Source organism: Arachis ipaensis, chromosome B7, assembly GCF_059453495.1.
Source record: "Arachis ipaensis isolate K30076 ecotype BB chromosome B7, ASM5945349v1, whole genome shotgun sequence".
Classification (NCBI taxonomy): domain Eukaryota; kingdom Viridiplantae; phylum Streptophyta; class Magnoliopsida; order Fabales; family Fabaceae; genus Arachis; species Arachis ipaensis.
Genome location: NC_142442.1, coordinates 140,220,119 through 140,292,207, shown reverse-complemented (window position 1 = coordinate 140,292,207; position 72,089 = coordinate 140,220,119). Strand labels below are relative to the sequence as shown.

General features: G+C 35.1%; 3 protein-coding genes and 2 non-coding genes across 13 annotated transcripts; 2 read left to right on the top strand and 3 right to left on the bottom strand.

The window, feature by feature from the left end:
- Positions 1–9,693: 9,693 nt before the first annotated feature.
- LOC148554339 (small nucleolar RNA R71) lies at positions 9,694–9,802 on the top strand. Its single transcript, XR_015893095.1, has one exon. It is a non-coding gene; the product is annotated as a small nucleolar RNA R71 (small nucleolar RNA).
- A 12,244-nt stretch (positions 9,803–22,046) lies between these two features.
- Positions 22,047–43,228, top strand: SAB (HYPERSENSITIVE TO PI STARVATION 4). 5 transcript variants are annotated; one of them, XR_015892082.1, is made up of 23 exons: positions 22,047–22,561; positions 24,272–24,383; positions 24,586–24,846; positions 25,138–25,397; positions 25,693–25,915; positions 26,639–26,809; positions 26,916–26,993; positions 27,870–28,127; positions 30,265–32,370; positions 33,056–34,895; positions 35,111–35,205; positions 35,432–35,788; positions 36,007–36,125; positions 36,964–37,213; positions 37,724–37,948; positions 38,283–38,417; positions 39,173–39,245; positions 39,566–39,663; positions 39,757–39,927; positions 40,221–40,550; positions 40,643–40,810; positions 41,923–42,295; positions 42,605–43,228. XR_015892082.1 is itself a non-coding variant. In XM_088492922.1 (23 exons), the coding sequence occupies exons 1-23, from the start codon at positions 22,491–22,493 to the stop codon at positions 42,712–42,714; spliced, it is 7,893 nt and encodes a 2,630-aa protein (XP_088349048.1). In that variant the 5' UTR covers positions 22,047–22,490; the 3' UTR covers positions 42,715–43,228. The 5 variants fall into 5 exon arrangements, 2 of the variants coding, with proteins under 2 accessions (XP_088349048.1, XP_088349047.1); XR_015892081.1 differs by having other exon boundaries at positions 39,562–39,663; XR_015892080.1 differs by having other exon boundaries at positions 38,283–38,422.
- A 314-nt stretch (positions 43,229–43,542) lies between these two features.
- On the bottom strand, positions 43,543–45,960 carry LOC107606225 (F-box/LRR-repeat protein At3g26922). 4 transcript variants are annotated; one of them, XM_016308243.3, is made up of 4 exons: positions 45,859–45,960; positions 44,678–45,645; positions 44,367–44,575; positions 43,543–44,003 (listed from the first exon to the last, which is right to left on the bottom strand). In XM_016308243.3, the coding sequence occupies exons 2-3, from the start codon at positions 45,641–45,643 to the stop codon at positions 44,369–44,371; spliced, it is 1,173 nt and encodes a 390-aa protein (XP_016163729.1). In that variant the 5' UTR covers positions 45,644–45,645; positions 45,859–45,960; the 3' UTR covers positions 43,543–44,003; positions 44,367–44,368. The 4 variants fall into 4 exon arrangements, with proteins under 4 accessions (XP_016163729.1, XP_088349049.1, XP_020962178.1 ...); XM_088492923.1 differs by having other exon boundaries at positions 44,714–45,645; positions 45,859–45,885; XM_021106519.2 differs by lacking the exon at positions 45,859–45,960 and having other exon boundaries at positions 44,714–45,806.
- A 13,090-nt stretch (positions 45,961–59,050) lies between these two features.
- TRNAK-UUU (transfer RNA lysine (anticodon UUU)) lies at positions 59,051–59,122 on the bottom strand. Its single transcript has one exon. It is a non-coding gene; the product is annotated as a tRNA-Lys (tRNA).
- A 9,478-nt stretch (positions 59,123–68,600) lies between these two features.
- On the bottom strand, positions 68,601–71,643 carry LOC107606224 (F-box protein At4g22280-like). Of its 2 annotated transcripts, XM_016308242.3 has the most exons (3): positions 70,579–71,642; positions 70,265–70,494; positions 68,601–69,165 (listed from the first exon to the last, which is right to left on the bottom strand). In XM_016308242.3, exons 1-3 carry the CDS (start codon positions 71,545–71,547, stop codon positions 69,162–69,164), a joined length of 1,203 nt encoding a protein of 400 aa, XP_016163728.1. In that variant the 5' UTR covers positions 71,548–71,642; the 3' UTR covers positions 68,601–69,161. The 2 variants fall into 2 exon arrangements, with proteins under 2 accessions (XP_016163728.1, XP_088349812.1); XM_088493686.1 differs by lacking the exon at positions 68,601–69,165 and having other exon boundaries at positions 70,261–70,494; positions 70,579–71,643.
- Positions 71,644–72,089: the final 446 nt, after the last annotated feature.

Genomic DNA, 72,089 nt, shown 5'->3' with positions numbered 1-72,089 from the left:
TTTGGCATCTCACTCTCCTTTGAATCAGAGGACTGTCACTGTTGTTCGGAATTAGAATACGAATTATATTATGAATTCTCTGACCTTTATTCTTCAGTTTAATCCTTGAACACAACGACTTCCTTGACTTCTCTTTTCTTTGGTGTTTTGCACCTTGAGCCTAGCCGTGATTTTAAATGTTTTATCTCAAGCTTCAGTTGACACAGAAATACCACAAGCACTTGATTGTGAAACTTTCTTTAAGTTCTGATTTTTTCTTTCAGTTACTCTCAGACAGTGGTGCTCAAAGCCTTTAGCATACTCTGCTAAATGCATTTGATCTCGACTCTAAATGTTCTGTCTCAAGGATTACTTGACACAAGAACACCACAAGCATATGACTAGAGAAACAACTCTTTGAGATTTTAATCATATCTGACATCCCTAATCATTGATGCTCAGAGCCTTGGACCTTGCTCTTATTTTTCTTTTGCTGTTTCTTTTGCTTCAGGGATTAAGCTTTCACTAATTTTAGAAAATTCATAATAGTTCTCTAAATTCCTGTTTCTTATACATCAACATCCCTTGATTCAAATTCAAATATGCACTGTTCATATCATGCATTCAAAATCACAGCTAATACCACCACATTTAAGTAAATAAGACTACTCTTTAATATAAACTCTATTTCTCATGCAATACATCTTTTCTTTTTCTTTTGAATTCAAGCTCAGTGAGCAATACATGAGACACTTTTCGGAATTAAAAATAAATAACAGAATAAAAATAGCAAATTAAACTAGAACCTAGAAATTGAAATAACAAAGGATCATGCAATAACTAAGACAAAACAGCAGAAAACAAGAACATAACATAGTAAGAACGGGAGGGAATATAGAATGAAAGGAACTCAACCACCTCAGTTATCCTAGTGGCCGTTTCATTCTTCAGGATGTGCTCCTTCGTGAAGATGATTCGTCTCCCTTTGGTGCCATTTAAATAAACAGAAAATCCACAAGTGACGCGACAACACCAAACTTAAAAGTTTGCTTGTTCTCAAGCAAAAAAGAACTGAAAACGGAGAGACATAAAAAAACATATGGAGGGATAAAAATAAATATTAATGCAAAAGATGCCGAAAATAATAAAAGGGCAAGAGAGCTAAAAATTATATATATATATATATATATATATATATATATATATATATATATATATATATATATAAGGGGGGAACGTAGATGTATATAAATATATAGGAAACGTTTCAAGTGCTCCAGGGTATTTTTCTAAAGTTTAGTATGCCAGGTATTATCATGTTTCAAGTTTTCGTTTGTCTTGGAGTGAGCATGAAATGACCCAAGTGACCCTTGAAATGTAAACGTAAATTACAGTAAAGAACAGCTTAAAAATTGTTGAATAGTCAGCTGGTTCATCCCTGTTCAAGAAGAGGAATTTTGTGATCGGAGACTGTCTGGCCGTCGTGCTACTGCTTAGATGCGCATTGGTGGTTGTTAGATTGCTAATGTCCGTTAGTATTGTTTGATTGTTTGATTTTGTCAAGGGATTCAATTGTGTCAAAGAGCTCCTTCTTGAGGCTCTCAATATCTCTTTTGCCTCTGCTGAAAAATCTTTGGAAGAAAACCGTTGTTCCTCTATTTTCCAGAATCAGATAGCGTGATGTAGGTACTAATACTTAAATTCTGGGGTGAAGATGAGAAAAGAGAATATGGTGGTGGCTTTGTTGTTGTTGTTGTGTGGGATTACGGGAATTAATTTTTATGTATTTGAAGAAAAGAGTAGGAGAGAGATCCTCAACCAAACATTATTAATTTTCAGACTTGGGTGCCCAAAAGATTCAGCACAACCATCATCCCCAAAATCAAAATAATAGATAGCCGCAGCCATTCTTGGAGCTTGCCGATCTGTTCAACAAGTAGCATTTGCCACACCTCCATTTGAGGAAGAGCTCCTTGTCAGATTTATTGGGATTAGGTATGGTGAGTTATGAGAAGGAGGAAGTTGGTGTATGTGAAGATGTGATATTCTCTGAATTTTTTATAGCTTTTATTATAATATATTTATTTATTTATTTAATATATAGTGTTGAATATAATGCGTGTGATGGTACGGGACATTATGGACATTTTAAACACCTCCTCACTCCACAACGGACGAACAGGTTACCAGTCCATCATGCACTAGTTGGGTTACAAATAAAGACGATAGTAGCAAAGAAGACAAAGTTAATGTAACTCATGATGATTTTCTTATTGTTGAGGAGTTTGAATATGTTAACCTTGTTGAAAATAGCACTAGTTGGGTGATTGATAGTGGTACTTCTATTTATGTTACATCTAGGAGGAATTTGTTTACCTCTTATACTCCTGCTGATTTTGGTGATGTGAAAATGACTCATCAAGGCGTTGCAAAATGTGCTGGTGTTGGACGGGTTTGCTTAGAAACCTCCAATAGTACTAAGTTGACTTTGAAGCATGTGAAGCATGTTCTAGATATTCAGTTGAACTTACTTTCTGTTGGTAAGTTGTGTGATGAAGACTTGGATAGCTCATTCTCCCGTGATAATTGGAAGCTCACCAAGGGTTCCATGGTTGTTGCTAGAGGTACTCGACACTTTACTCTTTATTTAACTCAAGCAAAGATTGTGAAAGATGTTGTTAATGCTGTTGAGTTTGTTGATGAAACTGATTTATGGCATAAGAGATTATGTCATATGAGTGAGAAGGGCATGAATATGTTATCCAAGAGGAATCTTTTATCTGGTTGCAATGTTGCTTTGCAAAAGTGCAACCATTGTTTTGCTGGAAAACAAAACAGGGTTTATTTTAAGAGCCATCCACCTTCAAGAAAGCCAGAGATACTTGACTTGGTGCATTCTGATGTATGTGGGCCGATGAAGACAATAACACTTAGAGGGTCTATCTATTTTGTAACCTTTATTGATGATCATTCTAGGAAATTATGGGTTTACACTTTGAAGACCAAATATCAAGTTTTGAATGTGTTCAAGCAATTTCAAGCTTCTGTTGAAAGAGAAACTGGAAAGAAGTTGAAATGCATTCGTACTGATAATGGTGGTGAGTACTCAGGTCTATTTGATGCTTATTGTAAAGAGCATGGTATAAGACATCAGAAGACTCCTCCGAAGACTCCTCAGTTGAATGGCTTGGCTGAAAGGATGAACAGAACACTGGTTGAAAGAGTTAGGTGCTTATTCTCACAGTCTGGATTGGTAAAATCCTTTTGGGGTGAAGCTTTGAGCACTGTTGTTCATGTCTTGAACCAGACACCATGTGTTCCCATGCAATTTGAAGTGCCAGAGAAAGTATGGTCAGGTAAAGATGTTTCTTATGATCATTTAAGAGTCTTTGGATGTAAAGCTTTTGTTCATATTCCCAAAGATGAGAGATCTAAGCTTGATGTAAAGACTAGGCAATGTATTTTTATTGGCTATGGCATAGATGAGTTTGGTTACAGGTTTTATGATCCTGTTAGCAAGAAGGTGATTCAGAGTAGAGATGTTGTCTTTGTTGAAGACCAAACATTGAAGGATATATTGATAATGCAAAGAAGCCAATGGTTCAGCCTAGTGATGATTTTTCTGACTTTGATATTACTCCCTCTATGCCTATGGTAGAAGATGGTAGAGTTGAAGCTCAAAATAATGAGCATGATACATGTGCATGTGAAGATGGAATAGTTGATCCGATACTTGATGAAGTTGGTGATGATGATCAAGATGAACAACCAGCTTTGAAAATTCCTACAAATGCACTCAGAAGGTCTACAAGAGAGAGGAAGCCTTCGTCAAGGTATTCTCCACATGAGTTTGTTTTGTTGACTGATGGGGGAGAACCTGAATGCTTTGGAGAGGCTGTTGAAGATGAAAGTAAAGCTCAATGGCTTGAAGCTATGCAAGAAGAATTGAAGTCATTGTTTGAGAATGATACCTACGAGTTGGTGAAGCTACCGAAAGGTATGCGAGTTTTGAATAACAAATGGGTATTCAGAATCAAGAATGAAGAACACAATTCTAAGCCTCGGTATAAGGCTACATTGGTTGTTAGAGGTTTTAGCCAGAGAAAAGGTGTTGATTATGAGGAGATCTTTTCTCCTGTTGTGAGGATGTCATCCATTCGTGCTGTACTTGGATTAGCAGCGTCTCTTGATTTGGAGATTGAGCAAATGGATGTGAAGATAGCTTTTCTTCATGGTGATTTAGATAAGGAGATCTACATGGAGCAACCGGAGGGCTTTACTGTTAAAGGAATGGAAGATTTTGTGTGCAAGCTTAAGAAGAGTCTTTATGGGTTAAAGCAAGCTCCAAGATAGTGGTACAAGAAGTTTGAATCTGTTATGGGGAAGCATGGTTACCATAAGACAACTTCAGATTATTGTGTATTTGTGCAAAAATTTTCTTATGATGATTTTATCATTCTTTTGTTTTATGTGGAGGATATTTTGATTGTGAGCAAGAATGCTTTGAGGATTAATGAGTTGAAGAAACAGTTGAGCAAGTTCTTTGCTATGAAGGACTTGGGTCCTGCCAAACAGATTTTGGGCATGACTATTACTCGTTATAGAGATTCCAAGAAGCTTTATTTGTCACATGAGAAGTACATAAAGAAGGTGCTTCAAAGATTTGGCATGAATGATGCCAAATGTGTTGCTAGTTCTTTTGCTCCTCATTTTAAGTTGAGTACCAAACAGTGTCCAACCACTGATGAGGAGAAACAAGCAATGGATGAAATTTCTTATGCCTCAACTGTTGAAAGCTTGATGTATGCTATGGTGTGTACTAGACCAGACATTGCTCATGCGGTTGGTACTGTGAGTCGTTTTCTCTCTAATCCAAGTAAAGAACATTGAGTTTTGGTGGTGAGAAACCTTTGCTAGTTGGCTTTACTGATGCAGACATGGCAGGAGATATTGATTCTCGAAAGTCTACTTCAGGTTATTTGGTCAAGTTTGCAGGGGGAGCTATTTCATGGCAGTCAAGGCTACAAAAGTGTGTTGCACTTTCTACCACAGAGGCAGAGTTTATTGCAGCAACTGAAGCATGTAAAGAGTTATTGTGGATGAAGAAGTTTCTTGCAGCACTTGGTTTCAAGTAAGACCGTTATGTGTTATTGTGTGATAGCCAAAGTGCTATTCATCTTGCCAGGAATTCTACTTTTCATCCAAGATCTAAACACATTGATGTTAGGTATCACTGGATACGGGATGTGTTAGATTCCAAGTTGTTGAAGTTTGAGAAAGTTCACACTGATGACAATGGTGCTGATATGATGACAAAAACATTGTCAATAGAAAAGTTTGAAACATGTTGTTTGATCGCCGGAATGGCGAGGGCCTCCACCTAGTCGAGAAGGGGGAGATTTGTTGGGTTTTTTTCTCTCCTTTGTGAGGCCCAAGCCCAACATTTTGAGGGTGTCTCTTTGCACCCATTGTGCCATAACCCTAATTCAGATTTTGGGGTCATTTGAGAAAAAGAGTGTAGCCACCAAAGAGAAAGAGAAGGGAAAACAGAATTCCTATTTTACCCAAAGCAGTAAATTTCAAATAGCAGTTTCTCATTTGTTCACAGTTGGATCGATTTGAAATTTAAACTGCATGTTTCTATCATCTTGTTTTTCATTCTGGTCGGTGGAAATGTTGATTGGAGATTCGCAGTGAGAGAAATTGGCTTCGCAAGAGAGAAATTAGGTTTTCCATTTTTACACAGAGCAGCAATCTTGGAATGGTAGTTTCTCATTATTTTACCGTTGGATCGACGTAAAATTTGGACTGTAGATTCTTCACAACTTGTTCTTTATTATGAACAACGGAGATTTTAATTGGAGGTCTGCAGAGGGATAAATTGGCTTCGACATCAGCTTTGTTTTTTTAGGTATATTTCATCTTCTTGCTTCTCATTTATGAGCTTTGGTGCTTTGATATTTTGGCTGGTTATATGCATATTTTTGTGCTTTGTTTCAGACTCTCTTGTACCTCATTTGATTATAGTGGAGCTATTTCATTGGTCTGGACGACCCATGATTTTTACCTCTCACATTGAGGGGGTTTTCCACATTAAATTCTCGGTGTGTTCTTGTTATTGCTTTACTTGCTATATTTGTTTATTATAGTTGCTGCCATATTGTGTTGTGAGTGCTTCCATATTATTCTTGTGTTAGATATTTGTGTTTTTTCCGATGCTAGGCTCTTTCACTACTTTGGTTCACTATCACATTATCCCTCTTTCTTTTTATCTCACCCCTTGTCTATTTTATATTAAGTCTCAATGGTTCACAGATATAACATACTGAACTTCCAGCACAGTAAAATGACTCATCAGAAACGCTTCCAAATATATATATATATATATATATATATATATATATATATATATATGGGAAATGGGTTATATACGTAGATAAATATATAGTAATAAATATATAGACTGGGAGGGGGTATAATATATATAGAGGGGGGATAATGTATATATACGTATATAAAAGGGGAGTAGTAACATAATTATATTGCGGATATAGACTAAAAAAGTAAAAAACTAGTATCTGCTACAACCTTCTTTTAAGCTTAAATCGAATAACCTGGGGGATCTCCCCCCTAATCTTAGATAGGTCGTCTGAGGGTTCGCCGCGGTTCATTGCATAGCTTTTCTCAATTCTGACACATAATTGTAATCAGGGTGAGCAGAGCGTTGTTCAGTATCCAGGTCATAGATCTGTAGGTAAGTCGGCCGCCCAACGAAAAGAAGGTATGGTTGTGCCTGAAGAAGGGCAGTCAAGCGGGTTGATCCTACTTCATCACCTCAGTCATCCAGATGAAATGAAGTAGACTATTCCGACTAAGGGAAAATCCCTAAGAAATGCTATATATATATAAGGGGGATAATGTATATATACGTATATAAAAGGGGAGTAGTAACAGAAATATATATATATATATATATATATATATATATATATATATATATATATATATGGGAGGGTTCAGGAGTGTATCTTGGTAATTAGTGGGGTGGATTTGTTTTCATTATAGGCCAAAAATTAGAAGCCAGCGCCAAACATGGATGCTAGCAAGTTCGGCGTAGCTGAAACCTTGTGTGTCGCTCCTCCTGGCGCCGACGCCCAAGTTCGGCGTCATCCCTACTATTTTTTTTTCACGCATCCCACGCTGAATTTGGGATTTTTCAAGTTCAACATGGGTTATGGGCTCAATTGCGCGCTATGTTACGTCGTTCTCCACACTGAATTTGGGATTTTCCAAGTTTGGCGTGGGCCTTCCAGAGCCTCACACCCAATTTGTACGCACACTTCTACGTCGCTTTCCACGCTGAACTTGGGAATCCCAAGTTCAGCGTGGACCTTCCAGAATCAAATTTTCTTTTTATACACATGCACGACACCGAACTTGGAAATCCCAAGTTCAGCGTCAACCTGACCGAATCAACCTTCTCCAGAGTGGGCAAAAATTTTTCTAAGTGTCTGATTCCTGTTCTAAAAAATTCTGCATGATCAAACACACATAAAACAAAGAAAAAACAGTAAAAACTAAATAAAAATCTAATAGATAATAAAACTAATGCAACGAAAAAATAACTAAGGATACGAAATTATCGGGTTGCCTCTCGACAAGCGCTTCTTTACCGTCTCTAGCTTGACGGTCAGCTCCTCTAAGGAGGAGGATCATAGGGGCTCAGCTCTTCCCCCCCACTGTGAACTTCTTTCCTGTGCTCCCATTGATCAACTCTATTTGCTCAAGAGACAGGATCCTGTTCACTGTATGAGGCAGGATTGGACATGTAGTGAATACCACCTTCATTCTTGGAGAGAAGTCTTCAGTGGAAATTTTTTTGTTTCTTCATCCCCTGGGTACTTTCTTCTTTTTGGAAACCTCCGCCTTGGTGGATGATGCATTTCCGACACCAAACTTAGGTTTGATGTCACGAGAAATTTTATTGATTGTTACCAAAGGATGTTTGAGCTACAAATTCTACTGTGCATCATCAGGGGGTTCTTGAAGGTTTGGATTAATAAGCTCAGTCTGCATGCACCTCTCTTCTTCACCTGCTGAATGTATATCTTTGAAGACATGAAAGACCAGTTACTCATTATGCACTCTAAGCAGTAATTCACCTTCTTCCACATCAATCAGAGCTCTTCCAGTGGCTAGGAATGGTCTTCCTAGAATTATAGTGGCATTCTCATCCTCCCCTGTGTCAAGAATCACAAAATCTGCTGGGAGGAAGAACTTACCCACTTTGACTAAGATATTCTCCACTAATCCATATGCAGGCTTTATAGATTTGTCTGCCATCTGTAATACTATTCTTGTGGGTTGTGCCTCTTGGATTTTCAACTTCTTCATCACAGACAAGGGCATTAAATTGATTCTTGCTCCCAGATCACATAACGCTTTCTCAAAGGTTGTGCTCCCAATGGTGCATGGAATTTGAAAGCTCCCTAGATCTGGCATCTTCCCTGGCAAGTTATTCTGAATGATGGCACTACATTCCTTAGTTAGGACCACTATCTCATATCCCTTTAAAGGCTTCTTCATTGACAACAACTCCTTCATCACAGAGAGGCATTTGCTCCAAAACCTCAGTAAAAGGAATATTGATTTGCAACTTTCTGAAGACTTCCAAGAACTTCGAAAACTGCTTGTCCTTGGTCTCCTTTTGAAGTCTCTAAGGATATGGCATTTTAGGCTTTTACTCAAGAGTCTTTGGCAATGTAGGATAAATGTCAAGAGAGTCAGGGAATGGGTTGTTCACACACTTTGGAGGGACGTGCTCTACTTCTTCCTTCTTCTCCTCTGGAGCTTCTTTTTCAACTGGCTCCTCATTAACTTGTGCTTCCGTACTTGCCACTTGTCCACTTATCAAGGTGATAGCCTTGCATTCCTCTCTTAGATTTGGAATTGTGTTACCAGGAAGGCTATTAGTGGTCTTCTGATCAATTTCATTAACTTTTGTGGCTAATTGACCTATCTGAATCTCCAAGTTCTTGATTGATGCTCTGGTTTCCTGTCTAAAACTTGCCAATATTGCTTCCAAATTATTTCTGATGGGGCTGAGAAGTTGCTTGTTGAGATGACTGAAACTGGTGGTTGTTAAAATTATTCTGTTGAAAACCACCCTGAAAATTATTATTAAAATTTTGTGGCTTTTGAGGTTGCTCTCTCCACCCAAAATTTGGGTGATTTCTCCACCTCTGATTGTAGGTCTTAGAATAGGGATCATTATTGGGATTTCTAGGAGCACTCCCCATGTAATTGACCTGTTTAGAAGAGGATTGAGCATAATCATAATTATCATTTTGTACAAAATTACCTTCATGTCATAAGGGACCTCTTGAGGTGCATTCTGAGTATTGATAGCTGAAACTTGCATCCCACTCAACTGTTGAGTAATTAAACTTATTTGCTGAGACAAAAGCTTATTCTGAGCAAGAAGAGCATTAACAACTTCCACTTCTAAGACACCTTTCCTCTGAGGAGCTTCAGAGTTAACAGGATTCCTGTTAGATGAATATAAATATTGATTGCTAGCAACCAATTCAATAAGCTCAATAGTCTCCTCCGGTGTCTTCTTCATGTGCAATAAACCACCTGCAGAATTATCTAAGTACATCTTGGACATTTCACCTAAGCCTTCATAAAAGATATCTAGTTGGGTCCATTTGGAAAATATGTCCGGAGGGCATTGCCTAGTGAGTAGCTTGTATCTCTCCCAAGCTTCATAAAGAGTCTCACCATTCTTCTGCCTAAAGGTCTGAACCTCCACCCTAAGCTTAGTCAGCTTCTTTGGTGGGAAAAATTTAGTAAGAAACCCAGTAACAACCTTGTCCCGAGTATCCAAACTCTCCTTGGGTTGAGAATCTAGTCACAGCTTTGCTCTGTCCTTCAAGGCGAATGGGAAGAGCATGAGTTTGTACACCTTAGGATTCACCCCATTAGTTTTCACAGTATCACAAATCTGCAGAAAATTAGAGATAAACTGATTGGGAATTTGGGATCTTTCGGAGGGAGTCCATGATATTGACAGTTTTGTTGCACCAAAGTGACTAGTTGTGGCTTCAGTTCAAAGTTGTTTGTAGCTATAGGAGGCACCACAATGCTTTTTCCATAAAGATCTGTAGTAGGAGCAGTGTATGAGCCAAGCACTCTTCTAGGTTGTTCATTCTCAATTAGATTTGCCATATTGGCATTAACAACATTATTATGATCCATAGTGGACTCTGCAGCCTTGTAAAGTCTTGCTTGTTATAAACGCCGCCTAAAAGTTCTTTCAGGCTTAGGATCAAAGTCTAACAGAGGTTCTTTGTCCCTGTTCCTGCTCATAAATAGACAGAAGACAAGAAAAGACAGGATTCTTTACGTCAGATTGCAAAGAATTCTCAGTGACGTAACTTGTGTAAGGGAATAAAATAAAAATACTAAATAATTAACCCTAGGAGTTTTTGAAAATTATAACTAAATTTAAGCTAAGAATTCGAAATATTTAAAGAAAAATTAAATAGGAAAATTAAAATAAAATTAACTAGGTAACACCAAACTTAATTTCAGAAATTAAGATAAAATAATAGTACTAAAAATTCGAAAATTGAGGAACAAAATTAAATAATATTAAAACTAAAATGCCTAATCTAAGCAATAAAAAAACTAATAGTTGTTAATCACAATCACTCCCCGGCAACAGCGCCAAAAACTTGGTGCGAAAATTATAACACACAAACTAACGGCAAGTGCACCGGGTCGTACCATGTAATACCTCGGGTGAGTGAGGGTCGATCCCACGAGGATTGATGGTCTAAGCAACAATGGTTGATTAAATTACTTAGTTAGACAAATAGAAAATGATGTTTGAAGGTTCAAAAGTATTAACAGTAATTCAGAATATCAGAAAGCAAGCAGTAAATTGATGTAAATAATATGGGAGAGATAGTTAAGGCTTCAGAGATATCTAATTTCTGGATTGACTTTTCTTACTAACTATTTTAATCATGCAAGATTTTATTCATGGCAAACTATATGTGACTAAACCCTAATTCCTTAGACCTTTTTAGTATCCTCTAAAATTCATCAACCGCCAATTCTTTGGTCACTTAATTTCAATTAGAGGGTGAACTTCAATTCTAGGTTATATGCCACAGAAATCCTAATTACCCAAATATAAGAGGATTATATGTCACGTATCCCGTTAAGTCCAGATAATTAGAAATTTAGGAGAGATTGTTTTCAAGCTGTTATTCAAGTAAAGAACTTTTCCAAGTTATACAATAACTCAATTAGAACAAGGGTCATACTTCCGTTCCACCCAAATTCATAAGATAAAGAACGAAAACAATTCTTGAAATATAAATCAGTACATGAATTAAAATAGAAAAATAATAGTATCAATCCATACAATAGACAGAGCTCCTAACCTTAACAGTGGAGGTTTAGTTACTCATAGTTCAGAGAGAAAACTAGGATTTGTAAAAACTGTAAAGTACGGAATGAGATGGAAGAGAAGAAAAGATCCTGAAGGGCTGATTCTTTTCCCTTTTATATCTAATCCTAATTAATGTAAAATATATTTCCTAAAAACTAAATAATATCTTTTCCTATTTAAAAGAATTTTAAAGCTTAATCAGAATAAATAATAATCTTTGCAGGCCTTCAAGTGGAGCATGGGGACCATGTGGGTTATTAGGATCCACGCTGAACTTGGAAATTCTCAAGTTCAACGTGGATGAGGCAGTATGTCCCTTTTGTGCATTTCTTGAGTCCATGCTGATCTTGGAAATTCTCAAGTTCAGCGTGGATGATATGTGATTCTTCCTTTGTGCGTGGACAAGGCCGAATTGGATTTCCCTGGAGGGTTGGTGCTGGCGCTGAACTTGAAAAATTTTAAAGTTCAGCGTGGAGTGGACAGCATCAATTCTTCATTCTCTCCATTCTCTAGCCTTGGCTTAAACTCCGTGAAATTCATCCAATATACGACTTGAAATAAACAGAATTGCACACAACTTAAAGTAACATTCATAGTGGCCGAAATGTATTAGATTCTGATTAAACTTAGCAATTCAAGTGCAAATTCACAAGGAAAAAATAAAGAAGATGCTCATGCATCAATTATTCATTGTATGAAAGCACATCTCAAGCAGTTTATTGTCACTTGAGAGTGCTCTCAATCCACTCTTCAATGGCCTCCCAGGAGTTAGCCACCAGCATTCCTTCAAATTGTCATATTCCAGCACCTTATAGTAATTCCTTATTGAGAAGGCATTCATTGTGTTCTCCCAACCAAGTTATCAATGTGGTCTTTGACATAAACCACATCTCCATCTTGATTGGTCTCAAATTGTCCTCCATGATGGAAAATAATTGTTATTCCATCATCCATCTGCAGTGCAAAACCAATGATAGTGACATCATTTATATTTTTAAATAACATGTCAATAGCGTTAATACTCTACAATCTAATTCTATACAACTGAACTAAACACTTCGAATTGGATTTATATTTTGTTCGAGATAGAGTAATAAAATTGAAGAGCTTGTAGGTATGACAAGAAACAGTTTAAAATAACTGTTTTTACTTATATAACAATGATAACAGTTTCTGTAATTTTGTACTATATATATCTTCACTTTTATGAGCTAAAAACAGAAAGCAAATAATATAAATACAATCTTCTTTAAGCTTGTTTTTCAAATTTCTTTTCTTGTCTATAGAAAAACAAAACAAAACATTTAAACAATGATTACCATTTTTAAGTTCAGGAATACAAAAAAAAAAAAAACCCTAACATATTTTAAATCCACAAACTAACAAAATCCTAAACCTAGATTGTAACATAAGCCAACACATAATGCAAATCCCAAACCAATAGTTAAACATAGAACAGAGTATAAATTTTTTTTTTACCTCATTTCTAACCTGTTCTTCGGCCTTTGTTGCTGCGCCGATGCTAGTTCTTCAACAACCTCTTCGAACATTTTGGGAGAGGATGAATGCCAATCGCAAATGATTTTTCTTTGTGAAAGTCATGAGAAAGGACCAAAAAGAAGACGAAGGTGAAAATGATCAAATATAGTTTGTTTTGATCATCACGGTGTAGACCAAATATTTTTAACCCCTCAGACTCCAAAACAACGTCACTTTTAGTGGAAATTGGGTGCGCTTTAAAATGATGTCGTTTTGATCATTCTGATGTGGCAACTTAATATGCTACATCAGCACTCCGTTAACGAAAATCACTACAAGGACAAACGTGAGTCACAATTCAATATTTGGGGGTCTCAATTGGGTAACTTCAAATTTTGGGATCGAAATTGAGGCTGAGGTGAAATTTCAGGGGCCAAAATGAGTTTTAACTCGTGTATATTCTTGGTCTGTGAAGATACGTTGTTAGGCGCTCTGTTCTTCTTTTTCCATTGAGGCCGAACCTAAACCTGTACTCGAGAGATAGCTGTCCATATACTAATAAGGGATGTATGAATTCTCGAGAAGAGAGGAGCCGTGGTGGTTCCTTCCGGACCGCCCAGATCCCACGAGTGAATAGAAAATTAGATCTACATTGGATCTCACCTGAATCGCGGGTGAGAAAAAGATTCAGTTTTTGCCCATTTTTTTCGAATTTTTTGCCGTACAGGAAATTCTAGGAGCCCAAACTATGTAATTGAATAAATCTTCCTCCATCTATTGCGGATCGAGGACTCTGATCAGTGCAATGGGATGTGTTTATTTATCTATCTCTTGACTTGAAATGGGAGCAGGTTTGAAAAAGGATTTTAGAGTATTTAGGGTGGGGCCATGAGGGTCTCTTAACGTCGGATAGCTATACTGATTCGGTATACTCGAAAGACACCTTGGGTACAATATTGACGATCTAACAAGGATGATTCTCAGTAAATTTCTACTTACAACTCTCATCTTTTAAGGAATCGATCCCCCTCCACTTAGTTTTACCCAAGTTTCATCCTGGTCATAGATAGATCGCCCAGGTTTGGGTCCATAAGCAGTGACAATTGCTAGCTCTCGAAGCATGTGTACGAATGAGGGTCGTGATCTTGCTCGTGAGGGTAATGAAATCATCCGTGAGGCGAGCAAATGGAGTCCTGAATTAGCTGCTGCTTGTGAAGTATGGAAGGCGATCAAATTTGAATTTCCAGCAATAGATACTTTGTAATCCGGTGATTACTATTCGTTCTAGATAATTGCAATTAAACTCAGTTCTTTTTTACTATACTTTTGTTTGGGGGTAATTAAAATTAAATCATAGAAAATTTGATTAATCTTGATTTGAATGATTGTATTTTTTTACTCTAATCTAATTAACATGTATGAAAGCTATAATTATAAACCATGATGAAATCTATGGAAGCATTGGTTTATACATTCCTCTTAGTCTCGACTTTAGGAATAATTTTTTTGTTATATTTTTTAGAGAACCCCTAAAGTTCCAACTAAAAAGACGAAATGATTTTTCATTATCTCGATTGAAGTAATGAGCCCCAATATTAATATATTGGGAGCTCATTACTTCAACTAGTCTCCGTGTTCTTCGAATGGATCTCTTAATTGTTGAGAGGGTTGTCCAAAAGCAGTATATATATGTAATTAGATATTAGTATAAAATATTTATACTAATAGTTATAAAATTAACTCAAAATTATTTTTTTAAAAATAATTGAATATTGATTCTAATTATTAATCACGATATTAGTATTATCTTCAAATTATATATAATAAATATTTGAAGAAAGAAGTAAAAATATAAATTAGAAAGATAAATGGTAAAAATTTAAAACTAAAAAAGTATGCATATAAAATAGTATATTTTTTTTTATGTGAATAATATTACGAAATTATTTTTAATTATATTTACTTATAAATTTAATGTATTATTTATAATTTTATGAATTTATTTGAATTATATTATTTTATTAATTTTATTTTTTGTAAAATAGAAAGGTAAAGAGAGATAGAAAATGAGAGAGAAAGATAAAAGAAGAAGAAACAGAGAAAAAGTTTGTTAATTTTGAAGAGAAATATTTTATTTTAATTTTAATAAAAAACTATATTATAACACATCTTGATTTGTCAAATTACTAATATAAAATATAAATTATAAGCTATATATAAAGTGAGAAAGGTAAAGAAAAATAGAGAAGGGGAGAGAAGTAGTAGATAAGAGGACGGAAGAAGGGAGTTTATTAATTTTAGATGAAAATATTTCATCTCAATTTTAATGAGAGTGATATGTGACACACTTTTGATTGTTAAATTAGTAATTTTTTTTGTGACTGAAATAAACTAAACAAAGAAAAACAAAACAAAGGAACTGCTTAAATAGAGGGACAGTCCTGTTTAAGACTACTCTTAAACTCCTCCCAAGGTAAAGGAAGCTTCACATGAGAAAGTTGTAACTTCATCGCCATCTTTGCCATAGTATGTGCCACCGTGTTTGCATCTCTCATAATTAAACGAAAGTCAACACGCCAATTCCAATACATGATATCTCTTATTTTGAGCACCAATTGATCAATAAACCCAAAACCATCTTGAGTAACAAGATTAAATGCTTCCACACAATCTGTCTCACAAATAACATCTCGTTGACCCACATCCCAAGCTAAGAGATATCCTCTCCAAATAGCAAACAATTCTCCTTGAAGAATACTATTACTCTCAATCATTCCCAAACACCCCCTTTGCCAACTCCCATTACAATCTTTAATCACACAAGCAAAACCAACACTATCACCTGAACCAAAATAACTAGCATCACAATTAATCTTAAAAGTACCAATGGATGAGGAATTTCAAAAACTATTTTAATTTAATCTTATTTGTATGATGATGATGATGATGGTGATGAGAGATAAAGTGGGTGAAGAAATGAGAGAAATAGAGAAAGAGAGATAGAGGAGAGAAGAACTCTTTAATTTTGGAGGAAAATATTTGATTTTAATTATAATAAAGAAATGACATGTAACACATTTTTGTCGTAAAATTAGTAAGATATAATAGAATAATATATAGATTAGTCATTGATAATTATATATAAGAGAGATAGAGTGTGTGAAGGAATGAGGAAGAGGAAAATAGAATTCTTTAATTTTAGAAGAAAGATTTAATTTTAATTACAATTAAAAAGTGATATATGCCATATTTTAGTTATAAAAAATTAGTAAAATATAATAGCTATTAACTCAATCTAAAATATTAGTAAAAAAAAAAAATAAAGATGTCTAAAGATAATTTTGATATAAATCAAAAGTGTTATAGATAAAGTTAAATAAACTGTAAATATTAGAGACAAAATTAAATAAAATTAAATGTTAGAAATATTTTTTTAAAAAAATTATAAATATTAAGGACACAAATTATAATTTAGCAAAAAAAAAAAAAACTGAATCATTCAAGTAAATGTTTTTTTGAGAAGAAAAAGAGTTGGCCAAAAAATATCATGGAATAAAAGAGCACTATTTAAAAAAAAAAACCAAATAAAAAACAAAAATAAATAAAATAAAATATGTTATTCTTCTTTTTTAGCTTACTTAATGAAATAATATATATATTTTTTTAAGACTTAAAAGTATACTATGTAATTAGTTGTTAGGTTTTTCTTTCATGAGTAATTTTAAAATTAAACATAATTTTTTAAACTACTTCATTTTTTTATTTTTCTATCTATATAAAAACATTATTGAACATATCACGAGGTAACATTTGTGTTGAGATATTAAAATTAAAACAATAAAATTAGAGAACTCAAATTTAGTATTGTATTTGATAGCTAGAGACTAGAACTAAAATTTCAATCTCCATTTTTAAAATTTAAATCCTTTCAGTATCTCTAAAAAGTGAAGGCTAGAAAACTGAAAATTTTTAAAATAAAAACTGAAATTTTAATAATATTTTATTTTTAAAATATCTGTTGGGCCAATCGTGGGGAGTTTTTGACCACCGGAGAGATTTCGGAGAAAAATCAAGTGAGATAATATAAGATGAGAAGACACCATATCCAACTCAAAACCTTAAGGTGTCAAGTTAATGGGTCTCTCATCTTATAAACTCCCTCACTCTTCCTTACTTTCTTTGATGTGGGACTAACTTCAACACTCCTCACACTTGCAACACTAACAATCTCCCCTTCAAGTGTGAGCCTCCACCTCAAGCACCAACTCCCCTCTAGCTCCTCCACCACCACGAGTATTCGTCCATCACACCGCTGCAAAACACTGCAGGACACGCCGCCCGAACCACCTTTGCCGGGAAGACTTTCGATGCTTCACCTTGAATACTCCTTAAACCAGACCGATTAACCATCGGCTCTGATACCACTTGTTAGGCCAACCATGGGGAGCTCTCGACCACCGGGGAGATTTTGGGGAGGAATCAAGTGAGATAATATAAGATAGAAGATACCACATCCAACTCAAAACCTTAAGGTGTCAAGTTAATGGGTCTCTCTGGGGGTGTTCATGGTTTGGTTAATCCAAAAATCAAACCAGTTTTTTGGTTAACCAAAAATATAGTATTAGTTAATTAACTAAATTGATTTTACATGATGAAACCGATTATTAACCGGTTAGTGAAATTCAAAACCGGTTTTTACATTAAAAAACTGGTTTTTACACCAAAAAATCGATTTTTACACTAAAAAACTGGTTTTTATACAAAAAAATTGGTTTTTATATGTAAAAATAAATTTTTACACAAAAATTAATATTTTTACATACAAAAACTCAAATTTTTGAACCTTTTTTTTAATTGAATTTTTTTAATCTTAATTTTTTTCTTTCTAAATGATACGAGTAACATTTGTAAATAATGAAATCCCTTCCATTGCTTTCGTTCCTTTTTCTTTCTTATCTCTTTTCAGCACTTTCTATAAATAAATTTTTCTAATATAAATAGTTTTCTTTCTAAATGATACGATTAACTTTTTCTTATCTCCTTCTTTCCATCTCTCCCCTTTTCTCTCCCCCTCCTCTTGTCTCTTCCTTCTCTCTCTCTCTCTCTCTCTCTCTCTCTCTCTCTCCCCTCTCTCCCATTTCTCTCTCTCTCCCTCTCCTTTCTCTCTCCACTTCTCTTCCTTTTCTCTCTCTCTCTCTCTCTCTCTCTCTCTCCCATTTTTCTCTCTCATCCTCTCTTTCTTTTCTCTCTCTCCCTCCTCTCTATCTATCTTTCTCTTCCTTTCCCCTCTTTCTCCCCTTCCCCTTTCTTTCTCTTTATCCTTCTCTCTCTCTCTCTCCCCTTTCCTCTTTCTCTCTCTCTCTCTCCTCTTCTCCCTCTCTCATTCTCTCTCCCCTCCTCTCTTTTTTCTCTTTCCTTCTCTTTTTCTATCTTTCTCTTTTCTTCTCTCTTCCCTCTCTCTTTTTCTCTCTTTGTCCTCTTTCTCCTATCCTTCTTCTCTCTTCTTATCTCTCTCCTTCTTTCTTTTCTCCTCCTTTATCTTCTCCTTCACTCTCTCTTCTCTCTCGCTCGCTTTAGAGAGAATAGGAGAAAAGAGATAGAAGAGTGATAGAGATTGAGAGAAGGTTGAGAGAGAAAGAGAAAAGAGAGAGAGAGAGAGAGAGTAAGAAAAGAAATAGGAGAAGGAGAGAAAAAGAAGAGAGGAAGAGGAGGAGAGAGAGAAAATGGAAGAGAGAGAAAGAAGAAAAGAAAAAAGAGATGAGTGAGAGAGAGAAAGAGAGAAAAGAAAAGAAAAGAGAGGGGAAGGAAAGGAGAGAGAGAGAGAGAGAGAGAGAGAGAGAGAGAGAAGGGAAAAGAGAGGAGAAAGGAGAGAGATATGGGAGAGAGAGAAGGAGAGATAGAAAAAGGGGAGAGATGATTAGAGAGAGAAAAGGGAGGAGAGAGAGAGGAAGAGAGAAAAGAGAGGGGGATAAAGAGGGCAAGGAGAAAGAGAGAGGCAGTGAGAGAGCGTAGAGAAGGATAGAGAGACGGAGAGAGAAGGAGAGAAAGAGAGAGAGGGAGAAAAGGAGAGAGAAAGAGGAAAGAGAAGAGAGAAGGAGAGAAGGATAGAGCGACAAGGGAGAGAGAAAGAAAGACGAGTTAGATAGAGAGAGATAGAGCGATAGAGGGAGAGAAGGAGAGAGAGAAATAGGAAAGGGGAGAGAGAGAGAGAGGAGGATAGAGAGACAAGGGAGAGAGAAAGAAAGACGAGGTGGAGAGAGAGAGAGGAGAGAGAAAGGAGGGAGAGGGGAGAGAGAGAGAAAGAGAGGAAGAAAGGGAAAGAGAGAGATAGGAGAGAGAGCGGAGGGGAGAGAGAGAGAGAGAGGAGATAAAGAGAAAAATGAGTGAGAGAGAGAAGGGAGAGAGAGAGGGGGGAAGGAAGGGGGAGAGAGAGAGAGGGGAAAAGAAGAGAGATAAGGGAAGAGAGAATAGAAAGAGGAAGGAGAGAGAGAGTGAGAGAAAGGAAGGGGAGAGAGAAAAGGAGAGGACAAAGAGGAGGAGGAGAAAGAGGAAAATGAGAGAGAGGGGGGGAGAGAGAGAGGAAGGGGGAGAGAGAGAGAAATAGTATGTAATTTGGTTTTGAAATTAAGTTTTGATTTTAATTTGGTTTTGGTTAACCTGTTAAAAATCGATTTTTTTAAATTTGGTTTTGGTTAACCAAAATGTGGTTATGGTTTTTTAACCGGTTAACCACATTTTGGTTTTTTTATAAACACCCCTCTCTCATCTTATAAACTCCTCACTCTTCCTTGCTTTCTTTGATGTGAGACTAACTTCAACACTCCTCACACTTGCAACACTAACAATATCTTCATTTAAAATTTCATATTCTAAATATACTCTTCACCCCTAACCCCACTCCACCTTTTACTCTACCACCACACCTCCGCTACCAACAACAACGACAAACAATAATCTCATAAACTAGATTCAACAACAACAACAATTTTATAAATAAGATTCAACAACAACAATAATACCAAAAATAACAACAATCTCATAAAATACAACAGTCCAACAAAAAATTAATAGAACACAGAAGCAGCACGACAGACCATCAGCAAGCACAAGGAACATAGACGATGCAGCGAGCATAGAAAACATAGGCACAATAACCGGAGCCTCTTCCCTCCGGTATTCACCTAGGAAGAGCTTAATTTCAAATATTATTGCAATATCTACCTTTATCTCAAACTAAATAAGATATTAATATATAACTCAGTATACTTTATGCCAAATATAATATTAAAACTTATTTCAGTTTTAGTTTTTCAGCGGTCTTTAAATTTCTATTTTTTTTTTCAAATGCTACCGAGAAAAACATTAAAAATTTATTAGGTTGAACAAAACCATTTAGCACTTAATAATAAAATCCCTTGAAAAAGATAAAGTCCTTCTCCTTGTGAGGTGGGCACAACATCCAACTATATTGAGACTAATTAGTAATTAATAAAATAATCAAACCTTTTCCTACGATAGTAAAAGTTAGAAAAATATTAGGCCAAATTATTAAAACAATAAATTTTTCTTGTTATTAATCCATAGATTTTTTACTAAATATATGTAATACTAATAAAAGTAACACTAATTAAGATAATAAATATTTGTATTATTAATATATAGTCTTGAATTTTTGTAAAAACAATTATGTGTAATCTTTGTTTCCATTTTTTTTATAGGATAAAGTATTAAATTGGTCTCCTATGTTTGGACGTAATTCTGTTTTGGTTCTTAAGGTTTAAAGTGTTCTATTTGAATCCAAAAAAGTTTCATTTAGCATCAATTTAGTCCCACAGTTAGGTCAAAATTAAATAATTAACAAAATGTCCTACATAACAACAGTTCAAGAATAAAATCGATAATCTGGAGAACAAGTACAAGCTCCAAAGGCACAAAATCAACTATTGATGCATCAATACATTTATTTATCATTTTCTTTAGTTTTATAGAAAATATTTTATTTATATTATAAAAAATAATAAATAAATATATTGATGTATCAATGGTTGATTTTATGCCTCTGGAGCTTGTACTTGTTCTCCAAATTATCGATTTTGTTCTTGTACTGTTGTTATGTATGACATTTTGTTAATTATTTAATTTTGACCTCACGTGGGACTAAATTAATGCTAAATGAAACTTTTTTGGATTCAAATAGAATACTTTAAACCTTAAAGACCAAAACAGAATTACGCCTAAACCTAGAAGATCAATTTAATACTTTACCCTACTTTATATATAATATAATGTAAAAAGAAGTTGATATGACGAATACTATGAAATCAACTTTTTTAACAATTGGAAATTAATAATTATCGGCTAAAAATGATCTGCAATTTGTTAGTTTGGCAGTTAAAATCAGTAGATATATCATCTACTAAAATGTCATATAATCAGTTTCCTTTACTACTCACATGAAAACATAAAAAATAATTAAAGATGATCAAATAAATTAATAAATTTATCTAAATTATTTAATATAATGTTTATCTATGTATTAGGTATTTTTTACATAAAAATATTTAAAATAAATTAAAATTTTAAAATTATTAAATTTAATTTTAATATATTATCACTATATAAACTAATTTTATAAATGTATTTAATTATATAATATTATATTAATAAAAATAAAATGTTCTATTAATTATATAAATAATTATTTAGAAAATAAATATAATTTTATAATTATATAAAATATTTTAGATTGTCACCGAATCAAAATTAAACTCATTAATAATTTCAAAGTTGAGTATCTATGTGGAATAGTAGTAAGTAACCGGTACTATGGTTCCACGAATCACGACAAATATAATTTCCATAGGGAAAAGCAGCAGACCTGTTAGCAAACAGTTCAAGCGGTCGCAACTCGCAAGTCGCAAGGAACCCAAAAGCAACTGCAAAAGTTAGAAATTTTTTTTTTTTACAAAAAATAGGAGACTCGAACCCGCAACTTCTTAATTGAATATGGAAAAACTATGCTAGTTGAGCTATTATTAGAAAATTAATATAAAGAAAGAGAGAAAATTTATTAATTAGTTTTATAATTCTCATTTTACTAATGTTTGACCCTTTCACTGTACCCGCGTCGCAGCGGATGCTACCCCATTCTCATTCACTACTACCACCACACCACAACACTGCACAACCAACACAGCATGCTTTGTTCGATCACCGTGCACCTCGCGGATCGGATCTGATCTCTGAGGCGCAATCGAATCCAATCGAATCAACCAAACCCTCCCTTGTTCCCCTAAACCCCTTCTCAACCCTACTCACTGGTTCTTCTTAACCCCCATTCTAGGGTTCTTAACTTCTTCCATTTCCGTTTCCTAATTCTTAATCTTCGATCACTTTTTCTTTTTTGGTTTATAATGAAGTTTCTGTGCGGTAAGAGCGTGCTCGAGTTTCCTCTCGCTGAATTTCGCGAGCACGATTGAAGAAAGAAACAAAGAAGGGAAAAACTGAAATTCGGTCGGGTTTTTTGTTTTCTTCACTGAGAGTGGTTGCTATTCCCTGATTCCAGAGAATGGCAGCTTCTCCCGTCAACTTCCTCTTTGGATTCTTGCTGCTTTCTATTACATTGTGGCTTCTGTTCATGTAAGATCGCCATTGTACTCTTTTTTTACTCTCTCTGTTCTTACTGAGTTTGTGTTTGTTTGGCTATTTCCACTTCTTGTTGCTGTTTTTGTTAGTGTTGCGGTTATATTAAGTGCGTTTGCCAACAAACAGTTAGTATTGTTTTTGTTTGGTAGATTAGATTCGTTAGCTCTGGTAGAAATCAATTGAATAGAGGAATAGAGTAAACTTTAGATTGTTGTCTCGCGCGTGAAATGGTTAGTGTCATTATTTGATAGGTAGCATTCTTCTAGCTTTAGTGTAGATTTTGTACTGAAGACAGTTGAATGAGTGAGGGGCAAGAGAGGAGTCAGTTTTGAGTCAAAGGGGGAAGTTTCTTGGCTTTCGTACTACGATGCTTGTTCTAGCCAGTCACGAAGCTGTGAGTGGGGATTGGGAGGGTAGTCTGCCCAGGATTTTGGAAAGGTATAGAGGAAATAGTGTTTAAGGAAAAGATGTGAACAAGTGGTGCCTTTGGAATCGTTGAATAGCAATATGGATACGAACAAGCAGAAATGCAGAATACATTGCCCAAAGACAATTGGTTGTGTAAAGTAGGGTGTTGCAGAAGTAGTGCAAAACCACTCTGTAATTAGTTTATTCATTGAAGGTCAAACATTAAGTCCTAGAAGGAACTTCATGACAGAGATAAATCTTCTTTTAGTTCGGTTTTCTAATTCCGCTGGATCTTTCACCTGCATTCGATTTTCTTAAGATGATAAAATAGTTAGTTTTCTTTGAGATGTTATTTTCTTTTTTCTCTAATTTTTTATTTATTTTTTTCATTTCCCTCCCCAATATGTTTTTCTCCAATTTTTTATTATTCCTTTTTATTCTTGCTAATATTTTATAAAATTATCTTATAGAGTAATTAAGCAGAAGTAGCAGCTGGGGGTAAGGGAGCGGATGTTCTTCCATATAACTTAATTCATTTATATCCATATTAGAGCACAAGAAAAGTTGATAACTGTGCTCCTACAAAACATTACTCAATTGGCTTCTCATCACAAACAATCAACAATCAAGTTAGGTAGCTTAAGTTAGTCTTGAGTGTGTCTCTCCTTCTCCTTAAAAGAATTTGATGATGGTTAGATACCCGTTAGACTAACACAACAACTTTTGTTCAGGGGATGGAATATAGGCACCTGTAACTTCTGGGATAGTTTGGGGTTGAGTGCTATTTTGGCAAGCTTAAAGGGTAGCATCTGATAATTGCCCTATCTTATTTTACACAAGCTAAAGGAAATAAATTATTATTCTTATTTCCGCAGGGTAGCTTCTGAAATCTCTATATTTATATGTGCTTTAAGTTACTATTTATTCATGGCAGCTTTGAACTTATTAGAGGATAAACTTGTCATTATTGTGATACAATTAAGCAGAAATGAAAGTGGGTCAAAATGTTCTATTTCCCCATGTAGTGTTTGTTTGGGAGGGATACATATCTTGCTATCAAATCATACCACATTGGTATCTTTTGATACATGACATTGACCTTTTTGTTTTTTGTTAATATATGTTTGTGTATTTTACTTTTGTCCAGATGCATTGGTAATAATAACTAATTTTATTTGGTTTATGATTGACTATTATATCACCATTACTTTTAGTTATAAGTAATAAAAATTCAATAAATGCTTGATGCATTTTAAATATAATATCACTTGGTTTTGATTATGCATCTTATTACAGATTTGCTTCTGGGTTGTTGGCTTGGATTTTGAGCCGGATTTTAGGAGCGTCTGTTGGATTTCGTGTTGGTGGTTGGAAATGTTTAAGAGATGTGACTGTGAAGTTTAAAAAGGTTATTTCATTTTCTTTATTCGCTGCCTTATTTCATGGTAGGAAGCCTTTTAGATTATACATTTTTTTTAAACTACCTACTACTTTAGTAGTTAAGAATCCTATATTTTTATTCTATTATTGCCATTTTTGTTTCTCTTACCAGACTTGTGTCTTTTAGGGCTCATGGGATTATATGTTTTGTTGATTCATAACATGTACAGGGTGCTATTGAATCGATATCTGTTGGTGAAATTAAAGTCAGCTTACGGCAGTCCCTGGTAAAACTTGGTGTCGGTTTCATGTCTCGAGATCCAAAGCTGCAAGTGTTAATCTGTGATTTAGAAGTAGTTTTGAGGCCTTCAAATAAAAGCATTGGGAAGAAGAAAACTCGCAAATCCCGTGCTTCAGGCAGGGGGAAGTGGATGATTGTAGGAAATATTGCAAGATATTTGTCAGTTTGTGTGACTGATCTTGTTTTGAAGGTGTGCATCTTCATAGTGTTGATTTTTCTTTTGTAGTCAAGCATATGTTGACTGTATTTACTACCTGTTGTGTGTGTGTGTGTCTATATATATATATATATATTTACATTTAATATATTTAGCAACACATATCATCAACTGTGATAATTATTTTAATGAGAGAAAATAGACCATAACTCAGTATCTGCTTATAAATTTAAACTAGTTTTATTAGAATTTCTTTCCCCTTCCCCTATTTTGATCTTATTATATTTTTCTTCTTTCAATGAGGATTTCTCATGAATGTTGCAGACTCCGAAAGCTACTATTGAGATCAAGGAATTGAATGTGGATATTTCTAAAGATGGTGGATCCAATTCAAATTTGTTAGTTAGACTGCAAATTGTACCTATTACTGTTTACATTGGTGAGCCAAGGGTTAGCTGTGATCAGTTATCTAATTTAAGTGGTGGAGGATGCAGTGGACAAGAATCCATTACTGCTATGGAAAGGTCTTCTGCTCCTTTTGTTTGTGAAAAGTTCTCTGTCTCATGTGAATTTGGTCATGATAGGTATTTTTCTTCTCTTTTCATCCTTTAATGTTAATCATCAGCTTGTTAGAGTGGTGGTTGTAGAATATGAATTAGGTTTATTCTCTCTTTTAATTTGTTGTTCTTTTCTCTTTCCAAAAGCTACAAATTCTTTAAACTAAATGTTTGACCTATTGGCAGAGTTACCAACTAAAAGTTGTTGGCTTACATGACTACGGTTTAACTTGGATAGTCTCATTATTTCCTGCGTTGTTGTTTTTATCCTTTTATATCTAGTAGTACTAGGTTAATTTTGTTTTCTTCTCTTTTGACACAGGGAAGTGGGCATAATTATTAGGAATCTGGACATTTCAAGTGGTGAAGTCACCGTGAATTTGAATGAGGGGTTGCTTTTGAAAAACAAGAGTTCATTAGAGTCTTCTTCGGGGTCTGAAAAAATTATAGGGTCAAGTGCTGATTCTCTGAGTGCAAAAAGGACATCAAAGCAGCAGCAAACACTTGCCGCCTTCTCCAAGTATGGTTCGATGTTTCCTGAGAAGGTTGTGAATTTAAACCTTATTCCTACTTATTACTTTTTCTGGGCTCTAAAATTGTGAAGATATCACATTATGGAACTTGGTGGATTTGCTACTAGCTTTATTTTTATAGTGATGTGTCTTTGGTTTTGTTTGGTAATGTTTAAGATAGAAAATGCAGAGACACTAAGACGACAATGGGAGAGTGAGTCCTTTTCCCCACTTTTTTTTTTCGGTGGGTGGGTATGTGGCCGCCCCCGCGCTTTTGGGGGGGGGGGGGGTGTTGGTTCAAACAAATTTTATCCTAGGAGAGATATTTCCTGTTATATAGTTGTGCCATTCTTCAAATTCGTTTTTTCTCCCCAATGTCTGCGAATTTTTGTCTTGGGACAGTTATAAAAACGGGGGCCTTTGTGCAGCTTTTCTTAAACTTTGTGCTCCTCTTGTGATGCTTTGTTTGTGAATCTCCTTGCTGAGGTTAGATCTTGTTTTGTTTATGGCTTGCTGGACCGTTTTGGCTTTTGGGCAAAATGTGGTTCCTACACTTGTAGTCCCTCTGAGTATGTATGTATGTATGCATATATGTATGTATCTTTGGTGATCTCAATATCATTTGAATATTGGAAGTCCAGGCCCTATAAAGTATTTAATGGTGCTTATATATTTTGATAATCAGTTTGGGCTGAAGCTAGTTGATTATATCTTTGTTGTTTTTATTTAGTCAAACTAACCACTTGCTATTGATAGGTTAGCTTCAATCTACCTAAGCTAGATGTGAATTTTGTGCATCGTGAACATGGTCTTTCCATGGAAAATAACATCATGGGCATCCAATTAAACAGCACCAAATCACGATCCACTGAGGATGTTGGGGAGAGTACACGCCTCGATTTTCAAGTGGAGTTTAGTGAAATTCATGTATGGCATCAGTGTTATCTTAGTGGAAATCTTGTGATATCATATCCATTTGCACGCTGCTTTGCTTCTTGCTGACTTACTTTCTTTTGCCTCATTGATATTACAGCTCCTCAGAGAAGCTGGTTCTTCCGTCCTACAGATATTAAAGTTGGATTTGGTCTCTTTTGTGTATATACCAGTACAAGTGAGTTAATTGTTTGCAATTCACATAAGGCAGCTTTATGTTGCTGTAAAATTGGTAGTTCTCTGATTACTACACCTGAAAAAACATACATAACATTATGAGCCACAAATCGTAAAAATGCCTGTTTATACTTTATATATAGAATATTGTTTCGCAAGTTGAATTTGTATCACCTTATAATAGATAGCAGGAACTGTTGCATCTCTGTTGATTTTATTTATTAGAACTTTTCTCTAGTTCTAATAATTTATATATGTATATTTGATTTAACAGCAAACTACTGCTTCCTTTTCATTATATGACTGGTAAAGTGTCAATAGAATTGACTAGATGAGTGATAGCATGGCATGTAGACAAATAACCTAACTATTTTGATGGAGAAGTAAACATCCAATTATTATTTTTAAAATATATGTTCTTCTAAGATATTTGGTCCCTCAATGTTTAAAATGGACATTAATTAAATCCTGTCTATATTTAGACAACGATTTGATGGATATCTTGTATAAAGGACCAATAACGGTTGGAAATCTTTAGAAGGCTAGTTTATATTTTGCATATCTTTCAAAGACCAATTAACCATTTGCTTATGGAGCAATGGATACAAAGAAGATAAAATTCTACAATATTTTTGGAAAAAATAATCAAGGAGCAACAAAAGGTAGAAAAACTCAACGTGAGACTCTTTTTGGGGGTATGGGGGTACATAAAAATATTAGCTTTGTAGATGTGTTTGTGTGTATTTTTCGTGTACGGCTAGAATTTTAACCTTTTTATTTTTGATGTTTTATAATGTTTTAAATGCTTAGAGAGTTTGCATTTGCTCTAGTAACTTATGACTGATTGTTGTTTTGGGGGGTGTATCCTCTGCTTCAGCCAAGCTCACCTGTTAGAGCTGAGACTGAAATCAAGCTTGGAGGAACTCAGTGCAATATAATAATAAGCAGGTTAAAGCCTTGGTTGCTTGCCCAATCTGGCCAATCATCTAAGAAGAAAAAGATGGTACTTCGTGAAGAATCTTCCGTTGTAAAACATCAATCAAGTGATATCAAGATCATCATGTGGACATGCAATGTCTCGGCTCCTGAGATGACAATAGTTCTTTTCAATATGGTTGGCTCTCCAGTGTATCATGTAAGTTTATCATGATGCATCATTCTTGGATGTTTTTCATATCCTTTTGTCAACTAACTAGAAAGAAAAAATATAATGAGGCAACAAACCAAATAGAATTTATAAGAGAGAAAGAATGAAATTTAGGAAAATAAATTAGAGGAACGTTATCAGGTGCGGGATGGAACAAAATTAATTAGAGGAAGATGAATTGGATAATCATTATTAGATTGGTCATGCATGCATTTGAATTGTCTAGTACTTTTTGATAGATGTTAAATGCAAGGTAGTGAACTTGTAGTTTTTATCTCGATTTGGAAGGCTGGTACAAAATCGTAATTCGTAAAATCCTAAAACGAAACGTAAACATAACTCGTAAATTATAAAAATATAAAAAGAAAATATAAGAAATTTTACAACATGAAATTAGTTACATAAAAACCATTTCAAACAAATTACAAGTAACTATTCAATAATTTTACAAAAGTACTCTAATAATTTTACAACAACGAAAGCTGTTAACTGATTCAGGAACAACAATAAAATAAATTGAATAATTCAACAAAAGTACCTCAACAAGCGTAGAATATACATATTAAAAGGAATAGGCAGCAACACAGTAGACAATAGAGTACAATAAAGTAGAATAATATAGCAAAATTAGCACAACAAAATAACAAAAACAGGGTACAAGGAAAGAGCCAACGAGGGGAAAAAGTTTACAATAACTAACAAGCGACGGAAGCACCAACAGAGGAGCCAGTGACTATGAGTCCGGGGTGGAGACTTAAGAGAGAAGGAAAGCAAGTCTATGGAGCAGAGGGTGAGGGAACACTGGTGCCATGGCAAAGCAACGTAATAGAGGAGGAGGGAGCATCAGCCACCGCAGTCTGCCTGCTTTAGAAACCCACACACGATAATCTTCGGCAATAGCAAGAGGAAAAGAGACTCGAGAGAGGGGCAAAGCCAAAAGTGCAGCGACAACAAGTAATTCAGGATTCAACATTCCCCTTCACCGATTGGGCCTAGGTTCGGGTCGGGTTTTCATTGCTATACGTGAAAAGTAAGGTTTTAGACCACCCTTCTTCTTGAGATGGATTTTTTCTGTCAGAGTCGCGATTTTGGAGAGTTTACGATTTTACACGGCGCTTCTGCACGATTCCTACTCTACATACTCGTACAGCAGAAGCGCAACGAAAAGAGGGAGTTGAACCGTAAAAACGTGCGGTTCTACGAGCTTGCACGCGATTTTGTCAACATTGGTTAAGTGGACTAAATAGTTAGTATTTTACCCATAAATTATAATCCAATTGAAAATTCCTTTTTCGTTTTGATAGAAAAAGAAATAAATTATAATAGAAGAGGACAAGTCATTCTTAGAGATATAATTATTCATGTATATCCTCCTATCAACTAAGATTTTAGAACAAGTAGTTTCATGATATGATATCAGAACTTCTATGACCAAAAGGTCTAGAGTTTGTTTCTTGTTTACCAAAAATAAAATTTTCAGCATAAGGCAAATAAAAAAAAAGGTTCTATGCAAAATTCATGCAAAAACCCAAAAGATCAAGCGTGTTAGAGATGTAACCATTTATGTACCTCCTATCAACTTAAGCTTTTGGAATAAGTTATCTCATGATAGTCATCCTTACATAATGTCTCTTCTTTTTCAATCTCTGAGTTATCATGTCTCTCCCTTCTTTCTTGAATAGTTTTGTGTTTAGGGAGATAGGCTTTTAATGCAAGATGCTTTAATACTAAGCTTAATGAAATAATCTTTTCAATTTTGGTTATTTTGATGTTGGGGAAGCAAGCAGACTAAAAAAAAATGCAAATTTCTGTACATACCCCTGAACTGATACCAAAAATTCCAGCATCTAGTAAATTTCATTGTTAATGGGGTAAAATAGGATCATTGTCAATTATTGGTTTCAGGTCTTCTCTTTTGGTTGAGTCTTGTTGAAGAGTTCTAATGAAGGGTTCTTAAGGAATGGTTACCAAATTAGAGATCTATTAAATCCCGTTCAATGAACCAATGTTGATTGATTTCAGTCTATAGTTTTGGATGTTGCTAATTTTTTTTTTTAATATGATTAAAATGATTTGCGTAACAAATCTGACAATGAAGTATCTAACTAATGCTTTCCATATCTAGGGTTGTTCTCAATCATCACATCTGTTTGCAAATAACGTTTCTAGTATGGGGACCGCAGTACACGTTGAACTTGGTGAGCTAAATCTTCACTTGGCTGATGAATATCAAGAATGCTTGAAAGAAAGTGTTTTTGGCGTGGAATCAAACTCTGTCTCCATTATACACATTGCCAAGGTTAGTTTCGATTGGGGGCAAAAGGATGTTGAATCCTCTGAAGAAGATGGTCCCGGTTGTAAGCTAGGTTTATCAGTTGATGTGACTGGCATGGGAGTTTTTCTAACATTCAAGCGTGTAGAATCACTTGTATCAACAGCTATATCCTTTCAAGCGCTACTGAAAAGCTTATCTGCTTTAAAGAGAAAATCGACTCAGAGCCAAGGGCGTTTGACAAAACCTTCAGGGAAGGGAACTCAGTTATTGAAGTTTAATCTTGAAAGGTGTTCGGTATATTTATGGGGTGAGACATCCTTGGAAAATACGATTATTCCAGACCCCAAGCGAGTTAATTATGGTTCACAGGGTGGTAGAGTTGTAATAAATGTGTCAGCAGATGGTACCCCACGCAATGCAAACATAATGTCCACTATTTCCCACGAATACCAGAAGCTGAAGTACTCCTTGTCTCTTGAAATCTTCCAATTTAATTTGTCTATGAACAAAGAGAAACTGTCCACACAGATGGAACTTGAACGAGCCCAATCTATCTATCAGGAGTATATGGAGGAAAATAGGCCAGTAACAAAGGTGGCATTGTTTGATATGCAAAATGCTAAATTTGTACAGCGATCAAGCGGTCTTAAAGAAATTGCTGTCTGTTCCCTTTTCAGCGCTACTGAAATCAGTGTAAGGTGGGAACCTGATGCACATCTATCGCTAATTGAATTTGTTCTGCAGTTGAAGTTACTGGTACACAATAGGAAGCTTCAGGAGCGTGATAATGAACACATAGGCGATATGTCTCACATACAAGATGCTAATAGGAAAAATGAAGGTACCATTGAATCAGGGCACCATGAAAAGCAGAAGAAGAAAGAGTCTATCTTTGCTGTTGATGTTGAACTGTTAAGTATATCAGCTGATCTAGGAGATGGAGTTGAAGCTACGCTTCAGGTACAATCAATTTTCTCTGAGAATGCTCGTATAGGTGTGCTCCTTGAAGGACTCATGCTTAGTTTCAATGGGGCGAGAATATGCAAGAGTAGTCGGATGCAAATTTCGCGAATTCCTAGTGTCACTTCTAGTGCATCTGATGTAAAAGGACATGTAGTCACAACATGGGATTGGGTAATCCAAGGTCTCGATGTTCACATTTGCATGCCATACAGATTGCAATTGCGTGCCATTGATGATGTCATTGAGGATATGTTACGAGGATTGAAACTCATAATTGCTGCCAAAACTAACATGATTTTTCCTGTGAAGAGAGAGAGCTTGAAAGTTAAGAAACCTAGTTCGGTACGGTTTGGATGCATAAAATTTTGCTTACGCAAATTAACTGTTGATATTGAAGAGGAGCCACTGCAGGGATGGCTTGATGAACACTATCAGTTGCTTAAGAAGGAGGTTGGTGAGTTGACTGTCCGGTTGAACTTTCTAGATGAATTTGCATTGAAGGCGAAACAAGGTCCAAAATCTACTGACACCAACAATTCTCATGATAGAAAAATCTATTTTAATGATGATGAGATTGATATGAAAGATTCTGCTACTATTGAATCCATGAGAGAAGAAATTTACAAACGATCATTCCGATCATATTACCGAGCATGCCAGAATCTAGTGTTACCTGAAGGTTCAGGTGCTTGTGCAGAGGGTTTCCAAGCTGGTTTCAAGCCCAGTTCTTCAAGAACTTCTCTTCTTTCAATAACTGCATTAGACCTAGATGTTAGCTTGAAAAAAATTGATGGTGGAGATGCTGGAATGGTTGAGGTTCTGAAGGAGCTCGATCCTGTTTGCCTTGAGAATGATATTCCATTTTCCCGATTGTATGGAGCAAAAATTCTCTTAAATACGGGGTCTTTGGTAGTCCAGCTTCGGAATTACACATTTCCACTTTTCTCTGGAAGTTCTGGTAAATGTGAAGGCCGTGTTGTGTTGGCTCAGCAGGTAAGATTAATAACTAACATCATGTCTCTTTGTTCAGTATAAACCTTGTTATGTTGTATATTGTTCTCATCCTTTCATTAAAGAAGGTCCTTTTAGAGTACTGAATCACGAGCTTGAAGTGATGCGGTAAATAATCTACTGTATAACCGGACAAAATAATTTCAAAGATGAAAATACTATTTCAAGAAATATCTGTCTACATGAATGGGTCCATTGTGAGATAAAATGTCATTAGAGAAGTCTTTGAGAACTCCAAGAGGAGGATAAGATAACCTCTTACTATAATCCACAATATACTGTAGAGCACAAATCACTTAAGTTGGCGGTTTTTACTCTCATACAGATGCTGAGATATTGTGACAGTCCTTGGTTTATGCCGTACCTTGGTGCTGAATGGTGCAAAATGCTAGTATTCTTGATGATTTTTTCTACGATAAGCCTTTTACTGGATAGGATTGCTCCAGTATCCCTTTAGTGCTGCTCATGTGCTGCTATGGATTTAGTTTGGTTTTTCTGCTTTGTTTGTGAATATTAAAATATTATTTTATATATGTCTGCATCAATGTGTGTTTCCTTTTGGTTAAGCTGATTTCTTTGACCTATTTTGGGAAGTAACTGCCTGGTAATCAACATGATAAAATTTCCTTCCATTGTCGTCTGTTTATTAATTTTCTATTTAAACTAGGCAACAAGCTTTCAACCTCAAATATATCAAGATGTTTATGTTGGGAGATGGAGAAAGGTCCAGATGCTTCGGTCGGCTAGTGGTACTACGCCACCAATGAAGACATATTCAGACTTGCCAATACATTTTCAAAAAGGTGAGGTGTCATATGGGGTTGGTTATGAACCAGGTTTTGCTGATGTTAGTTATGCTTTCACTGTGGCCCTTCGGAGGGCTAATCTAAGTGTGAGGAATCCTGGTCCACTTATTTTGCCACCAAAGAAGGAGCGGAGTTTGCCTTGGTGGGATGACATGAGAAATTACATCCATGGAAAAGTTTCCTTACTGTTCTCTGAATCCAGATGGAATATTTTGGCTACTACAGATCCTTATGAAAAGGTTGACAAGCTTCAAATTGTGACTAGCTCTATGGAAATTCACCAGTCTGATGGCCGTGTTTTCGTTTATGCTGAAGATTTTAAGTTTCTATTGAGTAGTTTGGAAAGTTTAGCAAACAGACGCGGTTTCAAAATTCCAACAGGTGTCTCTGGTGCATTTCTAGAAGCCCCGGTTTTTACTCTTGAGGTTACAATGGACTGGGATTGTGAATCTGGAGATCCCATGAATCATTATTTATTTGCGCTTCCAGTTGAGGGCAAACCTCGTGACAAAGTGTTTGATCCCTTCAGATCCACTTCTCTTTCCCTGCGATGGAACTTCTGTCTAAGACCGTTTCCTCCATCAGGAAAACTGTCCACTTCTTCCATTGCCAGGGGCAATGTTGAACAAGATCCTACAGTCTATGATCCTTCTCACATAACCCAGAATGTTTCACCTGCTTCCCCAACGTTTAACTTTGGTGCTCATGATCTAGCATGGATTCTAAGGTTCTGGAGCTTGAACTACAATCCTCCACATAAACTGCGAACTTTCTCTCGTTGGCCTCGTTTTGGTATTCCAAGAATTCCCCGATCAGGAAATCTTTCTCTAGATAAAGTGATGACTGAATTTATGATGCGGCTAGATGCCACACCAGCCTGTATAAAGAACATGCCTTTACATGATGATGACCCAGCCAAAGGGCTGACTTTCACAATGACAAAGCTGAAATATGAGCTATGTTATAGTAGGGGAAAGCAAAAGTATACTTTTGAAAGCAAGCGTGACATTCTCGATCTTGTTTACCAAGGTCTTGACCTACATATGCCCAAGGCTTTCCTTAATAAAGAAGAGACTACTACTGTTGCCAAAGTGGTTAACATGATAAGGAAAAGTTCACAATCTGTATCCATGGACAAATTATCCAGTGAAAAAGGTCACGCAACAGAGAAAAACCGTGATGATGGGTTTCTATTGTCATCTGATTACTTTACTATTAGAAGACAATCTCCAAAGGCTGATCCTGTTAGGTTACTAGCATGGCAGGAAGCAGGAAGAAGAAATGTTGAGATGACATATGTACGGTCCGAGTTTGAGAATGGGAGTGAAACAGATGAACACATGCGGTCTGATCCCAGTGATGACGATGGTTACAATGTGGTGATAGCTGACAATTGTCAGCGTGTGTTTGTCTATGGTCTGAAGCTTCTTTGGACTATTGAAAACAGAGATGCTGTCTGGGCCTGGGTTGGAGGCCTCTCCAAAGCATTTGAATCACCCAAGCCTTCTCCTTCTCGACAGTATGCTCAGAGAAAATTTGTTGAGGGAAACAAACAGTGTAATGGAGCTGGTACCCGTCAAGATAATGTTTCCAGGTGTTCTCCTGCTGTTAATATTTCCAATTCTCCTTCTCAGCATGCAGGCACTTCTGTGTCACTGTCGTCTCCATCAAATACAGTTAAGGGGGACAACTTCCGCTCTGGTATATCCCATAAATAAATTTGTTAACTGCTATATTTGGACATGCAAATTAGAGACTAATGACACACATGAAGTGAAATGATAATTAACAATGGCATTTGTTACAAACAACAAACTTAATCATTGGTTTTATTCCTGCTAAGCATGATCTGTTCTTGCATATTTTGATTGAGAGTTTGGTTCTTCCTTTGTGAATCCTTTTTGTTGTGTTGCTAGCTATAAACGACAGCAAAGATGATTCAGAGGGAAAGCGACACTTTATGGTGAATGTTATCGAGCCGCAGTTTAATCTGCATTCAGAGGATGCCAATGTAAGTTTGAATACAATTTGCATTTGAGTTGAGTTTCTGTTATGCTTTCAGAGGGGATATGCACTGTGCTCATTTTGTTCTATAAAAAATTTTTGAAGTATCGAGTGAATTTGCAAAGTAAAGTGGTACAAACATCTTTTTACTTTATTTACCTCCTGATATTTTAGTGCTTAGTTATACATAGACATCACTCATGCCTTATCACCTCAACTTTTTTGTTGGACAGGGTAGATTTTTGCTTGCTGCTGTAAGTGGTCGTGTTTTAGCCCGGTCATTTCATTCTGTCCTTCATGTTGGTTATGAGATGATTGAGCAAGCACTTGGTACCAAAGATGTGCATATTAGTGAATACGAACCTGAAATGACATGGAAACGAATGGAGTTCTCTGTTATGTTGGAGCATGTGCAGGCTCATGTGGCACCAACAGATGTCGATCCAGGAGCTGGATTGCAATGGCTTCCAAAAATTAGTAGAAGTTCTCCAAAAGTGATGCGTACAGGTGCTCTTCTTGAGAGAGTTTTTATGCCTTGTGATATGTATTTTAGATACACAAGGCACAAAGGGGGCACTCCAGAACTGAAGGTAAGCTATTCTTGTATCCTATGATTCGCATACTAGTCTATAATATACAAACATGCCCTTTTTTTTCTTTTATGTAAATGCATGTAGTCCAAAACATGATTTCTTTGAAGAGTAAGTTTTCTACTAAAGATATGTTGTTTATCACAGTTGTTACTTTTCTGTTTTAAGTAGTATTTTGCTTTTCTTTCTTTTTTGTTTTAAGGAATGTTTTACTGCAGGTGAAGCCGTTGAAGGAGCTCATATTCAATTCTCATAATATAACAGCAACAATGACATCCCGTCAATTTCAGGTCATGCTGGACGTCTTGACCAATCTTCTCTTTGCACGCCTTCCAAAGTAAGGATGCATTAGCTTTCTGTTTTGCTGAGCTTCTGTCTCTTCATATATATATATAGCTCCTGTTTGCTGGCTCCATGGTTAGGATCACTATAATTTCATATCAAAATTTTAGCAATTTGTTGGCTCTTTCAAATTTAATGAAGTAGCTCCTGTTTGATGACTACATGGTTAGGATCACTATAATTTCATATCAAACTTTTAGCAGTTTGTTAGTTCTTTCAAATTTAATGAAGCCAATTTGAGTTTGGTATTTCGTTAAAAGAAGTAGCTCCTGTTTGACGGCTACATGGGTAGATCACTATAATTTCCTTCACAGTCAGGTTTTTCTGCTGTTATCGTATACTGATAGAGTAACATGGTATATTGTAGGCTTAGTTATCTGGCATGATTCAGTCAATTGTCAGCATTAAGCTTATTATTACTTTTATTATTAATAAAAACAGAATTTCATTAAGATATGGAAGAAAAGATACAAAGAAGCAGAGGAAAAGGTATCCTCCCATCTAAAAGAATAAAAAGAAAATCAAAATGTTAGTGAACCATGGTTCTCCAATCTATTAACATGTCTGAGAGGGATGTCATCTGTTTATCTTGTGCTTTATTGCAAATACTGAAGCAGTGGTTAGAAGTAGAATGATATAATAGTTTTATTTAAAAAGTTTACTGTTGTCACCCTGACATCTTTTTATTTATTTGTTTTTAGAGTTATTTACGTTGTGTGATAATTACATAAATGCCATCTCTTTATTCCCTTCAAGATAGTTAAACAAAATCCAAGATGTTTGTACTATGTGATGTGTTTTCAAATTAAATGAGTGTATTGCACACAACTCAGGCCTCGGAAAAGTAGTCTTTCCTTTCCTGCTGAAGATGATGAAGATATTGAAGAGGAAGCAGATGAAGTAGTTCCTGATGGTGTTGAAGAGGTGGAACTTGCAAAAGTCAACCTTGAACAAAAAGAGAGAGAACAAAAGTTGCTTCTTGATGATATTAGAAAATTGTCTGCTTGGTGTGACACCCCTGGATCTCCATGTCCAGAAAAGGAAAGTGACTTGTGGATGATAACTGGTGGAAAATCTGTGCTGGTAAGAATTGAATGTGGTTAACAATATTTTAATTGAGATGACTAAATAGGTTGATCCCAATTATAGATGCTTGTTTTAAATATTATATCATCAGGTAGTACTTTCATGGTGATATTTTTTCATTATTTCAGTTCTTGAGATGTTAGTATCCATTGGCAGAAGTCAGTATAATTATTAACTGAGTAAATTAGTGATTTGAAAGCAGTTCTTTTATTGGTTGATTGACCACTTCGGTTAAATCTTAGCTATTACAGAGCTAAATATTTTTTACCAGCCCATTAACCGGCTGTCCTATTGAAGTGGAGATCCAGTCCCGTTTTCAGTCTTATAGCCTGAATGATGCTTGAATTCTTTGCTTTCTTTCAAACAATTAGTGGAAGAATATGCGTGTCTTTATCATTAGCTTGAGTTTGAGATGCATAGGATACTTTTATATCAATATGCATATCCTGGTAAATAACAGATGTGCAATTTGTGGATGTCTAATCAGCAGTATTCCAATACTGACAGGTGCAAGGACTGAAGAGAGAACTTTTAAGCGCACAAAAATCCAGAAGGGATGCATCTGCATCACTAAGGATGGCACTGCAAAAAGCTGCACAGCTGCGGCTAATGGAGAAGGAGAAGAACAAAAGTCCTTCCTATGCTATGCGCATATCTTTGCAAATTAACAAAGTTGTTTGGAGCATGCTTGTCGATGGTAAATCATTTGCTGAAGCAGAGATTAATGACATGGTAATGCTAATTTTCAAAATTATTCTTTCTTCCTACTTTCGATGTTTTCTTGTGAAACAAGCTAGTCTCCTTTAAATTTGCTTCTATGTTAAATTTTATCATTGCTAATTCTTGCCCTTTTCAAATTGTATAGTTGGTTAGAGTGAAGAAGGTGGGAAAGTTGAGAAATAAAATGAAATCGTGTAACATTTTCTAGTTTATTTCTATCTTGCCCATGTTTCTGTGCAGGTGTGCTAGAGAATCATTGATCTTTGCTAGTGTTTAGGTCTGAAACTTTTTTTTTCTTTTTGGACTAACAACGGTATGCTAATTCAGTTTCATTCTTCCAACACAGATTTATGACTTTGACCGGGATTACAAGGATGTTGGTGTTGCTCAGTTTACAACAAAATATTTTGTTGTCAGAAACTGCCTACCCAATGCCAAGTCCGATATGCTTTTGTCAGCATGGAATCCTCCGTCTGAATGGGTAAAGTATGTAACGTCTTTTTCATAATTTATTGATGCTTATAAATTCATGATGATATATTGTGTTTTTTTATGTCACACATGGTCGAGTCATTGGAAAGAGTTACTGTTAAGTCATTTTACATGTCTACATACCTTACAGATCAGTATCATTTGGACATGATGACATCATCATGGTATATATAATAAATTATACTTAAATCTTGTTCAATAATTTCTTGCAAAGTTTTCTTGGGCCTCCATCAACCCTTAGCCACTGAGCTACTTTCATTTGATTCATCCTCCTCACTGAATTCTATACCGCCTAAGGTGAGATTCCACCATCTTTTGAATAGTTGGTGCAACTCCTACTTTTTCCGTCATGTATGCGTTCTTTATTTTGTCCTGTACAGTGTGTGGCTACTTATTAACTAAAGCATTTTCATCTCTGCCACACTAAACTTATCTTCTTGTTGACTTTGTATTTCCCAACACTGTTCCATAGAACATAGAGGTACCTTTTTTTTTTTTTTTTTTTTTTTCCGTATATAAACCCCCAAAACTCCTCCATTTTGACCAACCAGATTGAATCTAGTGGTTTATATCTCCCTCTATCTTTCCATAGTTTTGGATAATTCAACCAACCAAGATACTACTACTTTTGTGTTTAAAGTAGATAATTTTGTGGATGTCTCAGTATAGACTCATTAATCTACACTTCTGTTTAGAACATTATCTATAGTTGCTGTTTTATTTTTTATTTTGTTTCTTTCCCAGAAAAGTAATGCTTCGGGTGGATGCAAAACAGGGAGCTCCAAGAGATGGAAATTCTCCCCTTGAACTTTTTCAGGTAATCATATCCTTAAGGTTATTATTTTGAATTATTAAATATCGTGAGACTTAAAATCAATTCAGAACAACAGAATCCATCTTATTCCTTCTCTTTTTTTCCCTTTTGTAATTTTGTTTACGTGTTTATTTATATATTTATCATTGATAAAAATTGAGACCATGTGTATTGTTATATTGCCACATCAATATATTCCGCTTTACAAGAGTAAAGATCTATTGGGGAACTGAAATTAAAATTTGTTATCTTTAATTCTTTGCTCAGATTGTCAATCTTGATTCAGCTTGTTCCTAATGTGAATTACTTTTCACTATAGGTAGAGATTTATCCCCTTAAGATCCATTTAACAGAAACCATGTACAGAATGATGTGGGAGTATTTCTTCCCAGAAGAAGAACAAGACTCTCAACGCCGACAGGTTAGTTTAGGATCATTTATTACTATTCTGGAATTCCAAGGGCCAAATATATGGATAATTATGTCAGAAGTTAACATAGTTGTTATTAAACAGGAGGTTTGGAAGGTTTCAACCACCGCTGGTGCAAAGCGTGTAAAGAAAAGTTCATCACTCAATGAAGTTTCTGCTTCAAGCAGTAACACAACAAAAGAGTCTGAGGCTTCATCAAAATCTGGCATCTCTGCGATGCTATTTCCTTCAAGTCAGCCGGCTGATTCTGCTCAAGTAAGTATTTGATGAATTGTCAAACACATGTTCAGGGAATACTAATTCTAGGGGAACACTTCTGTTGGGCTGCATTGTAAAAATTCTGGATACGAGAATTTTTAAAAAATGGTCATAAAGATGAGGAAAGGCTGAAGTAAAGAAGACTCCTATGCATTGGTCCTCCAAAATATAACACACACAAACTTTTAAGGGCCAAAATGACAAGCTTTTCAAGCAGTATTAGTGTCACATTTGATCTTGTCTAATATTCTCCTGATTTCTATTATTTTAAGATGGTCACCTGCTTGCAGGCCTCCAAGGTGTCAAATGTCAAAGCAAACCCCAGTACTGGTACTGATCCCGAGTTGAGAAGAACTTCCTCGTTTGACAGAACTTGGGAAGAGACTGTGGCAGAATCTGTAGCTAATGAACTTGTCTTACAAAGCTTCTCTTCCTCAAAAAATGTCCCATTTGGTTCTACTGAGCAACAGGATGATGGCTCCAAGAATAAATCAAAAGATTCCAAAGGTTTCAAAGCTGGTCGCTCATCTCATGAAGAAAAAAAGTTGGCCAAGTCACATGAAGAAAAGAGATCTAGGCCACGAAAGATGATGGAGTTTCACAACATCAAAATTAGCCAGGTGGGTAATTTTGGTCCTTTTGGTGAAGCTATTACAGATCATCCTTACAAATGACATTATAATTCGAATTTCTGCAAAATGTTGTTTTGCAGGTCGAGTTATTGGTTACATATGAAGGACAGAGATTTGTTGTAAATGATTTGAAATTGCTGATGGACCAATTTCACCGGGTTGAGTTTACTGGGACTTGGCGAAGACTTTTCTCACGAGTTAAGAAGCACATCATCTGGGGAGTCCTAAAATCTGTGACAGGAATGCAGGTAATGAATGATTTACAGTTTTCTTCTTTTAGTGGTTGTATATGGCCTGCTGTTTTCCTTTCTTGATTCCTCTGCTATATATACCTACTACTATGAAGTGTAAGGATGTCATCAAACAAAACAAAATGAAACTTGAGTGAGTTCGATGTTTGTGTGATTCCCATTATCATTACCAGCAGTTTGACATGCTACCTTTGTTATTTTTTAAATAGGCTAAAATATGCTTTTTGTTCCTAACGTTTGCGATTTTTTTCAAAAATACCCTTAACGTTTAGTTTTATTCAATTTCTTCTTTAACATTTTCGATTTGTGTCAAAATTACCTCTGAATGTTAATTCCATGTAACTAGGGGCAAAATTGAAAACTTTAAAGAGTAGTCACAAATTGGAAACATTAGGGACAAAATTGAATGAATTGAAAATGTTAGGGACAAAATTGAATGAAATTTAACGTTAAGAATATTTTTGAAAAATATCGCAAACGTTAAGAACAAAAAGTATACTTTACACTTAAATATATTTATAAATTTGAAACTTTTGTAAAATAAAACCACTAATTTATTTACTTCACAATCTCCCACAACTCTTGAAGATAAACTATAGAGCGTGGGTTTGTGGTTGTTCCATTTTACTATTTCAATTGTGTGCTTTGCCATGTTTGCACCACCAGTAAATAACTCCTCAGGACTTCGCATTTGAGAACATAAATATGATGATATAATAGATGTGAAAGAAATTTCAATATAATTAGGAGGGAAAACACTACTTATTGTTAAGAGTTTTATTAGATGGTGATTCCCATTAAAAAGGCTTTTGTCAAGACAAGAAAAATGTGTGCTACTTCTATGTTGATTATACAGGATGTGGCATGCCAGTTACCGCCTTTCTTATTTTTTGGAGATTAATATGAAACTTTTTTATTTCATTAATTTTAACTATACCTACTACTTTTTTTTTTTGTGCTAAATGTTTTTGATATTTTATTTGATCATCAATTTGTAAACAGCATGTTATGTTGCTTTAAATAAATAGTAATATATGCACAGACTGGTCTGGTGGCAGCTTTTTCTTCTGAATTCCTTTAAATATTTTTCTACTATATCGGTGATGTAGGGTAAGAAATTTAATAACAAAGGTCAGAGTCAGCCCACTGGAGCTGGTGTTCCAGAGATCGACCTTAACTTTAGTGACAATGAAGGCCAGGCAGGAAAATCTGATCAGTATCCACCGTCTTGGCCAAAGCGTCCAAGTGATGGTGCTGGTGATGGTTTTGTAACATCCATTAGAGGACTGTTCAACACTCAACGCCGCAAGGCAAAGGCATTTGTGCTCCGAACAATGAGGGGTGCAGAAGACAATGATTTTCAAGGGGATTGGAGTGAAAGTGATGTTGAGTTCTCTCCTTTTGCCAGGCAGCTGACAATTACGAAAGCTAAAAAGCTTATTAGGCGGCACACAAAGAAGTTCCGCTCCAGAGGACAGAAAGGTCTGCTCAAGTGTCACCATTGTGCTTTTGCTAGCATTTTGTTTAGAACCCATTCTTTTTATGAAATGGAAATACTTTCTGTTTGGTTTTTTAGAATATCCTACATTAATATTATACTTATTACTGACTTCTTGAATCATACAATCATACCCTTTATCCATCTTCTCCAACTTCCTGTATATAGCCTGTAGCCTAGGCCTAAAAAGTACACTACCCCAAGCTGTTTTGTTTAGTGGTGAAATTTTTGCAGATTAAAATATCTCATTAAATTTTTATATTTGCCTTCCTTATCTTTGCTGATTTTTTCAGGCTCATCCTCACAACAAAGAGAATCGCTACCATCATCTCCAAGAGAGACAACCCCATTTGATAGTGATTCTTCAAGCGGATCCTCACCATATGAAGATTTTCATGAGTAGAAATGGTTTCAGTAATTCCTTTACTTATCAGTTGTGTGCCACATAAAGTACTCTCTCTGGCAGCTGACCTTTTCTCTGTTAAGAAAGAACTCGATGGAAGAAACTTAAAGAGATACTATGAGCAGAGAGGTCAGGCATAAACTGGAAAGAAAACAGGGGACTCGAGATATTTTGGCAATGCATGGTTTATGTTGATTGATTGATACTCAAATGTGTATACTCACCAATGTTGATTATAGTCAAATGTGTATGCTCACTGGCAACCCAAGAGATCAGTGTGATTCAGAGCCTTGGTTTCATCCCCTATATTTTCTGTTACCATCAACCACAGATTTCCATTCCTCCAGATCTCCAGTAACGGACATCTCCCACGTCATCCTTGTGTTGTATATTCTTGTAGCCACAGGTCAATTATTAGATAGAAAATTAGGACCCTAAAGGTTGACATGATTTTGTACAGACATTTGATTATATTTTGAAAAATAGAATAAAAGCAATATTCTCTCTTAACATCAGTGATATATATATGTAAGGTTAGGTTATGCTAATCCATTTTCCAAGAGAATAATCTTCGTCTTCCTATATGGCATATTGGTCAGCAATTTTCTATTATTTATCCACATAGATGTTTAAATTTGTAGAAAATTTATATACGTTATGGAATGAAGTGTTTTTAACAAGGCTCCTAGAACACCAAATATAAAATATGACATGGTGATTGGTGAATGTGTTTATACAAAAACTTGAGTAAACTACCATTGCAGCATTTCTAATGAAGAAATATTTGAACGCAGTCAATTTTAATATTTTATCATGACTAACTAAATCTTTGTTGTATCAATGTTCAAATCTTTCATAATTATAAATAGTTTACTAAAAAATTCCAAACATAAAATATCAAAATTGATTATTGCCATTCGGTTTCTCATGACAGCAAATCACAATGGAAAAAGCCCCTTTGAACCTAAAGTCAGACTCAGATTCCAACTTCCTCACACTATGAAAAAAGCCTTTTTCCTTTGATGATGAACACATCACTAGCACCATCTCTGTCTGGTACCTGCCACAAGTGCACCACTCCAACTTTTAGAGCCCAACCAAGTCTTGATGCATTGACAGCATGGTAAAATTTTCAGCAACACTCTTCCAGCAACATAACTAATTATTGCCACATCTAGAGGACAAATGTCTAATCGTATCCAATAAAACATTGCCCAATCAAATTGAAATTTCACAGCCATTAGATCCTCAAAAATGGCATGTAAGTTTCACACAATAAACGCCAATGGCTGCAACAAGAAGCAAGTCAAGAGAAAAGAGATAAGTTATATGAATGCAATTACAAACTAACCTTGGGAAAAAAGGCATTAAGAAATCTTAAAAAGTTAAAACCAATAAATTATCAGATCAAACAATCCATTATAAAATAAAATTTGACAGTGAAGTGAACACATCCCCATGAAAACATGAAAAGATATTATTTTTGAAATTCTTGAAATTCTCTACTATTTTTCTTTGAAATTATTACAGAAAAAAAGGATAATTTACTGTAAGAAAGAACAAGATAGGCTCAGCAAAACAGAAACACAGAACAAATGAAAAAGTAAATCAATATTATGAATCTCTAGTCAATGGCAAAACATCCATGTTACCTTCAGTAATCTACTATAGTAACCTCTGGAAAGAGGGAGTTTCGAATTAAGAAATCCACTGCTCCATCAATTCGTGGAGATGACAGTTGCAGTTCTGCTTTATGTAGCTTTTCCGGCCTGCGAAACTTCTGCACTTTCACTATCAATGATTTCAAGTTATCCAAGCATGGGCTTTCAGTGTTCACCAAATCTGGGATTTTGGAGAGAATCTACACAAATTCACAAGATTGCTCAAGACAAAACTTACACTTGAAAATGCATCTAAGGACAAGAAATCTTGCTATATAAAAAAGAAAACTAAACTAAGATACCTCAAGAGTACATGAACTGACAGTCAATGATCTTACATTAGCAAGCAATTGCAGCCAGCTAATTAGGATGAAAGGTGAGTGCAAGCGACTCGATAATACCGATTTGGGAACATCGATATTTACTTCTTCAAGAAAAGGAAGATTGCTTTTTGAAGAGATTTTCTGAGAGATAACACCCCGATAAGCAAAAGAACAAAGACTTGGAGTTGATAGCACAATTTCATAAGCTTCTTTGCTATGAAAAGGGAAAGAATGAATGGTCAAATTGGCAAGTGTAACATTTGAAATGCAGAGGATATGTGGAACCTTTACAACATAATGCTCAATGACCAAAGTCTTCAACTTGATACAACCCGAAAAGGGATCCACCACTTCCCCGTCACCAGCACTAAAGGCAAATCTCCTAAGACGCAAACTCATTAAAGCTGTCATATTTAGAAACTTTGGAAGCAATCCGAGGGCCTCTCCATTAGGAACTGAAAGATCAAGCCACGTTATAGTTTGAATCGAAAACAAGCAAGGTGGCAACTCTATACCACCAGAATCAATATTGAGTCTCAATTGCTCAATCCTATGTGATTCAGCATATTTCACAACCCTTATCAGAAGCTTAGGCGGGATAAGACCATCATAACAGAAATCTAGGCTGTGGAGTGGAACAGAGCCATCACGAAAAGATAGAACCTTATTAACAAATTTCTTGAACAATGTCATATGTCGAAATTCAGGGTCTGTTCTACGTAATCTAAGAGAAGGAACTCGTTTCCATAGATCCTTCCATCTTGTGGACAAGAGAGTAGTCATAACAGCATCTTTGGTTGTTAGGAATTCCAACAAGTGAATCAGAACACAATCCGGTAAGTCACTGAGCCTATCTTCATCCCCTTCCCTCTCACTAACACTACCATTAGTATTTCTTGCTCTCTTCAAATTGGGTTCAATAGCATCAAATTTCATCGCTGGCATATCTGACCCAACAAAAAAAAAATGAACTTTACACATTGTTTCTCACTCCCAGAAGCAAAGGGAATTCGCAAAAGTTTGCTATAATATATAAATATACGCAAAATTAAAGAGTGACAGTAGTGAAAGACATATGAATCGAAAAACGTGAACGTTAAATTCTATGGAAATTGAAGAATGTGAGGAACAAATAGTTAGAATGAATGGGTCAGGGTTACCTGTAGTTGGGGAGATTCAAACGCCTCAAAGTCTCAAAACACCTGAAAATGTTTTATGACTCGGTTCAGAAATTGCAACCCTTTTTCCCAAGGTTATGAAAACCAGACCGGTAATAGACAGGTCAGGTAATTGATAATAGTTTAATAGTTTAGAGTAAAGTATCGTTTTTATCTCCAACGTTTAGGGTAAGTCCTATTTGTGTCCTTAACGTTTAAGTCGTCTTATTTGTATCCTTAGCATTTATAAAAGTGATTCAATGTTATCCTACTATCAATTATACTAACAAATCAGATTATATTTTTCAATTATTCTCACTTGGATGTATTCATTCTCAATTAGATCTTACTTGGATGTGTTCAATTTTAATATTATACTCACTGTTTGTGTTTCGATTCAATTATGTCCCTAAAAAAGTGAATTATGTAAATGTTGTAGGAATTAATTTCAACTTTTGATGAGCTATTTTTCGGAGTGAATCATCGATTCTATCATAGACATTTGTATTATAGCTTCAAGAAGAGATTTTTAAAACTCAAACTAAAACGCTCATGATGTGTAATTGATGACAGGATAACATTGAATCACTTTTATAAACGTTAGGGATACAAATAGAACGATTTAAACGTTAGTGACACAAATAAGATTTACCCCAAACGTTGGGGACAAAAACAATACTTTACTCCATAGTTTAATATTTCAACATCAACAACAAATTTTGTCCCACATAGTCACCCACTACATGCATTAAATAAATCATTATGTCATATAATGTGTTTAGTCTGCACTGAAATTTGGATTTTTAATAGATACAAAATAATATGAAATTAATCACTATCTAAAATAATACATTTGTTATATATTTTGTAAAGACAAAACCAATATGAAAGATTGATTATATTAACTCTCTAATATGATGTGAATACTACATTTTTTATCTAATATAAAATATGCAATACAATTTACAATGCTTGAAACAACTAAAGAAAGAACAACTAATATTATTTTCTAATTAAAGAATGGTTTATGTGACATGAGAAATAAAGCTCTACTATTTTTTTTCCTTAAATTTCTCACGGTTCTCCTAACCTTACTGAACACCTATTATTTTTACAATTTTCTACTTTGGTTACAATTTGATAAACTGACTCAAATTTTAAACGAACAAATTGTAGTAGTCGTATCCGGTTGCATCACCTTGACAATGACTGCTTACGTATCCTTTACCAAGATCAGACTAAACGTAGTTCCTTTATTCGCCATGTAATACCTAACAGAGAATAATGTTGAGCAAATCCAAGTAATGCTGGAATTTGTTTCTCAATACTACTTTAGTCAATATGTCTGCTGGGTTTTCGTTTGTACGTACCTTCACGAGAGAAATGTCACATTTCTCTATAACATCACGCACAAAGTGATACCTAACATCAATATGTTTGGTACGAGCATGATGAACCTGGTTTTTAGCCAAATGAGTCGCATTTTGGCTATCACAACTAAGATTCACACAATCTTGCTTAAAACCCAAATCGTCTAGAAGACCCCTTAACCATAATGCCTCTTTCACCCCTTCTGCTATTGCTATGTACTCAGCCTCTGTAGTAGATAGTGCCACTGTAACTTGTAACATCGATTGCCAACTAACCGGAACACCATATATTTTATATACATAACTAGTTGTAGATCGTCGTCTGTCTAGATCACCAGCATAATCAGAATCAACAAAACCACTAATTTGACATGATGATTTACCACCAAAGCATAAACATGTGTCAATGGTACCCTTCAAGTACTTTAATATCCACTTGACTGCTTCCCAGTGTATCTTCTCCGGGTTCGCCATAAACCTGCTAACAACACTGATTGCTTATGAAATGTCTGGGAGTGTGCATACCATAGCGTACATTAGACTGTTTACAGCACTTGCGTAAGATACATTGTCCATGTAAGCCTTATCTTCTGCTGTTATAGGAGATTGTTTACTTGAGAGCCTAAAATGTAGAGCCAATTGAGTCACCATCGGCTTAACATTTTTTATCCCAAACCTTTCGATAACCCGTTCAATGTAGCCTTTTTGGCTCAGGAACAATTTTCGACTTGATCTCTCTCTTCTAATCTCCATGCCTAAAATTTTTCTCGTAGTACCCAAATCTTTTGTTTCAAACTCTTCACCAAGTTGAAACTTTAACCTATCTATCTCCACCTTGTTCTTGGAAGCAATGAGCATGTCATCCACATATAATAAAAGATAGATATAATCACCTCCAGGAAGCTTACGAATATATACACAACAATCATAGTTACTTCTAAAGAAATCAAATCGCTTGTACCATTGCCGAGGAGATTGTTTCAATCCATAAAGCGATTTCCTCAAGCGACAAACCTGACCTTTTTTACCCTCAATCTTGAAACCCTCAAGTTGATACATGTAAATTTCTTCCTCTAAATCGCCGTGTAAGAATGCTGTCTTCACATCTAGTTGTTCTAACTCAAGATCGCCATGAGCTACAAGACTTAAAAGCGTCCGAATGGAAGTGTGTTTCACCATAGGAGAAAATATCTCATTATAATCAACTCCTTCTTTCTATGCGAATTCCTTGGCCACTAACCTAGCCTTGAATCTTGTATCATCCAATTTAGTAGGATCTTCTTTTTTTTATACATCTACTTACAACCAATAGCAGTATTTTTCACGGGCAATGGGACCACCTCCCATGTCTTATTTTTATGAAGAGACTGCATCTCTTCTTCCATAGCAACCAACCAGCTCTCACTATCATTGTCCTTGATAGTTTGTTTTAAGGTGACTGGCTTATCATCCTCCACCGAGAGTACATACTCTACCAAATTTAACTGCTCATAATGCCTCAAATGCTTGTCTAACCCAAGCTTCTGTACGAGTTTGTAATTCCTCTTTGGCCTAATGGATGCCAAAAAATCCTGCTGTTGCTGTTGTAATACATGTGTATTTTCTCGCTGAATCTCCTTATGATCAAGTTCATCGTCCTCCTCATCTTCGTGAGTAGCATTAAGATGCTCTACCTGAACATGACTAGATTCTATTGGTTGATTTTTAGACTCTATCTCCACCACTTGAGTGTTTATAGTTTTTCCAACATTACCATCATCTGGAGTCATAACTTTAGACAAAGCTACCATGGATCTTTCATTAAAGGTCACATATCTACTGATTACAAAATTAGAATCATTTACGCTCCAAAGACGATAGCCTTGAACCCCTCTTGGATACCCCAAAAAGATTGCATTCTTAACTCTTTCATCAAGTTTATTGTCTTTGACATGATAATAAGTCGTGCATCCAAAGAGTCTGAGTTTCTCGTAATCTGCATGTTCCCCTTACCACACCTTATAAGGTGTGTCTCCATGTAAAGAATAATGTGGAGATCGATTTACTATGTAGCATGCTGTAGCAATTGACTTAGCCCACCATTCTCTACCTAACCCAGAATTAGAGTGCATACACCTTGCCTTCTCTTGTAGTATACGATTCAATCTTTTCACGATTTCATTCTTTTGTGGTGTGTCTCTAACTGTCCAGTGTCTCACAATGCCTTCCTGATCACAGAACTCCTTGAAAGCTCCATCCGTATACTCTGTGCCATTATCAGATCGCAGAGTTTTTACCTTCTCACCTGTTCTATTTTCAACCATTACTCTCCACCGTTTAAAAGTGTCGAATGCATCATTCTTATGATTGAGGAAGTAAACCCAAGCATACCTTGAATAATCATCAACAAACGTAACAAAGTACCTGGAACTACCATTGGAAGTAACTTTAGCCGGACCCCAAATATTAGTATGCATGTAGTCTAACAACTCTCTGCTTTTGTGTTTGCTTGTAGAAAACTTCACACTGTGTGCCTTTTCATAGACACAGTGTTCACAAAACTCAATCTGTGGTTTCTTCATATTTTCCAGCAAACCTTTTTCGCTAAGCAATGATAGATCCTTTTCCAACATATGCCCAAGTCGCATGTGCCAAATCCTCGTGCAGTCTATTTGGTCTTTACTTCCACAGATTCCAACTGCTAGCTCACCTATAACAGTTGTCCTTAAAAGAGGATAAAGATTACTAAAGAACCACGAACAACTTTTAAAACCCCATTTTCAGCAACCATTTTTCTCTAACAAACCTATAGAGATCAGATTTTTTCGCAAGTCAGGAATATGTTTCACATCCTTCAAGGTTCTTACAACTCCATCATGCATCTTGATTCTTATAGTACCTACCCCTACAATTTTGCAAGCAGGATTGTTGCCCATCAAAACTGTGCTGCCATTAGTGCTTTGATAGGTAGTAAACCACTTCCTATTTGGATCATATGGTGAGAAGCTCCAGAATCAAGCATTCACTTACCGGATATCTCGTAAGAATCATCTATTACACAATAACAATCTTCACCATCATTTGAGACGTAACTTGCTTCTTGTTTTTATTTTGAGTTGCCATTGTTCTGTTTCTTGAAATTTATCTTCTTATTTGGACAATTTGCTTTAGAATATCTAGGCTCACCACATTTAAAGCATGTTCTCTCCGAGTGAGGTCTAGATTTTAGCCTACACTTTCCACGCTTACCTTTTCCTCTTTCATTACTCCTCCCTCTAGCTGCAAATAATTCTTGTGCTTAATCATTATACTCTCTTTCATTTGAAGATGATATTACACTAATAGAAACCTTACGTAGATCATCTGCTAAAAGTGATGCCCTCGTTTCATCCATGGTCAGAGTGTCACCCACCAGCATCAAAGTTTGTACCAAATTTTTATAGGACTTCGGTAATGAAAGTAATAATATGAGTGCCTGATCCTCATCATCAATTTTCACATCTATATCCTTTAAGTTTGATATAATCCTATCAAATTTATTGATATATTCTCGGAATGGGGTGCCTTCTTCCATCTTGCATGTATACAATTTAGATTTTAAGTAGATCCTGTTAGTTAGAGTCTTTGTCATGAAGTTACTCTCTAAATTTAACCAGACGCCTGCTGCAGTTGCTTCTTCATTTACCAAGAAAGCAACATCCCTCTCAAGGCATAAGATTATTGCAGCCCGTGCTTCAAGATCCTTCATATCCTCTGGCTTTTTCTCTTTTTCTGCCAGTACCTTTTGAAATTTTTGTGATATAACCAAATTTTTTATCTGCATCCTTCAATAAGAAAAATCATTTTTCCCATTAAATATCTCGATTTCATATTTGCCTACTTTGACATTTTCACTAGTAGAAGTCATTGTATTCAAACTTGAATTTTACCACTCAAATAATGAATAATATAATATTGGCTCTGATACCAATTGTTGAGTTTGTAGTGAAATTTGAACTTCTAATAGATATAAAGTAATATGAAATTAATCATTATCCATAATAATGCACTTGCTATATATTTTGTAAAGACAAAACCAATATGAAAGATTGATTATATTAACTCTCTAATATAATGTGAATACTAAATTTTTCATTTGACACAAAATATGCAATGCAATTTATAATGCTTGAAACAACTAAAGAAAGAACAGCTAACATTGTTTTCTAATTAAAGAATGGTTTATATGACATGAGAAATAAAGCTCCACTATTTTTTTCCTTAAATTTCTCATGGTTCTCCTAACCATACTTAACACCTATTATTTTTACATCATGTATCATATCTACATTCTATCTCATCTACCTTCATAATCGGGTGCTCTGCTAATCTTCTTTCTACATGTCTAAACTATCTGAGAATAGATTCTACCATCTTTTCTTCAATAGACGCTACTCTAACTTCCTATCTTATATATTAATTCTTTATTTTTCTTATTTGTGTGTGATTGTTAATTCATCTCAACATCTTCGTCTCTATCATACTTAATTTATATTCATATTCACTTTTTACCGTCTAACACTGTTACATATAATATAGCTAGCCTAATAGCAGTGCCTAATTTTTTTTTTAAGTTTTAAAAGTACTTTTATAAAATCAGATTAAATAAAAAATATCTTTTATATATAATCTACACGTATATTACAAAATATAATACAAAATAATGCAAATATCTCTATCAAGCATAATTTTTGTTTTTTTATTGTGGGATTAGAAATTGAGTGATGCTACATATACAAGTATTTTTGTAACTAAGTTTAATCAAGTTGGTGCAAAGCCCAGCAAAAAAAGTGTGCATACGTCACTACACCTCATTTTTCGCGCTTTCTACAGCACATAAATTTTTTAAGCATAGCATAAAATATATTTGTAATATTACAAATTTATTGATATAGCACACAAAATTTTACACATAGCACACACATTTTTATTGTGAGTGTATTTTGTTAGTTGGGTGAGTCAATGTTCTGGATATGTAGTCTTCCAAAAGTTTATGTGATGCACATCAAAATTTCTGTGCTATGCACCAAAATTTGTGTCGTATGTAACACCCTACCACACAAAACCTTACGCTCGAGTCATAAAGCAGAGGTGGCGATATATTACGACCTCTAAAAATATAAAATCATATATATAATATAGATGAAATGAATATATATTCGAGGAGTTTTGAAAGAAGCTTAAATAATAAGTCACAAAAATAAAAGCACATCACTCGCGTGAGCGTAAACCGAGAAACCAGAAAAGGATAATACATAAGTATAACGAGTAAAATATCAAGAGTTACAAAATACTGAATCTCTGACTCAACCTGCGAAGCTAAGGCTGGCCGGAGTATAAATACATAGATATACATAGCCCAAAATATCTCAAAACAGATAACACAACAACATGTCTCTCCACATCGACTTCTAAGAGGAAATAAAATAAGGTTATACATACAGAGGAGAATTTAACAACAGAATATAGAGCATAAGCCCAAAATACAGAGTCCCAAATATAACACTTCGCTTGCAGAATGAACTCTAGACGCTTACCGAGGTGTTGCTCAACCTGCATCTGAAAACAATAATATATATATGGTATAAGAACCGGAGGTTCTCAACATGGTAATGGTGCCACGTATATTAGATATAAGGTCCTGGAAAAGCCATAGGCAATCTTAGAATGCCGACACTCAGATTATAAAACTTAAAGAACTAAAATAGTAACCATGAATGGATGGTCCTCTAGGGATTCTTAAACCTAACTAAAACTTAACTAGAACCCTAAATCTCTCCGCCTTTCCTCCGCTCCTCCATCTCCGGTGAAATTACAAAGACAAACAAGCAGATAATGGCAAACACAGGTAGAATACAAGTAATACAGATAACAAATATAACAAATAGCATATTATAATCACTTAGGCAATCTCAATTAATGCACAAGCAAGCAATTCAAACAATATGCATATGATGCATGCCTGTCCTATGGCTAATGAGTCTCATTTGTCGATTATAAAACCAACCGACAAGTCTGGCTGCTAAACCCTGGAATGTCCCCCGATGCGCATCCCCAAAAGTCTATGCATAATTTTTTTTCATATATAAAAAATTTCTCAATGGGGGTATCCTTCCTAAGAATTTATAAGTGTCCAGTCACCTCTTACGTCGTAGGGTCAACAGAGTATCGAGTCTCAACCTGGAACACGTGGTGGCAAGCCACGGTACTTTACCCAGAGACATTCGTATCTCAGATAACATAAGTGCATATGCCTCATTTCATTTATATTCATTCATAATCATTTCATAATCATTCATTATAGCCATAACATTACTTATATATCATATATTTGCACTTATACAAAATTAATCATAACCCGGAGCAAGTAGAACGAACCACACCCTTGCATCTACCCGGAGAGCCTCTATACTAACCAACCTGGAGCAAGTGGGGCGAAACCACAACCCTTGCGTCTATCTAAGAGGTACGTTCTCATATGCCCAGGAAGAACAAAGGAGGGGATCTTAACCTCCCACCATCTCGCTGGGGACAATTTTACAATACCAGGAGGAACAAAGAAAGAGATCCTCACCTTCCACCATCTCCTGGGGTCGCACTTTCAAGAAAGAGTGCTCAGATGTAACATTTATTCTTTACTTTAATCAATTTCATAATTTAAATAGTATATATATACACCATATCTCCTCATACCTAATTCATCACTTCTCAAACTTTTTTCATCTCCAAGTTACTACCCTCTCCTAACTTTTTCTCATCAATCAATAGATAACTAAGGTTTAGAGGCTAAAAGAGTAAAAATAGAGGTTTAGAGGTTCAAAATTAGGTTTTAAAACACAAAATTAAGTTTGCTGAAAACAGGGGTCACGCGTACACATAGGCCACGCGTACGCGTGGGAGTGCAATTTACCCATCACGTGTATGCATTACCTCGTCTGCGTATGAAGCCCACCCACATACGCATGCATGCCAGATTAGTAAAAAATGGTTAAGTCTGCAGAATTTCAATTTTACATACCAAATTTCTGACGCGCATAACTTTCTAGTTTTAAAACATTTTTCATCCGTTCTTTAAACGGCGTAAACTTCACGGACCCAATTTTTATATGAAATAAGTTTGAAACAATTTAGGAGTCCGGAAGCCAAGTTATGGCTCACCGAAGTTTGGCAAAAAATCAGATTTTCACAAAAGTTCATAAACCTCTGTTTTCACCAAAAAGAAACTCAATATTAACATTCTATGCATATAAACAGCACCACAGCTTACCATTTACAGCACCACAATTTCCACATCCTACCACAATCAACCATACCTCAATTTTACATAATCTCATACATAAATCCCTCAATTATATCAACAAGATCATCATTTATTCATCATATACACATATACATCATTATCACCTTATCAATCATCTCCAAATCATCATTTAGCATTCTACGTTCATCACCACACCAATCACCACTAATACTCAGCCTATTTCAACAATTATTAGCAAGGTACTAAACATTTAATCACATTCATGCATCCACACCTATCCTACGATCATCTAGCCTAAGTTTTCACAAGACATTATATATTAAATACAAGAAACCAAAACAACCCACTTAGGCAAGATTACAAGCCTCCAACACCAAAAATCCAGCAACCAATACCAATTTTCAAGCTTCCAATTTCCACAAATATGCTCCAATTCTTATACATATATCACCTAATTCACATTACCACATTTATATACCAAATTTCAATATCCAAACACACATAAACAAGGAAATTGACTAGGGTTGATGATCCTTACTTTGTATGTGCCTCAATTTAGCAAAAGTCCACTAATTCCTCAAGTCAATTTGATCCTAAAACATCAAATTAACCAAAATTTTAACACCCCAAAACCATGATATTTTCGAACTGAAGAAGAGAAAATAGGAACTGGGAATGTGATTTCCTCATCTTATAACATACTGGGCTTTGTAGAGCTTGTCACTGTAGACGCGTGGCCGCAAACAGAGTGAGAAGATATGAGGATTTGAATGAAAACGAAGGGTTTGGAACCCTCCCGTCTCTTGCCTTGTGTTTTGGGAACGTGAATGGTGAATGGAGGGGGAAGAAATGAGCTGAAGCTCATTTTGTTCATGGGTTCGGTTGGGCCCTTGGGCCTATTTTGGGCCCGGTTCGACCGGTTCAGTCCGTTCGGTCCAATTTTGGGCCAAATTCTTTAAAATTAGTGTCAAAATTTTTATTTTAATTAGCTCTACCTCCTTAAACTATAAAATTTATATTTCAAATTTCTTTTATTAAAAATTAATTTATTGATTAATTATTCGCTAAATTTACGGGGTTTACATCCTACCCACCTAATTAAGAACTTTGCCCTCAAAATTCAGATTCAGTTGCCTGAAAAGAGGTGTGGGTAGTTCTTCCGCATATCTGGTTCAAGTTCCCAAGTGTGTTTCCCAATTTCAACTCCACTCTTAGCATCCTCTGCTAATGAAACTCCTCCTCTGCGTAGCCGCTTAACACTGGTATTATACTATCAATTCTAACCGCAGTTACTTAAAGTGTTAGATTTTCTCTTAGTTGCACTGATTCAGGTTCTATTATGTGATTGGTATTGGCTATCAAATTCGGGAAGTAATACTAAGGTGTTTGGTGCTCCAGTTTCAAATCGACATAGAGGAGTTTAGTACACCGTGAAACCTCACCTTCTTTCTGATGTATAGTCTTGTTAATATCTCTAATAAATAGTTTGCTCCGATGGACGGAATGAATTTAGTTAATTGACCCACGATCACCTAACAGTATTACTTCCTATCCTAGTCCTCGATAACCTCTTTCATAATCAGTAGCAATCCCTTTTTACTTTCATTGTGAAACCTTCCATGGGTGCCACATCCCGGATGACTCTTGGTACTCGCTCCTCATCTTCTAACATGTTAGATATTCAGTCACACGCGCCACCACGTTATTTATCATTTCGGGCTACTCAACCCTATCTTATTATAATTGTGATACACTTTAACAATCCTCGGTTGAATTGAAATCTGTTCTTGATGGCTTCAGACAATGGTTTATGTCTCTATTTTCTGCATTAGGCGTACTAATCTCTTCTTATACTTTCGAATCCGTTTCTTCATTCCTCCAAGTTTCATTCTTTGTTTCCCTCAATCTCTTCTTAATTCCCTTTTATTTGCCAGACTTCGACATCCTTTGTAGCTCTCTATCTTGTTACGCTTCCTGTATCTCATCTTTACCACGTTTTAAAATTGCAATGGATTTAGTCTGATACCTCCAGTCACACTTTCAGTATCTAACTTAGGGCTTCAACTTACTTAACAGTTCTTCTCCTTTATCGTCCTCCAAATAGTTCTCGGAGACTTTATGCTGAGTGCGTTCGCCACCACATCACATTTGTTGCATCTGTGCGTATCCTAATCTCTTTAACAATGCATCGCAGTTATTCCAAATGGTTTATTTGGTTCGGGAATCACAAATACTGGCACTGAGGTTAATCTTTTCTCTCAAGTTTCGAAAGCTTCCAGGGTATTCAGGTATTCCATACACACGGTGCATCTTATTGCATCTACTTAATCACAAGCGATACAATCAATGAAAATTAAGGCTCTAAAATTCCTAGTAATGTCGCAGGTTCATTTTCGTGTTCAAAAATCTTGCTCTAAGGAATTAACACTTTAATGGTTGCATCTAGGAGTTGTGTGTGAAGCAAAATCCAGCACGAGTTGATTTTCAACAAGATGTTATGTTCAAAGAGACGAACGAGCAACACGAATGGTGTTCACAAAAAATTAAAAGAAAGTCTTGTATACGGTCAGATAGAGTTGTACCGAAATAATGGAATGCACAAAAAGAAGAACTAAGGTGCATCTCAAGAAAAGAGTTCAAATCAAGAACCCTTGATAGAAAGAAGGAAGCGTATAGAGTCAAGAAAATCTCGGCTGATTTTGAAGAATACGGTTTGCAAATGAGAGCAACTATACTCACAGCAAGTTCCTAAGGTTTCAAGGATTACGTGATTATACTAAGACAAGCTCATGCTTATTCCAAAAGAGACAAGCTTTATGCGAGTAAAGAATAGGATTAGAAGAACGATGAATTCGGCTTTTTAAGAAGAAATTCAAGGTAGAGTTTTCAATGTAAGCTATAAAAGAAAGGTTAGATCAAGTCGCGAAGATTAGTTGGCGCACCCTCTCTCTCGCGTAGAGCTTCCTATTGTTGTCTTTCCTCTTCACTTCACATAACCAGTACCTCCCACAGGGAAACACTTGATCGAATGGGTTTTTTTCTGCTACTTTCTTCAACTGCCTCCTAAATTCTGTCGATTATCACGATGTCTTCTATCATGATGCAATCGAAGTTAATCCGACTTCCGGCACTATGTCTATCACAAGTTCACTTTCTCTCGGAGATAGATATTCTAGTATACCTTCAAGAATTACTTAAAGACTTTCTCACAATAGGAATTTAGCCTGATCTTCACTCGCCTCTTAAATAATTTGTAGCTAAAGGTTGTATCTGCTCCATTCCTCTTTCTCGTAATTTACCGTCACTGGATTTCGAACAATAACTCCGCATAGCTGTCAAAACTTCCGATCCCTTAGTTAAAAAGATAAAAGCGCACAAGGACTTAGTTAAAAACTGGGTTCAAAATATGCTTGAACGCCTAGCATTTCTCTTCTCGTTCTCCAAAACCAACACAAAAGTTTGCCAAATCTTTATGACATGAACTAAATACGTTGTTATGCTAAATTATACGTAAGAGGACATGATAGTGTTTGATTTATTTGGTTGATCTCACCTAGTGGAATAAGATCTTGTTTGTTTGTTTTATATCAATTATATTATATATACATTAAAAACTAATTATCAATAAGCTATTACTTATCAAAATATGTATTTGATATTTCATTTATTGTAAGTTTATTTATTTTATTATGACAAATTTGATTATTTTATTGACCGATTATTTAATTAAAATTATATATAAATCAACATATATAAATAATTAAACAAGTACATAATAATTAATTTAGTAATTAATTTTTAGTGTATATCTAATATTTTTTAAATTTTCTATATATATCATGTCACATGCATATATTTTTCTCCTTTCAACAAAATCAGAAATCTTAGTGTATATATATTCTTTCTCTTGTGTCTTTTGCATTGATGCTCTGATGCAGTCTTTTTCTTTCCTTTTTTATACCATAGAAATGAAGCTGGACTTATTGAAGAGATTGTCAAAGAGATCTCGAAGAAAGTGAAGTGTTGCTTTTCAAGTGTGTCGGAAAATCTTGTTGGAATTGATGAAAACTGTAAATATTTTGAACCAATGTTGGCTAATTGAATCAAGAGAAGTTCGAACCCTCGGAATTTGGGGGATGGGAGGCATAGGTAAAACAACCATTGGTGAAGTTGTATTTGAAAAATATTCATCCCAATACGAAGGTGGTTGTTTCTTTATTTAGAAAACGTAAGAGAAGAATCACAAAGGTTTGGATCTCATTCTTCACAAATTTACTTTATATAATTGATATGAATTAACTAAAGATATTAATAAAATTAGATAAGACAATAATAAAGTAAGAGAAAATATTAAAATATAATTAATATCAAGGTAATGAATTATATATTCATCTTTAATTATAAAGCTAACATAAAAAGAGAGAGCAATTTCTATCTTTTCTAGTTCCTTTTCCTAAGGAAATTTTAAGTTTTTTATAATGTACATTAATGTATTTTTTTTAAATTTTGTTTCTAATAAAATATGTTAGTTACATTATATAATTAACGCCGTCTGTGGGGATCGAACCCACGACCACGTGGTTAAAAGCCACACGCTCTACCACTGAGCTAAGATGGCTTGTTGTTAAACTCTTAGTTTTGATATAATTACAACACAATAATAAAGAAAGAGAAAATATTAAAATATAATTAATAGCAAGGTAATAAATTATTTGTTCATCCTTGTTTATAAAACTAAAATAAAAAGAAAGAGCAATTCCTATAATGTAAAAGGTTAATCTATCTTTTAGTCCAAATATGTTTTATAGTTTTTTTTTTTAAGGGTAGTTTAAGTTTCTTATAATGTACATTAAATGATTAATGTATCCGTGGAGATCAAATCTACGACTACGGAGTTAAAAGCTACGCGCTCTACCACAGTATCATTGAGCTAAGACGGCTTGTTGTTAAACTTCATAATTACAACAAAAATATTTTTTTTATTTTGCAAGAAATATAATGAAAATTGAAAAATGATCAAGTATCTTATATTTTTTAATTTTTAAATAAAAAATTAAATTTTTATGTTTCAAAAGTAAATATATATTTAAATTTTATTTATCTAAAAATTAAGAGAATGAATTAAGATTATATAATTTGTGAGTTAAAAATAGATAATGATGAATTAGGATTCCTAATTGAATTTAGAAATTTGATCATGAAATATCTAACATTGTAGGAAGAAGACAATTATAACTAAAAAAAGTTGGAAATCAATAGCCAAAATATTTTTTTAATGTATTAGAGTGAATATTAACGCACTCTGAAGAAAGTAAAGGATGCAGCACCTTTTGAATTTTAAAACTTGAATCATAAATCTTAAGCATTAAATTTTAAATCCTAAATCCTAAATTAAAAATTCTAAATTCTAAATTATGAATCTTAAATTCTAAACTCTAAATATGAGTTATTGATATAAAATATAGAATAATTACTTAAATTAGTCCCCACAAATTTTAAAAGTATACATTTTAGTCCCAAAAAAAAATAATAAACAAAAACATCCCAAAGGTTTTATTCCGACAAACAAATCAGTCTTCAATTCATTTTTCGGCAAAGTAATTACCTAAATCAGTCCCTAAAAATTTTAAAAGCGGACATTTTAGTTCTAAAAAAAAATTAATATACAGATCAATTCCTAACATTTTTCTTCGTCAGACATAACAGTCCCTTGTCTATTTTTTGGTATGATTCAGTAAATTCTTCAAGTATTTATTAGAAAAAGAATATTAGTAGATATTATAATCAAATTAACTTTTAAGGTTAAGTTAAACCTATTTAATTTTTAATATGGTATTTTTTTAAAAATATTATTAAATCATTCTCACTATATACATAATTTTAAATCCAACAAAAATAGATGTACTAAGTCTCATCTTCTCTTGCATATTTTTGGGTAAAAATGATAATAAATTTATTTATTAGATTCTTATGTATGTATTTATAATATAAAAAGAATTTTTGCATAAAAAATATAAAAAGTGTGTGTGTGTATATAAAGTGTGTATATATATATATATATATATATATATATATATATATATATATATATATATATATAATAGAGAGAGAGAGATTTTAATTCTAAAAATCATAATTTTGATTTTTTTTTTTATTTTTGATGTAACCGTCCTTTGGCAATCTTGTGCTACCGTCACCGTTGCTATATTGCGATCTCATTGCCCCCGCTACTGCTGTCTCGTTACTTGTTTTTTATCAACTAAGTCGGATATTCATTTTTTTTTATTTATGCAGCTGGTTCTTTTCATTTTAAAGTGGATGTTTATTTTACTATGTATGTGGATGGTTCTTTTCACTAAGATGTAGATTTTTATTTGGGTCATACCATTTAGGTGAATGAAGCAAAGCGGCATGCGATGGATGGGGCGAACACTACAAGAAAAACACTGAGAACCGTCAGACATTAGCGGGGAGTTTTCTCTCAGATTTGGCAATAAATTCGTCACCCTAAAATATTATTGTCAAAGTTGATGTTCCGACGGTAATGTCGATGGTAAAATTTGGAGGAAAAAAAATTTTGGTGCGCTAGCTACCGTCGGATTTACCGGCGAGTAAATCCGATGCTGAACCTTGTTTAGTGAAATATTGCATTTTGGTTACACGTACCACGATACCGTCAGATTAATCCGCCGGTAAATCCGACGGTAGCCGTGCCCTAAATTCGAACCGTGAACCCTCTTCTCCTTCATTTTGAAATTAGTTTCTCTCTCTAATCCCTCACCTTCCTCTCTTTCTCTCTCTCTAACCTCTCACCTCTCAGTCTCTCTCTAGCCCCTGCCGTTGTTGCTTGTACTGTCCATTTCTGTCTTCTCTCTTATAATTGCTCTGCATTCTAGGTTTTCATTGAATCTGTTTTTCACTCTGTTTAATTTTTGCTTAGTTAATCTTAATTTTATTTAGTTAGTTGATTTTTAGTAATTAGTTTAGTTAGATTAATTTCTGTTTTAGTTGATTTTAGGTGGTTAGGGATTTTCATTAAATCTGTTTTTCACGCTGTTTAATTTCTACTTAGTTAATCTTAACTTTATTTAGTTAGTTAATTTTTAGTAATTAGTTTAGGTAGATTAATTTCTGTTGTAGTTGATTTTAGAGGGTTAGGTTAGAATAATTTAGTTAGATTGATAGGTTCTGATCTTTGCTCAATATGTTTGGAATTTATTATTTGAGATTGCCGATTCTTGTTGTTGGAATTATTTAAATTAGTTTGAATAATTAATTCTTCGTTTTACTATTAATTTGGTTGAAGAATTGTTGCTGAATTTGTTTGAGAAATGCTTAACTGTTTTGATGATTCGCTGGTTGTTGTTTCTTTGTTAGAAAATTACTATTTTAATGCTTATTTTGCTGATTCATATTGCTGCTGAAACTGCTGGTTTATGCTGATTAATAAAGCATTTTGCCGTATGCATTGCTAGTGATGTTTCATTATGTTATTTTGTGCTTTCTTAAGTTTGTATTTCAATTTTTTTTTGGATTGTCAGAATGGTTTGAAAGTTAGAATATTTTGAAAAATTATTAATAAAGATAGAATGCTTTGAGAATTAGAATACTTTGTTAGAATGCTCTAAAAGTTAGAATACCTTGAAAAGAAAATAAGATAAAATAAAGTTCGAATCATTTGAAAGTCTAATTTAATTATTTTGAAACTAAAACACTATGTAATTTTTTTTATTTACTAAACTAAACCACTTTTCGAATTATTTGTTATTTCTTGAGTTTTTTCTTATGTTATTATTTATTGGTGTTTGTTATGTTATTAATATGTTATTAATGTTTTCACTGTATAGACATGACGACAAGCAGCAGAGGTAGGTCGAGTGGGACACATGGTCGTGGTAGAGGGCGAGCTTCCACCAAATTTTCCAAGGCTACCCAGTCATCGCCCTCTATCCTGGCTAACCCGTCGATCCTTGTGATGTCACAGGCGGGTCTATCGGACCAGCAATTTATCATGATCCCAAACCCGAACTGGATGCCTCCTTCTGCTATGTCCCATGTAGATGCAGTGACAACGTCGACAGAGCCTGCGGTAGGTGATACTTCCAATGCCCCCGATCAGGAGGTCCTTCCACTACTATCCGTCATCCGACTGAGGATTTGGCCTGATGGCATACAATCGTGACTCGTGAGTTCAATTTTTTAATATTAAGTTTGTTTATGTCGAGTTTGTTTATCTTATGTGTTCGTTAATGTGCGGTTTATTCTTTGACAGGTTTACACCGAACTCTAATGCTTGCACACAAGAGATATCCGAGGTCATTAAGTCTATGAACGACCACCCGTGGCCGACCTACACGCAGATCCCTGCTGAGACCAGAGAGCGCTGGTTTCAGAAGTGGGCGGTAAGAATCCAATTTAGTTAGAATTAATTTACTGTATTTGAACTATATTTTATTCCAACTAACTAATGTTGGTGAATCACTTTGTGCAGTTGAAATTCATATGGGATGTAGAAGATAACCTCATGATCCGGAAGATCTACGACCACCAGACAGCTAAACGTTTTCAGCAAATGATGAGCGATGTTCGTCAGTGAAAAGACCACCTGACATCGTGGATCCGTCCAAACATTAATAGCGAACTGGAGGCACATTTTAGAAATAATGAGGGGTTTGAGCATCACCGTTTGACAAACATTACCAACAAGGCTTCGCCAAGGTCGTCGAGGTATACGGGTGGATTGGCGACCTTCATGAAGACGAAGACGAGACTGGTACGAATTTTGGCATTGTTTTATGTTATAGTAGTTACTTGAATTAGTTTTTTAATTTTTTCAATTATTTTATAAGTTACTTGTTCTGTTGATATATACTTCTATAGTCCTATATGAACTGAATTAAGCTGAGCTGATATAGAATTATTTCGTCGGTTTAATTTTCTTTTCTATTATCAAGTTATTTAAGTAGTTAGTAGAATTTAGTTAGTTTAATTTTCAGTTTTAGTAGATTAAGGTGGTTAGGATAGGTTAGAATAGGTTAAATTAGCCTCTAAGATTGTTGAAAAATGTTGGATTATTGAACTGTTTGCTAATTTTTCCTGTTGAAATTGTTTGAAAAATGCTTGACTGTGAAAATAATGAAGGATGTTTGATTTGGATAGACCTTCAAGGGTGGCTAAATCCAAATTTCAGGAGAGACTCTGTCGAAATTTTTATAAGATTTTCGGTGAAATAAAAAAATTAAAATTATGCTTTTGAAATTAGAATTACGATTTCTTGCTTCATATATATTTGTCTGTCATTGTTCAATTTGTTCGTAAAGGCAAATAAGGAGAGATTTGCTGACGAGCGGTCGGTGACCCATTATGTGAGTTTAAATTAATCTTAAATTTCAACTTTATTTGGTTTAAAGTCAATTATTTAACTATTATCCTAATCATCACAACTAACTTATGTGATGCAGGAGGAGTATCAGCAGAGGTTGGAGGTTGCGACCCAACAATCTCGGCCGCCTAGTAGAGCCGACGAAGCTGGCTCCGAGACCTCAGTCGTGGATCCCGACAGGATTTGACGCGAGACTGCCTCTGAACCCTATAAGAATCGCCACTTCAAATTGGGATTGTTCTTCCCCAGTGGTCTCCGCTCCTCCAAGTTCGCAGCTTCCTCTGTCACCGGCCCTGCTGATCCCTAGGAAGTTATCGAGTTGAGGAAGGAGGTGCAGAAGCTAACACAGGAGCTTCACCAACAGCAAGAGCAGCATGAGCAGAGGTATCGAGAGATTCTTGCACGCGTTGCCATCAACTCAGACCCGACGAAGAAGTTGGAGCAGCTCGATCAGTTGCGACAATAGATGAAGGAGTACAACCAGCAGATGCGCGCTGGAGGCAGCGGCACTACTGGTTCCAGCGGTGACGCTACTGGTGGGGCATCGATGGCAGCAGCTACTCCGCCGCCTCAGCAGGGGGACCACGACGCCGACGATTATTAGGATCCGTAGGGGTTAGGATTTTATGCATTTTTTTCTGTTTAGGGTACAGTGACATTTTATTGTATCCATACCATTTATTTTTAATAAATTAATTTGTTTATTTCTACTAATTTTAGATTTCTGATAACAATTTTGTTAACAAGAGTTTTAATTTGATTTGTTTGTTAGTTGTGGCTAAACTATGTCAAAAAAATAAAAAATAAAAAGCCTATCCGACGGTAATCATCAACTCAGACTCGACAATCCATTGAAAACACCGACGAAAAATCTGCCGGAAAGGGGTTTCGGTGCCGTTTATACCATCAACTATAGAACGACGATAAATTCAACGGTAATCAGTATTTTTCTTGTAATGAAAGACACGACGCGATAGCGTGGAAGCAAGGGCAGAGGTATAGCGTTGGAGTAGTATCGGAACAATGCCTCTGGCTCGGCGACGGTGTGACGTCACAGAGGGGAGAAGAAGACGCGTAGCAGCAGTGTCGCTTGCAGGGAGAACAGAGGTGGCGCGGCACATCAGAGAAGAAGGTGCAGTGGCAGCGTCAGTTGTAGGGAGCACAAGGACCGCGCGACTCATGGGAGAAGAAGGTGCAGCGGCCGTGCGGCCCATTGCTTCTTCAGACGGTGGCGGTGACGGTGAGATGCGACAGGAAAAGGGGAGTGAAGCGACTGCGGTAAAAGGAGAGAAAGGTGGAATGTGAGAGACTAGGGTTGTGGTGGATAAATGGGGTGGAATATTTTTTATTTTAGTGGTCCTGGACGCAGCATATTGTTCACGTTGTTCGCACTCTCATTGTCTACCTACCAGAACTCATAATATATATATATATATGTTGTCACTCATCAATAATAATAATAATAATAATAATAATAATAATAATAATAATAATGTTGTTTAATAAAGTTATTAGAGATTATTCACAAAAAACTCAAGGTTGAAACTATTTGATATTTTTGTATTTAATATAACTTAATTTGATGTAAAATTTGCAACTTAATTCCATATGCATAATATGAGATTGTTAATAAGAATTTGACAATGTCCTATTTTAAAAAATATATTTGTATTAAAAGAAAATGTTTTAATTTGGATTCCAAAACATCATTATTCACCTTATTTGTTTTCAACGAAAAGAGTGTATCAATATACTAGTGTCATCATCCATATGTACAAAGCTAATCTAATAATAATAATAAAGGTTGACATATAGTAAAAGTAATAATAGATATTTTATTTTATTAAAATATTTTATTTTATTTAATAGAATTTTCATTTTAAATAAAGAAGGACCATTTTTAGTCTCATCCATTTAACCGCCAAGTGTGCGAGTTTGGGTTCCAAGTGCCAATTCAGCATTTGTTGTTAGTTAGTTATGCCGAAAAATAGATAGAGGACTGTTATGTCCGACAGAAAAAAAGGTTGGGAATTAATTTGTGTATTAATTTTGTTTGAGGACTAAAATGTCTAATTTTAAAATTTTTGAATATTAATTTGGATAATTATTCTGTTAAAAAATAAATTGAAACTGATTTATCTGTTAGAATAAAACCTTAAAAATAATTTTGTGTATTAATTTTTTTGCGATTAAAATATTCGCTTTAAAATTTTCGGGACTGATTTGGATAATTATAAATGAAGTGCTATTATGGTCGAATTCCAGAAATTTGATGATGAAGTGATACATCGATCCAATTTTAGCCTCATTATACACCCCCAGATGCCGTTTTATTTTTCAGCAAGATCAATCAACTAGCACTGTACTAAAATAAAAGATATTATTAGTCGGAAAAAGAAGATATTTGATAGCGTGTAGAAGTAGAAATAATAGAAAGATAAATAATACAACAGGTGTATCTATGAACCAATTTTGAACATTTATTTCTCTAGCGCTTCTGATGAGGTTTTCATCATAAACTTCAGTTATTGTAAACACTACTATTGAATTGCCTTAATGATGTAATGTAAATGATATAAGGGTTTAGCTAATATGTACATTAAGAATACATGATAAATTTGTTATTAGTAAAAAATTTATATTAAAAATATAAAAAATTCAAATTTTTAATATATTTATTTTGTTTTTATTAAATAAAAATATTTAAAACTTTTTACTAATGCTAAGTTTATCATGTGTTCTAAACTCATGATATTAAGCAGCAAAAAGTTTAAAAGTTACGATGTACAGACACTGACACGGACATGGAAAATGACACGATACGGATAGGTTAACACGTAAATTTTAAAATCTTACATTACACGGGACATGCATACATATAAAATATAAAGTATTTTTTAGATGAGGAAGTATTGGGAGCCAATGGAATATCTGTACGATGTGTACAATGGAGGTTTAGGAATGTCCGATTCAGTATTAGAGATATAACCATTAGTGTTACCTTTTTCTATCCGCTTAAACTTTTGGGATGAGTGGTTTCATGAAATGTTATCAAAGCTCTAGAAGTTTTTGGGATGAGTGGTTTTATGACATGGTTTCATGACATGAGATGTTTATTATCCTTGGTACATTTTTTAACTCATAGCCTATTGTACACCTTGTACAAATATTCCATTGGCTCCCTAGCGGGATTCTTTTTAGATAAACCGTAATGATATTTTAATATTTTATTGATATTAAAATATAAATTAATTTTTTAAATTATTTTTGTCTTATTTTAATTATATCAAGTATTTAAAATATTTTTATTTTAATAAATAATAATATATACTATATCTAAATTTATTTTAAGAATATATATTAAGAATAAGACCGGACACGCTGACACGTGATGGTATTTAGGTGTGTCCAAGTGTGTCCGGAGAAAAATTTTTTATTTTTTATTGAGACACTGTTTGGACACAACAGACACGCAGACACGGCAACTCAGCAAAGTGTCCGTGCTTCATAGTTTAAAAGTAATATAGTGTAGCATTCACTTCACCAGATATTATCAGTTATAATCCCTTCCACTTCATCAGCAACCAACTAATTAAAACATCTGTTGAGTAATTTGCATGGTGTAGCTAGCTTCTTGCCTTCTCCCTCAATTCAACCAAAAAAGTTCTCGAAAGTAGACTCACTTATATTTGAAAGAATGAAACTCCCTTACCCCCTTGCAAACTGCAAATTGATCAAGCATTCAAGCATATACAGCCTCTCCGCCAATGGTTAAAGCCAATGAGTTTGAGCAAACCTCCCATTGATTTTTGCATGTTCTACTTGCGAATTCTATTTCACACAAACACCCATTAATTTTTACTCCACCCTCATGCTTTTTCATTCCACACAAAAGCTAACCTCAATTCGCACCACCCTAATGCGAAAGTAGCCTTAAAATTTTGAAAAAACAACTTTCACTTATTTCTCCACTACGTGTTGCCATATATTCATGCACCAAATGCATTTCACACCTCCTCATGCGAATTTTTGTTTTATGCCATCATCATGCAACATGGAATTACTATTATGCAATACTATCATATTCATATGCATGTTTAGTAACTTCTTCAATTTTCACATATGAAAAATAATCACTTATTTATTTATCAAAAATATTATTTTTTGTACATTAAAAATTAGTCATCAAAATTAATCAATATGTATTTATATATTTTTAATTTATTTTTATTTTATATTTTATATTCTAATATATAATTTATATTAATAACTAATTTTAATAATTAATTTTAATATACACCTAACATAATTGTTTATTTATTTATTCACCATCATCAGACAATTCTTCACGTCCATTGTGAGATTGGCTCACCCCGATATTTGGTGAATACGTCATTTTATACTGATTATCATGCAGTGCGAATGATCCTATTCCTATAAAAGTCAGCAAACAGATGAGAAAGAAAACGAATTCATATCTATCATTTCACATTCTTATGATACTACCAATCACGGTAATCTACAACTTTCTCTTCCAGAAACGACAATACTTAGGACCCAAATCCTATATCAGATAATGGTTAAATTTTTTACTTTCACACAATACCAATACCAAATTTACCAACATGCTTCACTTTGAAATCCTACCGACCTTATATTTCAAACGTTTTGGGTTGCATTACTTTAGAAAGTAGAATAATCGGAATGCTATCTCTTTTGCACACAAACAAACTTATCCAATTAAAATAGAACCCCAAAAAAAAAAAATCATTCAATAACTTGGACTACTACCAGGATCACACGTCTTAGAAAATACACTCATAAGTCATAACTGACTCAAGAGGGATCCCAAAAATAGATGCCCATATACAAATGGAAAGTTGAAGGATTTGTACATAAGAATGGCCGAATGGGGATACAATTCAGATTAAAATTGAATATTGTATCCTCCAGAATGACATGGTTAAGTGACTGAACTGATGCTTTGTTAAATGCCAGTGCAGATGTTTCACTAGAGTAAGCGAAACTGATTTATTTTTTTCCCTCTTTTTTGCACCTTGTGGGAAAATCTTAGGTTATAAATTTGTCCTGGAATCCAAGATAAAGGTTAACAACAGAATCGAGGGGAAGGCATAACCCCATCTACGCACTCTTCATCAGAAGTATCAACCATTATCCCAATAGAAGCAGGCGCTAGATCGGTTGAAGAATGCTGACCATATATTTCCGATGGATTAACTCACCGATTGCAAGGCCCAGACAGTAAAAACCAGCATCAACTGTCACAACAGAATCAAACAATCCAAGAGACCTTAACAGGATTATAAATAAATCAAATACTATAAACAATCCATGACATATATGCATATATATTGAAAATAATGAAAACCATTTGTGTCGCACACATGATTACATTTCCATGTGAAATTCTGGTGTGTAAATACTTTTAAATGGGCTGCAATTGTAAATTCGAAGAGAATATACGTATCACTCAGTTTGCAAGAGTCTCAAGTTCTAGTCCACTCGTTTATCATCTGAGTACACTACATGTTTGAATGGCTAAGCATTTCCCTGAATATAATCAATGTCTTCCAAATAGCTTCCCATCCCAAACTACCATTTGATGCAATCTAACCTAAGGAACCTCAAGTAATTCAACATTAGAGTGCCTATTATGCAAGCACGAAGCAATGCACAATGCTTGCAATTCCCAACATCTGAACAAATGTATGTCACTCAAAAACTTTGGCTTCAATTTCTCTCCAATATTCAAGGGTAAGTTATCAATTATGCAAAGCACAGAATCAACTAGAAAGAGTATTGCACTTCAAAATGGATGTCACTTATTAGTATTTGCTCTGATTCAAGATGCACCCAATCAGACATACATATTCTTCATTTATGCATCAATTCTATTATAAATAGAGATTCCTGTTACTACATTTTGTCGACTTCTGAAAATTACTTTCTTTCTTTCCTACATTTTCCCATTCTACCTTCTCGTTGACTTTCATTGCCCTCAAAGTTAAGATAGTTCCCTACCACCACTACCAAGCACTTTCTATTTTAGTAAATCAATATATAGGATAAAAGCAATGACATTTCCCAGCACTACTAAAGCTGAGATTCGATACAGTCATGTTTAGGTGGTAGCAAACATTACATGGTGTACACTTCACTGATTTCAGGAAGATTCATTCATCATAGTGACAAGTCCTTAAATTGAAATTTTGTTCCACTACCAGAGGAGCTTAAATTTTGGCAAAGGATAATTTGCTGCAACAAGACCAACCAAAGGAGACAGAAAAAGAGGAAAAAGAAGCAAAAACCAAACCCATTATAAGTATCCCTCCTTAAAGTGTTGAATGCACAACTCACCTTTTGCAATTCACAATGGCAACTTCCGCTGACGGCGAGTTTTGAAGCAAGAAGTTCACTATCCCATCCGGTAGTGGCAACGATAACTTCATCACTTCTTTCTTTGACTTGCCAGCTTTCAGTGTCATGGCAAATATAGGTGATAGCGGTTTCATTTTCACTTTCAAAGACTTCAACTTACCAAGGCAGGGTAGTTTAATCTTCAATAAATTAGGAATCAAGAAAAGAACCTAAACAATCACAATAACAAGGCCAAAATCAAACACTATTCAACGCAAACTCAGCATAAAAAACCCTTCAAAAACTAGACTAACCTGAAGAGTACTTGCAGAAACCGTCAGCGATTTCACATTAGCAAGCTCCAACAACCAGCTAAACAGAATCAAAGGAGACTCCAACGAATTCGACCAAATCTCCGCATCAATATCCACATCTTCAAGCGAAGGAACATGGCTTCCACAGATTTGCTGGTACGGAATACCGGAAAAACGAAAACTCCTGAGCTTCGGCGTCGAAAGCACGATCTTGTAAAATTCCTTCGAGTGATCCGAACGCAATGTGAGATTCACGAGCGTGCTGTTCGAAATGTAGAGTACCTTCGCATCTCTAACGGTACAGTGATCAATAACCAAATCGCTCAATCTCTCACACGCCGAGAACGGTTCCGCCCTGTCACTGGCGCCACCGCCGTTAGCGCAGAACGTGAAATGCTGAAGATGCAGGCTCGTCAACGCCGTTAAGTTCAACGATTTCGGGAACAACGTACTTCCGTAGATATAACCCCTAGGGCAAACAGAGAGCTTCAAAGACGTCAACGTCTTGCACGAGAAAATCGCCTGAGGAATGTGAGCGATATCGCATTTCACCGAGATACCTAAGTTGCGAACCTTGTGCGAGATCGCATAATTGACGATTCTTTTGAGGACGTGAGGCTCGATGCAACCATGGCGCTCAAAATCGAGGTTAAGGACGGCGGAGGAGGCGTCGCGGCGGGTGAGAAGGTTGGAGACAAATTTGGTGAAGGTTTTGAAGGTCCAGAAGTGGGAAGAGTGAAGAGTGAGGGTTGGGAGAAGCTTCCAGAGATTCCTCCAGCGGCGGGAGAGGACGCAGGTTTGGACGGCGTGTTTGGCGTTCACGAAGGAGAGTACGTGGAGGAGGACGCAATCGGGTAAGTCGCTTAGCCTGTCTTCTTCGTTGTCGTTTTTACTTTGGGATTGCGTTTCGATGTGCCTTGGCCTTTTGCTTTTGTGCGAAAACGGCGTGTCGTATCCTGAAGAAGACATTGGTGTCGGTTTCTCAGGTGCAGGGAGATCGGGGACGGGAGTGGGGGACTGCTATACTGCTATGTCTGGCTATTATTATTTTTTTTATGATAAAGTGCCATGGCTATTTATGATTGAGTTAGGCGCTTTTGTGCGCTGAAAAGATTGGAGGGAACATGTACGGAAATGAAAAGTTGCTAGGTAATAAGGGGTTTTATGGACAAATATTTTTTTTCCTATTTCATTTTATATTTATTAAAAAAATTACTATTTCTGTCACAAATATTTATGACACTAATAAATTTACTTATAAAAAAATAAAACTTTTAATATATCATAAAAGATTAGTTTTAATTGACAAAATTAATCAAATTTTAAAATTTTTTTAATAGTTTTAAATTACTCCTGCTAACCCAAATTCTCAAATTCTCTTCTAATTTCCAACCTTTTTTTTTACCACTACCATCCTTTCCAATAATAGATGAAAAACAGTAACTTTTTCCATCAAATTTTAAAAAAATTAGAATGAAATTTGAATATCAATCTTTTAGAAAAAAAAATAA

What these genes read in the sequence shown, in the direction of transcription:
- SAB (XM_088492921.1), top strand. Translation starts at nt 22,491, where the DNA reads ATGGCAGCTTCTCCCGTCAACTTCCTCTTTGGATTCTTGCTGCTTTCT. An exon ending in TGACTGTGAAGTTTAAAAAG is followed by an intron (nt 24,384 to 24,585) that starts GTTATTTCATTT and finishes TAACATGTACAG; the next exon opens with GGTGCTATTGAATCGATATC. An exon ending in CCTCCGTCTGAATGGGTAAA is followed by an intron (nt 38,423 to 39,172) that starts GTATGTAACGTC and finishes TTTCTTTCCCAG; the next exon opens with AAAAGTAATGCTTCGGGTGG.
- LOC107606225 (XM_021106518.2), bottom strand. Translation starts at nt 45,679, where the DNA reads ATGTGTAAAGTTCATTTTTTTTTTGTTGGGTCAGATATGCCAGCGATG. An exon ending in TCAGTTCATGTACTCTTGAG is followed by an intron (nt 44,576 to 44,677) that starts GTATCTTAGTTT and finishes GAATTTGTGTAG; the next exon opens with ATTCTCTCCAAAATCCCAGA.
- LOC107606224 (XM_088493686.1), bottom strand. Translation starts at nt 71,547, where the DNA reads ATGTCTTCTTCAGGATACGACACGCCGTTTTCGCACAAAAGCAAAAGG. An exon ending in TTTCTGCAAGTACTCTTCAG is followed by an intron (nt 70,495 to 70,578) that starts GTTAGTCTAGTT and finishes GTGATTGTTTAG; the next exon opens with GTTCTTTTCTTGATTCCTAA.